Source organism: Lissotriton helveticus, chromosome 1_2 (genome assembly GCF_964261635.1).
Source record: "Lissotriton helveticus chromosome 1_2, aLisHel1.1, whole genome shotgun sequence".
Lineage (NCBI taxonomy): Eukaryota > Metazoa > Chordata > Amphibia > Caudata > Salamandridae > Lissotriton > Lissotriton helveticus.
This window is the reverse complement of record NC_136058.1, coordinates 319,351,992-319,422,920: the sequence shown is the minus strand read 5'-3', so window position 1 is coordinate 319,422,920 and position 70,929 is coordinate 319,351,992. Positions and strand designations below refer to the sequence as shown.

Sequence of the window (70,929 nt, the reverse complement as noted above, 5' to 3'; positions counted from 1 at the left end):
CAGGGCTATTCCATCTGCTGGAGCACTATGAGCCTGGCTGCTTGCTTCGGTCTGCTGACCTTGCTTTGGTCCGCGTCCCACGCATCTGGAGACCGAGGGCCGGTGATCATTCCTTCGGTTATCTGGCCGCAAAACTCTGGAATACACTCCCTTTCACCATGAGAGTAATGTCGAATCATTTGGCATTTCGTAAAGCCTTAAAGGCCTGGCTCTTTCCTTGTAAGTAGTTTAATCTGTTGTCATTTACTGACTGGCTCGGGTCCTTTGGGGTTTCAGGTAGCGCTGGGACGCCTCATCGCTGTGAGAGCTATGCGCTTTACAAATCCAAAAATAAATAAATACATTCTCAGGGACCCTGCAGGAGGACAGTCCCAGGTTTCCCAGACACGCATGTGCATGAGCAGCTCCCCCTGGACAGTAGGTTGACCAACCGTCCGTAAATTTCATGGACTGTCCGGAATTTGGATCTCACGTCCGTAGTCTGTGACAATCCCTTTTACGGATGCCTCTTGTCCGTAATTTTGGGCATTGGGGAATAGCACTGTTCCCCTGCATGAAGCCTCCGCCTCGCACTCTTCCTGGGAGCACAAGAGCAGCCCCACCTGCCCATTGTCATTCTGTGTGCTGGCTGATTGCCACATCCAGAATGACAATGGGCCAGTCTGGGCTCTCCCAGCATGTGGTGGCCTCCTCTTGCCTCGGCCTAGGGCAGGGCATTCTGTCAGATGGAAGAAATGTGCAAAAACCCCAATGCTGCTACGTGTGACTCCAGTTCATTCAAAGAAGGTGGGGAAACAAGTTAAAAAGAAGGGGTTATAGTTCTTTCAGTCTCATCATTTTAGAAGAGTGCATTTTCAATATTATATTCAACGATGCAATGGTTTCTGCTGTTTTCTCTTATGCTACTAACAACCATTGACAAAGCCAATAGTTTTGGCTTGCAGGTGTAACATTACTTGTTGTGTTAATTTTCTGGATACAATGACAAAAGAGGCAAAATATCAATCCGGCAGCACACTATGCTAAGCATAGATTTTTAGCTTAGGTGTTTTAAGCCACATCCTTAATTGCACCAAACACCCCCTTTGGAGAGACTCCCCCCCCCCCATTTTGTTTCATCCTGCTTAAAGCTCTGGAAACAACAGCCTGTGATGTACCTTGGGATGAATGTTGCACTCTACAAATTCCTTAAAATACAAATAAAATACAAATACAACACCATGCCACAGTCACCTCACTTCCTGGCACTGTGCATCATACTTGACTCATGACTTCCACTTTTTCAGATTGCCTATGTGCAGGGGCATAGTGAACCCTACCCCCACCAAACCCCTTGCTTTAGGAACTACAGCAAGGGTGACATTCTTGATGGGCCTCTTCTGTCAGCAACTCTGCAGTCAAGGGCTCAGCTCATAATTCATATGAAAAGGTGGGCAACTGAGTAATTGAAGGGATGCGTGGATGGCTGGATTGATTAGTGAAAGGGTGAATGGATGAATGAAAGTGTGAATGGATGGATAATGAGAGAAAGGATGGATGGATGAGTGAGTGGAAGGATGGATGAGAGAAAAGGTAAATGGATCTGTGGGTGGAAGGGTAGCTGGATGGGTAAATAGGTGGATGGATGAGTGAAAGGATGGATGGATGAGTGAAAAGATGGCTGATGGGCGAGTGAATGGGTGGATGGATGCGTGAATTAATGGATGGATTGATGAATTGATAGGTGAAAGTGTAAAATTGATGGACTGATGAGTGGAAGGGTGGATGTAAGGATGGATGAGTGAGTGAAAAAGAGGGTAGATGGACAAAAGGATGGATAGATGAGTAAAGGGGTGAAAAGGTGGATGGATGAGTGAAAGGATGGATAGATGAGTGAAGGAGTGAAAAGATGGATGGATGAGTGAAAGGATGGATGGATGAGTGATAGGGTCAATGGATGGATTCATGAGTGGATGAGTAGATGGATGGGTGGATGGATGGATGGAAGGATGGCTAAGTGCAAGGGTCAATGGAGAGAGAGAGGGAGGATGGATGGATGACTGAAAAGGTAAATGGGTGGAAGGAAGAGTGACTGGGTGGATGGGTGAGTAAGTAAAAGGATGGGTGAATGGGTGAAAGGGTAAATGGCTGGATGGATGAGTGAACGGATGGATGAGTGTACGGATGGATATTGTGAAATGGTGGATGGATGAGTGAAAGTGTGGATAGATGAATGAAATGATGGATGGATGGAAGGATACATGATGGATAAGTTAGCAAATGGAAGAATATGTTTGGATATTGATGGGCTTACTCATATACTATTGCGCGACCTCCTCTGATGTGTCTGTAAAACGTTACTTTTATCCCAAAGTTTTGTCCTGAATTTTTACACTCACCGTCCTTAATTTGCACCCATGCCAGTTTGTCTAACTACTGAACAGGGTTTTACTTTCAAGGCAAGGACCTGTAGTCCTATCATGTCCCAATACAGAGGGTAAACACCGACCTGTGTTAGGTACTCATGCTGGACCTGGGAATATAAGATCTCTGATGAGGGTGGTGGGGCGTGCACGTCCGCCCAGTGGCACTTTTACTTTCACAATGTGTCTGTAAGTTCTAAACTTTTACGCTTAAATAGATAAAAGTGGCACCTTCGTATAAAACAATTCCCCATTCAGATCCCACCTCCAACATTCCATTTATTTAGCATGAAGAATACTCGTTAAAATGCATTTCCCATGTAGTTCTTTGATTTTAATAATGTACATGTCTATATTAATAATAAGCCTCAGTTACTTTTTACTTTTTCAATTACTTAAAAGAAAAGGCACAAATGCTGTCCAAAAGGTAAAAGACTTCTAAATATTAACTTGTATAGGTGTGGACATTAATAAAAAGAATCAGCAAATTGTAATATCAGTATAACATTATAAATTGCATTTAAAAAAGCTTTTCTATCGTCAACATCTTTGCTTAGTTAAAAAAAAAAATGAACCTCCCCGTCTGGGAATTGAACCCCGGTCTCCCGCGTGACAGGCGGGGATAACGACCTCTATACTAACAAGGAGCTGGTGAATTCAGTGTTTCTGAGCAGCTCCTCGTCGAGGCTTCAACCCCCCTGTCCTATCTGTGACTGACCTTTTTCATTTCCAGCTCCTCGACACCAACACAGGGGGCCACAGGCTCAACAAACACACACACACTCCCAAAGGCGCAACCAGAGTCAAATTTCGGGGGGGGCTAAGACACAATTTCAGAGGGGCTGAATCTTTAGGCAATTGGCAGAGTCGATCTGCAGGGGCTCTTAGAGGGGTGAAACAACAACAAAGCCATATTAACATACACAAGGTCTTTTAAAGACCTGTGAAGTGCTCGGGTGCGGCTGTGAGCGGGCCCTGGAAGTGTCTCATCCCGGGCTGCCACTCACGAGGGGGGGGGGGGGGATGCTGAAGCTCTTTGAGGCCAATGGGTGTTGCGCGCCTGGTGCCCGCTGCCAACGGTGAATTGCTGTTGGATCTGTTCAAGTTAGACTCCAAGGATGGAGAGGGGCCTGAGCTAGTCCAAAGTGGGACCAGAGCACCATTAACTGATGACAAATCCAAAGGCACGCTGGTAGCCTGAAAATAGTTCCTAATCGACCCTTTTGTAGAGCGGGTCACCCGACCCACTGTATCAATACAGGGTGCATGCTAAGCCTCCCCTTCCCTTCCCTTTCATATAATGCCTCCAATTCTGAAGCTGTTGTTTCCATACTAGGCTGCATGAGGGGGGCGGGCACGCTACCCCCCCACCCCATCTAAAGGGGGTGAGAGGTACTTTTTATATGAATTTATGTTAATAGTTTGGCTAACACACTACCTAGATAATGTTTATTTATAAAACTATGGGGCATATTAGCAAGAACCTCGTTAAAATTATCGCAGTTTTAGCAGCAGGAAACTGCCACTAAAACGGCGACAATGGGCTTGCTAATATGCGTTATAGAATTCCAATAGAAGCCCTGGTTAGCTGGACAGCCCACAATTTGTGCCTACAATGATGTGCAGAAGTTCTAAGACTCGTATTACATAATAGCTTAATTCATGTCATTCTTTTTGCTTCGTATTTATTTCTGTTTATAGGATCATGGAGTATTTGAATATGGGGTTTTATAATTATTTGAAGTATTTAATTATGGTATCGCTATTTTGTTTTGTTTTATCACTTAAGAAAGAGGCATGTGAATTTTATTTTTGAAACACCAAATAAAAAATATCCTTTTTTTTGTCAAATACAATTTACTCAAGTAGACATTTCTTTTAAAAATATTCTTCTTCGGATAATTATTGAAATCAATTAGTGCCCCCCCTCCAAAGTTAAACTCTTTGTTACACCGGCCGGATCCCCGGCTGCCACCGAGCCACCCCAGGACGCACCCACGGACCCTTCACCTGCCTATCCTGCAAGTTCTCCTGCACCCGGACCTTCACCGCACCCGCCAAACCGAGCACCAGCAGCAACCACCTGAAGTGCATCCTGCTCAACACCCGCTCCGTCCACAGACACACCATCGAACTCTGGAACCTCCACGACTCCACATCTCCAGACGTCGCCTTCCTCACGGAAACATGGATGAACGCCTCTGCAGCGCCCGACATCGCCATCGCCATCCCGGACGGATACAAGATCACCTGGAGGGACCGCGTCAACCAGACCGGAGGAGGCATCGCCATCGTCCACAAGAACACCATCCGCATCACGACCAACGCCGACGACACCCTCACAACCGCTGAACACCTGCACTTCCAGATACACACCGACCCCAAGAACACCCTCAGAGGCACCCTCATCTACAGACCCCCGGGACCACGCACACAATTCAGCGAAGACATCGCCGACTTCATCAGCCCGCACGCCCTCCCCTCCGCTGACTACATCCTCCTAGGGGACCTCAACTTCCACCTAGAGAACAACAACGACCGCAACACCACCACCCTGCTGGACAACCTCGCCAACCTCGGACTCAAGCAACTGGTGACCACCCCCACACACTACGCCGGCCACACGCTTTACCCCATCTTCTCCTCCAGCAAGGACATCTCCTTCAGCCACACTACCGGACTCCACTGGACAGACCACAGCTGCGTCCACTTCAGCTTCAGTAGGACCACCACTCACCACCACCTGCAACAGGTTCCCCGCAGAAGCTGGAACAAGATCACCACCGACCAACTCACCACATCCCTGAACCAGAACCCTCCCGCCAGCTCAACGAACCCCAACCAAGCCGCCAACAACCTCACAAGGTGGATCACCAACTGCGCAGACGACCTCGCTCCTCTGAAGACCCCTCCCGCCAGACCCGGCAGCAAGAAAGCATCCTGGTTCACCGACAAACTCAAGAGCTCCAAGAAGAACCTGCCGGGCCCTCGAGAAAGCCTGGTGCAGAGACCCGACTACAGACAACATGACCACCCTCAAGAACGCCACCCGAAAACACCACCAGCTGATCCACAGCACCAAGAAAAAAACGCATTCAAGGAACGACTGGACAACAACGCCCACAACAGCAAGGAACTCTTCAACATCGTCAAAGAGCTCTCGAACCCCAGCGCCGGAAACAATGACATCACTCCCTCGCAAGACCTCTGCAACTCGCTCGCCTCGTTCTTCCACAGCAAGATCGCAGACATATACAACAGTTTCAGCACTCAGCCGACGCACCCAACGACCGAACCAACGCCCCCCACCACCACCCTGCGTGCCTGGACCCCGGTCAACACCGAAGACACCATCCGCACAATGAATTCCATCTACTCCGGATCACCAACCGACCCCTGCCCTCACCACATCTTCAACAAGGCCGACTCCGTCATCGCACCCCACCTCCGAGACATCATCAACGCCTCCTTCGACACCGCCACCTTCCCAGAGAGCTGGAAACAAGCCGAACTCAGCGCCCTACTGAAGAAACCATCAGCGGACCCTACCGACCTCAAGAACTACCGACCCATCTCGCTCCTTCCTTTTCCTGCCAAAGTCATCGAGAAGACCGTCAGCTGGCCGCCTTCCTCGAGACAAACAGATCCCTCGACCACTCGCAGTCCGGCTTCCGGGCCAACCACAGCACCGAGACCGCCCTCATCGCAGCCACCGACGACATCCGAGCCCTGCTCGACAACGGGGAAACAGCGGCCCTCATCCTCCTGGACCTCTCCGCAGCGTTTAACACGGTCTGCCACCGCACCCTAGTGCAGCACCTGAACAACATCGGAATCCAGGAGAAGGCAATGGAGTGGATCATCTCCTTCCTCGCCGGAGGAACACAGAGAGTCCGCCTCCCCCCGTTCAGATCCAAGGCCACCAAAGTCATCTGTGGCGTACCACAAGGATCTTCCCTCAGCCCCACGCTGTTCAACATCTACATGAGCCCCCTCGCGGTCAGCGCTCGCCAACACAACCTCAACATCATCTCCTATGCCTACGACACCCAGCTGATCCTCTACCTCACCAACGACCCCGCAACCGCCAGAACCAACCTACACGAAGGGATGAAAGACGTAGCCGAGTGGATGACGAACAGCCGCCTGAAACTGAACTCAGATAAGACGGAAGTCCTCATCCTGGGATCATCACCCTCCGCCTGGGACGACTCCTGGTGGCCCCCTGCCCTGGGCAATGCACCCAAACCAACGGACCATGCACGCAACCTGGGCTTCATCCTGGACTCATCCCTCTCGATGACCAGACAAGTCAACGCCGTCTCCTCATCATGCTTCAACATCCTGCGCATGCTACGTAAGATCTTCCGGTGGATCCCCACCGAAACCAGGAAGACGGTCACCCAGGCCCTTGTCACCAGCCGACTGGACTACGGCAACTCCCTCTACACCGGAACCACAGCCAAACTACAGAAAAGACTCCAGCGCATCCAGAACGCCTCAGCACGACTCATCTTGGACATCCCCCGACACAGCCACATCACTGGACACCTGAGAGACCTGCACTGGCTCCCCGTCAGCAAGAGAATCACGTTCCGACTCCTCACCCACGCACACAAAGCTCTCCACAACCAAGGCCCCAGATACCTCAACGACCGCCTGACCTTCTGTACTCCCACCCGCCAGCTACGATCGACCAACCACGCCCTCGCCACCATTCCCCGCATCCGAGGAGCCACAACGGGAGGAAGATCCTTCTCCTACCTGGCTGCCAAGACGTGGAACTCCCTCCCCATCCACCTCCGCCTGACCCAGGATCACCTCTCCTTCAGGAAGCAACTCAAGACCTGGCTGTTCGAGCAGTAGAGGACCCCCCTCCCCCATGCGCTTTGAGACCCTCCGGGTGAGTAGCGCGCTATACAAATGCTCTGATTGATTGATTGATGGGTTAAGGAGCAGCATGTTCTCTTGTAGGAGGTCTTGAAAGACCTGTCAGGGACATTTCAGTTTTTAGGAGTCATCAAGGCTGCTATTTCCAAAAATGGGTCGGTGTACCTCAATAAAATATTTTAGATGTTTGGGGAAAGCTTGGTTTAAGAACCAGGCTTTCCCCAAGGCGTCTGTTCTTTTTTAATATCCTGTAAAATGAAACCAAGGTTAGTGTTTTGTTTTGCAATAAGCGCCTGAACTACAGTGCTTTCTAGAGCTGGATGGGCTGACAGACAGGCAGAGTCTGTAGCGGCCATCTTATATTTCTTTTTTTTATTTATTTATTTATTTCAAAGTATTTTATTGAAAATAAATTTTGCAAGTATAATACAATGCAGTGTAACAAAATTCTTGGCTGCGGTGGAAAGAGAAGAAGAGAAGAGGAAAAGAGAGAAAAGGGGAGGGGGGAATATATCGCTCCAGGTGAGTGTCCAGGGCGGCCCACATTCTCCCTTTGGCGGTGTGGTTCGCTGAGTGGTGATTTGCGGTGATATTGTCTGCCCCCCTCAGGAAGGTTACCCAGTTGAACCATCGCTTGAAAGTGGCTTTGCCTGTGTTTTTCCAATTAGCTAGAATTATTTTGGCTGCCGCTGTTAGCAGGAGGTCAACTAGGTCGCGGTCTTCTTTGGATTGGAGCTCTGTGGTCATAAAGGCCGTGGCAAGACCAGGTATTCCACGTTTTGTGTTACTTCCTGTGAGCGTGTCAATGAAGTCGTGTACTTTGCGCCAGAACACCATGACCTTGGGGCACTCGTATAGGATGTGGGACAGGTCACCTTTTGCCTTGTGGCAGTTCCAGCATGAGTTTGTTTCACTGGCACCTACTGCTGCAAGTTTGGCTGGTGTCCAGTATAGTCTGTGTAGTAGCCAGTACTTTGTTTGGGCTAGCTGCGGGGTTACTTTGTTTTTGGAGGCTGAGACCCAGAACTTGGCCCTCTCTTCTTCACTTAGAGTTCTCTCTAGCTTCCCTTCCCAGAATGCCAAGGTTTTGTTGTTCAGTGTTGTGGTGCGAGGGGTGATGAGTTTGTATATGTGTGCGGTTTGGTGGCCAATCTTGTTTAGGTTGTGTGTGTACTGTATGATGGAGGGTTTGTCTTTTGCGAGGTTGGCTTTGGTGATTACCCCCTTGATTTTGAGGAATTCGTAGAACTCCTGTTTTGGTAGATTGTGTGTGCGTTGCAGCACTTCAAATGTGAGCGGGTTGTTCCCTATCGCCAGCTGGGCCGGTGTTGTGATGCTCCTCCCATACCACTCTTTGTTCGCTAGTGTTTTCCCCCTGTATGTTATTCTAGGGTTATGCCAGATTGATTCCCATTTCGACCCTTTAATACTGAATTCCATAGCTCTGTCTACTCCGAGAAGCGCCGCTTTGGTATTTTTGAAGATTGCATTATTGGCCTCTGGGTGTTTGTTTGCCCTCATTGCTATTAGTGGGTCGCCCCCCCCCCCCCAGGATGTCCCTTTCCAGATCAATCCAGACTGGCGTGTAGTCTGGCGTCGGGGAGATCCAGTGTATGCCTTGTTTCGCCAGGCATGCTGTTTGGAAGGCCTTATAATTAGTCATGTTCAGCCCCCCCAGATCTTTCTTCAGTCTGAGTTTCGAGAGGCTGATTCTGGCTTTTTTCCCCCTCCATAGGAATGAGTTGATTGCCTTGTCCAGTTTTTTATGAAAGTCTACGGTTAGGGTTAGCGGTAGCATACTTAGCAGGTAATTCAGCATTGGTGTGATCATCATCTTGATCGTCTCGACTCGACCCCACCAGCTGATGAATTTTGGGCTCTAGGCCTCTAGTTTGCTTCTGATCTTCTTCAGCATTGCCTCCTCGTTGTGGTCCAGGGTCGACCTTAGGTCTCTTCCAAAGAGGAGACCCAGGTATTTCAGGGGCTTCGTTTGCCAGGCTAATCCGGATGTGCCCAGCACTGTTTTTGTTGTGTGGCAGTTCATTGGCTTGCATTCAGATTTGTCGCGGTTTAGTTTGTATCCTGAGACATGCGCATATTACTCAATTGTTTGCATCAGAGCTTCGATTGAGGTTTCTGGGTCCTTTGTGGTGATTAGGATGTCATCGGCGTACGCTGCCAGTTTGAACGCGTTCTCACCGACGCGTACGCCTGTTATCAGTGGGTTGTTCCTAATCATGTGGAGGAGTGGTTCTAGTGTGAGTAGGAACAGCCCTGGTGAGAGAGGACGGCCTTGCCTTGTCCCCCTCTCTAGGGTGAACACTGCCGACGTTGTCGCATTGACCACTACTCGTGCTCGGGGGTTATGGTAGAGTGACATCACCATACCTCGGTATTTGTCACCTAGTCCGAATTTGCGCATGCATTGGTCGAGGAAGGGCCATGAGACTCTATCGAAGGCCTTTTCTGCGTCAAGCTCAATCATTACTGCCTTTTCTATGCTGTTGGTCGTGCGGTTTATGAGGTGGCATAGTAGTCTAGTGTTGTCTTGTGAGAGTCTGTTCTTCAGGTAGCCTACTTGCAATTTGTGTATGAGGTGAGGCAGGTAGGTGTTCAGCCTTGCTGCCATTACTTTGGCGTAGATTTTGCAATCCACGTTTATTAGTGAAATCGGGCGGTAGTTCTGCGGGAACTGTGGGTCCTTCCCCTCTTTGGGGATGACAATGATGTTCGCCTCCGCCATCGAGTTTGTCATGCTACCTCTGTTTGCGCATGTTCTGAAGACTTTGACCATGGTACCCTTAAGCAGGTACTGAAATTGTTTGTAGAAGGCGGCCGTGTACCCGTCCGGGCCCGGCGCCTTGTTTGGCTTTAGGGAGTCTATTGCCATCCCTACCTCGGCTTGAGTTATGTCCTGCTCGAGTGAGTCTCTTTGTTCATTAGTGAGTTTGGGGAGTGCGAGTTTGTCTAGCAGGTTAGCTCCTCCGTCTGTCGCCAGTGATTTGTCCGCCGTATATAGTTCCTTGTAGAATTCCCCGAAGGTTTCCAGGATTTGTTTGTTGGCCGTGTGTGTCTTGTTCGCTTTGTCTGTTATCGCTGCAACAGAGTGTTGCCTTTGATTTGCCTTCAGATAACCTGCTAGGGCTTTGCCTGCCTTGTTTGCCGAGCACAAATTTATGGATTTGTACTTGTTAATCCAAGTGCCTGCCCTTTCGCTTAGTGTTTTGTTAAGTTCATACTTTTTTTTTGTAAGTGAGGTGAGCGTGTTCCTGTCTACGAGGTTCGCACTGTGGTTCTTTTCTAACTACTTTATCTGGTTTTCTAGTTCTATTATTTTTTTGTTCCTGTTTCTGTTCATCCTAGCTTTAATGCCCAGAAACTTCCCTCTTATCGTGGCTTTTAGTGCTTCCCAAAGGGTTGTGGTGTCTGTCTCCGCAATGTCGTTAAATGCTAGGTACTCTTTTATCGCACCTTCTACCTCCGTTATATTTGCAGGGCTTTCTAGTATGTCGCTGTTGAGACGCCAGCTACGACTCGGCTTCTCATTGTGCTTCCCGCTGATTGAGAGGGTTATGTGTTCGTGATCTGAGATTGTTATAGGGCCGATCTCCGTTGATTCTGTGAGGTGTGTGTGGGTGGAGGACATGAGTATGTAGTCAATTCTGCTGTATGAGTTGTGCAGGTGTGAGTAGAATGTGTACTCTCTGGCACTGGGGTGTTGCAGCCTCCATGGGTCTGACAGCTCTAACTTGGCGCATATTTTCTTGAGTGTGTTTTGCTCTTGTGCTGTGTGGCTGGTTCTGTGCGGGTGTCTGTCCGTTGCATTGTCGATGGTTTGGTTCATGTCTCCCGCTAGGATCAACAGCTCTCCCTGAGCGATGTTGCTGAGTTCGTTTTCCACATCCTCCCAGAATTCCCTGTCTGTTGAGTTCGGGCAGTATATGTTGGCTACATGTATGGTTTCTTCCCCTCTCTTAAGGCATGTGGTTAGCCTTCTTCCCTTTGTGTCCGCTCGGTAGTCGTGTAGCGTGAGTTTGGCTTTTTTGCTGATAATGGTTATCACCCCCACTTTCTTGTTTGCCGCTGGTGAGCACACTATCTCGCCTATCCATCTTGCCTTGAGGCGATTCGCGTCTTCCACTGAGAACCTAGTTTCTTGGAGGACATTTATGTCTCCCTTGAGTTTGTTTAAATAATCTTGTGTTTTCCGGCGTTTTATGTGGTGGTTGAGGCCCTTGACATTTAGGGATACTATTTTGATGTCCGAGGCTATTTGTGTTTAGGTTGGTATGATCATGGTGGTCTGTGTTTCTCGCTTGCTCTCGCGCAGATACTAGAGTTTGGCCCCGCTTTTCACTCTGTGCTCATGCTGACTGTTTGCCCCAGTCTGTGATCGGTCCTCCCCCCTCGGGATTGATTTAGAGTGTGGAAAGGGTTGTAGATAGAGAGAAGGGAAGAGAGAAAGTGTCTCCACAAGATTGCAATTGTTCGTGCTGCTTGGCTCCCTGCCCCGCCCGCGCCCCCCCACCCCCTGTCAATGTACTGTAAACGTGCGACAGCAACGGTCCTCCCGCCCCATTCCCCCGTGTCCACTTCACCCTGCCCTCCCCTGTAGGCACTGTCCACATTTAGTAAAGGATATGTCAATGGATATGCCAGACGGTTGGTAGTGTTCGGTCTTCCCTGAGAGTCATCGTACTTTTAGGATTAGTTCAGTCTTGGCTACTCCATGCCGAGATGGCCGTTTGAGGTAGCTACGTTGTCTGAGGTAGTTTTAGGTGGTATCGTATCTGATCAATGCTCCTGTTGGCCGTGTGTGTCTTTCCAATGTCCTCCTTCAGATTCGTAGTACTTTAGGAGTAGATCAGTTTTGGCTACGCCATGCCGAGGTGGCCGTTTGAGGTAGCTGCGTTGTCTGAGGTAGTCTGAGGTGATGTCTGATCAATGTTCCTGCTGGCCGTGTTATCTTATCAGTGTCTCCCTGCTGCGCCGCCTTCCGAGCCCTCCGACGATGCTCTTCTCTTGGCCACTCCTGGGCCCTGTGCGTCCATTTCCTCCGGTTCTGGTCCCTGAAGGTATCTTCGTAGATCAGCTGGGTCATCAAAAACACGCGTGCCTCTCCTGTCAGTTATGCGCATTTTTGCAGGGCCTGCAAAACTGAAGGCAATGTTGGCTTTTTTTAGTCTCTCTCTGAGTGCTAGGAAGCCTTTCCTAGTTTCCACCGTCATCTTCGAGAAGTCTTGGGTTATTATTATCTTGTGGTCATCCCACCTCACTGTTAGTCCTTTCCTCGCAAAGGCAAAAATGGCATCAGTGTGATATGCTCTCATTGGCTTGCATATGATGGGTCTCGGACCTTTCCCCTGCGTTTGTTTCGTTGCTGGTACCCTATATGCTTTGTCTATCTCGAAGGGTCTGTCGAATTTGAGGCCGGTCAGTTCGGGTAGTAGGATTTCCAGCATTGCCGCGCACGAACCTGTGGCTTCCTCCTCATCTTCAGGCACTCCCAAGAGCCTGATGTTCCCCTTCCTGTTTCTGTCCTCCTGTTCTGCAAACATTCTCTGTAGGTTGCTGGTCGCCTTAGCTACATAGTGCATGTCTCGGTCTGTTCTGGCTGTGCTGTCTTCTATGTCACTTATTCTCTTTTCCGCTACATCGACCCTGCTAGAAATTTTGTTCTGATCCGCACGTATGGCTGTAAGCTCTAGCTGTATATTGTCGATGGAATTTTTTGTTGCTTTGGCCAGGTCATTGGCTTCCGTGATTTTTTTGAGGAGTAAATCCATTGCTGCGTCGTTTGTTGGGTTGATTTTCAGCTTAATTGGCGACTCCGACACTTCCTTCCTTAGTTTCTTGTTGTCACAGGCTATCTTGTCATCCCTGCCAGCCATTTTGTCAAACCCTCTTCTCGCGAGGTGTATAGACAACCTGTCTTTTTTTTGTTGGCCTATCTGTTGGCCTCCTTGATGTGGCCCGCTGCTGCCTGTTTGTTCGGTTGTCCTGTCTTTCGTGGTTTCGCTGAAAGTGAACCTGCTGGGCCACCTTATTGTTCTTGTTCTGGTTTTACTGGACGCCAGGACTCCCTTTGTGCGCTTCTGCTGTGTGTCGTCTTGTGAGTTTGCTGCTCCTGCTATTGTGGCAACCCACTACCTGTTTGGTCTTCCTGCATGCGCTTCTGGGAGGGCTATGCTTAGGTTTCTTTTCTGCTGCTTCTGTTTGTCCGCCTTATATGGTCACTGCTTGGCTACCTCTACGTTAGTTGTATTGTCGATTTACCCCTTGTTTGGCTGCATTCTATGCTGCTCCGCGCCGTCATACACTCTTGGTTTGTATTGGGCCAGAACCGTCTCGCTCGATCCAGCCGACTTCGCCTTGGGTTTATGTTTAGCGGCGTGTCCCTTGCTTGCTTGGTTGACGGCGTGTATTGCGGGTTGCGGATGCTACGACTAGGTCTATGCAGTGGGTTGGCTGCCCAGAGGAGCGCCTGGGTTTGTCGTGTTATGCCACTAATTGCCGCAGCCTCGTAGCCAGCTTAATCTTTATCCTGTGACCTGGCTGTGTTTGCGCGGAGCTGGCTGCCCTCTGGTGAGGTCTCAAGATGGCCATCTCCCGAAGTAGGTGTAGTTTCGGTTTCGTTTCGTTTGCCCCTTTTTTTCTGTTGATGCTTGCTGTTGCTTGCTGCACGGCTTGCTCGGACCTACCCGCTGGGGGGGTCGGCACAGGTCGCTTAGCTGGTGCTTCGCTAGGCTGCTCACCTGCCGCTTGTAGTGCCAGCACGACCCGCTTCCTGCACCTTCCGCTTTCCCCGTGTGTTCGGTTTTAGCGCCGTCTCGCCTTGTCTGTGCAGCCTTCGTGACGAAACTTGTGGCTTCCTTCTGGAGCCTCCTTCACCTAGTGTTGCTGTGGGCATATCCCAGGTGCTTGGGCCGAGCTTGCCCCTTCCAAGACGGCCGCCTTTCGGGGTCTCTTTCGGTTATTGTGCCGCGGAGTAGATTTTGGCCAGCTCCCTAGTTCCTCCTTGTGCCGTTCTCTACCTTTGATGTTCCGAGTTTGGATCGCCGCTCCTAGTGTTTATTCTGCCTCTCTGCGCTCTCCTTCTTTGGATCACTGGCGTGCCGCCCAACTCAAGATGGCTGTCTTGGGTCCTTGTAGTGGGGGTTGGTTTCAGTTTCGCGCTTTGTACGCACCTTAGGCTCACGGACTTATCGATCGCCGTTTTGTGGCCTGTCTTGTCTTGCCGGTGCTGCCTTTCCGCTTTGCGCATTGTTCGTCCTTTGTCCTTCTGCGCGTTGCTTGGAGGATTGTTTTGCAGCGTGTGGTGGTCTATACGTAATCTTCCCCTGCTTACGCCGCCATCTTAGCTGTGCTGGCACTTTTTGCCTTCTTGCGGTTCCGCCCTGCCGTCTCTATTGTTCTGCTTCGTCTCTTCTTGTGCCCCAAATGTTCCCACGGCCGCCGCTACCTTTTTTGTAGGGATTCCGGGCAGTTTCGCTGTTGAACTCGCCGTTGTTTGTTACAGAGTTGCGGAGCTCTTGGACTTAGGCGTCTGCCTGCGTTGCCATCCAAGCCACGCATCTAGCCTCTGCTCTAAAAAGTTTAATTGCAACACTTCACTCCGTCTTTTGCATGTGAACTTTTATCAGGAAAAGTGCCACTTAAGAGCACAGTGCTGATCGGCTGTTTAGCCTAATCTAAGAGACTCTGATCCAATCAGAGCAGTCGACATAAACGCTGTCCAAATTGTACCAGTCTCCCCACTGGTCGCTCTTCCATGCAGAAGGTTGTTAAAGCTATCCACTCTCCCCATGACTCCTACATTCTGGGAGTTCACCCTTTGCTACTGTAGCGTTCCCCGTTTGGCTTTGAATTACATGCTCATGCTAACACTCCAAACTTCTCAGTATCACTCTCTACTGATACCCTGGGATTTGTAGCTCTGTATTTGTACCCCTATCTAAAACTATCATCTGCGGGCCAGTGGCGCAATGGATAACGCGTCTGCCTACGGAGCAGAAGATTCCAGGTTCGACTCCTGGCTGGCTCGATTATTTATATAACTTTTTTCAACCAATAATAAAAACATTACAATGATCTATAAACATTATAAGGAAAATAAACTGATCTGTAAACTTCGTTACGCAAACTGCTAGCCATTTGAATTAAATTACATACTAGGAATTTACCGCCAGTATTTTTTATTTAAAAGTGGGCCATTCAGAGTTTCTCGAGAGGTCTGTTTTTAACTATAAAACAGATAACTGTCGATTTGCCAAAGGGCCCACTATTTTCATGGAACAACAAATGCTGCTCACCTGCCGCATATTTTCTTGAGTGTGTTTTGCTCTTGTGCTGTGTGGCTGGTTCTGTGCGGGTGTCTGTCCGTTGCATTGTCGATGGTTTGGTTCATGTCTCCCGCTAGGATCAACAGCTCTCCCTGAGCGATGTTGCTGAGTTCGTTTTCCACATCCTCCCAGAATTCCCTGTCTGTTGAGTTCGGGCAGTATATGTTGGCTACATGTATGGTTTCTTCCCCTCTCTTAAGGCATGTGGTTAGCCTTCTTCCCTTTGTGTCCGCTCGGTAGTCGTGTAGCGTGAGTTTGGCTTTTTTGCTGATAATGGTTATCACCCCCACTTTCTTGTTTGCCGCTGGTGAGCACACTATCTCGCCTATCCATCTTGCCTTGAGGCGATTCGCGTCTTCCACTGAGAACCTAGTTTCTTGGAGGACATTTATGTCTCCCTTGAGTTTGTTTAAATAATCTTGTGTTTTCCGGCGTTTTATGTGGTGGTTGAGGCCCTTGACATTTAGGGATACTATTTTGATGTCCGAGGCTATTTGTGTTTAGGTTGGTATGATCATGGTGGTCTGTGTTTCTCGCTTGCTCTCGCGCAGATACTAGAGTTTGGCCCCGCTTTTCACTCTGTGCTCATGCTGACTGTTTGCCCCAGTCTGTGAACGGTCCTCCCCCCTCGGGATTGATTTAGAGTGTGGAAAGGGTTGTAGATAGAGAGAAGGGAAGAGAGAAAGTGTCTCCACAAGATTGCAATTGTTCGTGCTGCTTGGCTCCCTGCCCCGCCCGCGCCCCCCCACCCCCTGTCAATGTACTGTAAACGTGCGACAGCAACGGTCCTCCCGCCCCATTCCCCCGTGTCCACTTCACCCTGCCCTCCCCTGTAGGCACTGTCCACATTTAGTAAAGGATATGTCAATGGATATGCCAGACGGTTGGTAGTGTTCGGTCTTCCCTGAGAGTCATCGTACTTTTAGGATTAGTTCAGTCTTGGCTACTCCATGCCGAGGTGGCCGTTTGAGGTAGCTACGTTGTCTGAGGTAGTTTTAGGTGGTATCGTATCTGATCAATGCTCCTGTTGGCCGTGTGTGTCTTTCCAGTGTCCTCCTTCAGATTCGTAGTACTTTAGGAGTAGATCAGTTTTGGCTACGCCATGCCGAGGTGGCCGTTTGAGGTAGCTGCGTTGTCTGAGGTAGTCTGAGGTGATGTCTGATCAATGTTCCTGCTGGCCGTGTTATCTTATCAGTGTCTCCCTGCTGCGCCGCCTTCTGAGCCCTCCGACGATGCTCTTCTCTTGGCCACTCCTGGGCCCTGTGCGTCCATTTCCTCCGGTTCTGGTCCCTGAAGGTATCTTCGTAGATCAGCTGGGTCATCAAAAACACGCGTGCCTCTCCTGTCAGTTATGCGCATTTTTGCAGGGCCTGCAAAACTGAAGGCAATGTTGGCTTTTTTTAGTCTCTCTCTGAGTGCTAGGAAGCCTTTCCTAGTTTCCACCGTCATCTTCGAGAAGTCTTGGGTTATTATTATCTTGTGGTCATCCCACCTCACTGTTAGTCCTTTCCTCGCAAAGGCAAAAATGGCATCAGTGTGATATGCTCTCATTGGCTTGCATATGATGGGTCTCGGACCTTTCCCCTGCGTTTGTTTCGTTGCTGGTACCCTATATGCTTTGTCTATCTCGAAGGGTCTGTCGAATTTGAGGCCGGTCAGTTCGGGTAGTAGGATTTCCAGCATTGCCGCGCACGAACCTGTGGCTTCCTCCTCATCTTCAGGCACTCCCAAGAGCCTGATGTTCCCCTTCCTGTTTCTGTCCTCCTGTTCTGCAAACATTCTCTGTAGGTTGCTGGTCGCCTTAGCTACATAGTGCATGTCTCGGTCTGTTCTGGCTGTGCTGTCTTCTATGTCACTTATTCTCTTTTCCGCTACATCGACCCTGCTAGAAATTTTGTTCTGATCCGCACGTATGGCTGTAAGCTCTAGCTGTATATTGTCGATGGAATTTTTTGTTGCTTTGGCCAGGTCATTGGCTTCCGTGATTTTTTTGAGGAGTAAATCCATTGCTGTGTCGTTTGTTGGGTTGATTTTCAGCTTAATTGGCGACTCCGACACTTCCTTCCTTAGTTTCTTGTTGTCACAGGCTATCTTGTCATCCCTGCCAGCCATTTTGTCAAACCCTCTTCTCGCGAGGTGTATAGACAACCTGTCTTTTTTTTGTTGGCCTATCTGTTGGCCTCCTTGATGTGGCCCGCTGCTGCCTGTTTGTTCGGTTGTCCTGTCTTTCGTGGTTTCGCTGAAAGTGAACCTGCTGGGCCACCTTATTGTTCTTGTTCTGGTTTTACTGGACGCCAGGACTCCCTTTGTGCGCTTCTGCTGTGTGTCGTCTTGTGAGTTTGCTGCTCCTGCTATTGTGGCAACCCACTACCTGTTTGGTCTTCCTGCATGCGCTTCTGGGAGGGCTATGCTTAGGTTTCTTTTCTGCTGCTTCTGTTTGTCCGCCTTATATGGTCACTGCTTGGCTACCTCTACGTTAGTTGTATTGTCGATTTACCCCTTGTTTGGCTGCATTCTATGCTGCTCCGCGCCGTCATACACTCTTGGTTTGTATTGGGCCAGAACCGGCTCGCTCGATCCAGCCGACTTCGCCTTGGGTTTATGTTTAGCGGCGTGTCCCTTGCTTGCTTGGTTGACGGCGTGTATTGCGGGTTGCGGATGCTACGACTAGGTCTATGCAGTGGGTTGGCTGCCCAGAGGAGCGCCTGGGTTTGTCGTGTTATGCCACTAATTGCCGCAGCCTCGTAGCCAGCTTAATCTTTATCCTGTGACCTGGCTGTGTTTGCGCGGAGCTGGCTGCCCTCTGGTGAGGTCTCAAGATGGCCATCTCCCGAAGTAGGTGTAGTTTCGGTTTCGTTTCGTTTGCCCCTTTTTTTCTGTTGATGCTTGCTGTTGCTTGCTGCACGGCTTGCTCGGACCTACCCGCTGGGGGGGTCGGCACAGGTCGCTTAGCTGGTGCTTCGCTAGGCTGCTCACCTGCCGCTTGTAGTGCCAGCACGACCCGCTTCCTGCACCTTCCGCTTTCCCGTGTGTTCGGTTTTAGCGCCGTCTCGCCTTGTCTGTGCAGCCTTCGTGACGAAACTTGTGGCTTCCTTCTGGAGCCTCCTTCACCTAGTGTTGCTGTGGGCATATCCCAGGTGCTTGGGCCGAGCTTGCCCCTTCCAAGACGGCCGCCTTTCGGGGTCTCTTTCGGTTATTGTGCCGCGGAGTAGATTTTGGCCAGCTCCCTAGTTCCTCCTTGTGCCGTTCTCTACCTTTGATGTTCCGAGTTTGGATCGCCGCTCCTAGTGTTTATTCTGCCTCTCTGCGCTCTCCTTCTTTGGATCACTGGCGTGCCGCCCAACTCAAGATGGCTGTCTTGGGTCCTTGTAGTGGGGGTTGGTTTCAGTTTCGCGCTTTGTACGCACCTTAGGCTCACGGACTTATCGATCGCCGTTTTGTGGCCTGTCTTGTCTTGCCGGTGCTGCCTTTCCGCTTTGCGCATTGTTCGTCCTTTGTCCTTCTGCGCGTTGCTTGGAGGATTGTTTTGCAGCGTGTGGTGGTCTATACGTAATCTTCCCCTGCTTACGCCGCCATCTTAGCTGTGCTGGCACTTTTTGCCTTCTTGCGGTTCCGCCCTGCCGTCTCTATTGTTCTGCTTCGTCTCTTCTTGTGCCCCAAATGTTCCCACGGCCGCCGCTACCTTTTTTGTAGGGATTCCGGGCAGTTTCGCTGTTGAACTCGCCGTTGTTTGTTACAGAGTTGCGGAGCTCTTGGACTTAGGCGTCTGCCTGCGTTGCCATCCAAGCCACGCATCTAGCCTCTGCTCTAAAAAGTTTAATTGCAACACTTCACTCCGTCTTTTGCATGTGAACTTTTATCAGGAAAAGTGCCACTTAAGAGCACAGTGCTGATCGGCTGTTTAGCCTAATCTAAGAGACTCTGATCCAATCAGAGCAGTCGACATAAACGCTGTCCAAATTGTACCAGTCTCCCCACTGGTCGCTCTTCCATGCAGAAGGTTGTTAAAGCTATCCACTCTCCCCATGACTCCTACATTCTGGGAGTTCACCCTTTGCTACTGTAGCGTTCCCCGTTTGGCTTTGAATTACATGCTCATGCTAACACTCCAAACTTCTCAGTATCACTCTCTACTGATACCCTGGGATTTGTAGCTCTGTATTTGTACCCCTATCTAAAACTATCATCTGCGGGCCAGTGGCGCAATGGATAACGCGTCTGCCTACGGAGCAGAAGATTCCAGGTTCGACTCCTGGCTGGCTCGATTATTTATATAACTTTTTTCAACCAATAATAAAAACATTACAATGATCTATAAACATTATAAGGAAAATAAACTGATCTGTAAACTTCGTTACGCAAACTGCTAGCCATTTGAATTAAATGACATACTAGGAATTTACCGCCAGTATTTTTTATTTAAAAGTGGGCCATTCAGAGTTTCTCGAGAGGTCTGTTTTTAACTATAAAACAGATAACTGTCGATTTGCCAAAGAGCCCACTATTTTCATGGAACAACAAATGCTGCTCACCTGCCGCATATTTTCTTGAGTGTGTTTTGCTCTTGTGCTGTGTGGCTGGTTCTGTGCGGGTGTCTGTCCGTTGCATTGTCGATGGTTTGGTTCATGTCTCCCGCTAGGATCAACAGCTCTCCCTGAGCGATGTTGCTGAGTTCGTTTTCCACATCCTCCCAGAATTCCCTGTCTGTTGAGTTCGGGCAGTATATGTTGGCTACATGTATGGTTTCTTCCCCTCTCTTAAGGCATGTGGTTAGCCTTCTTCCCTTTGTGTCCGCTCGGTAGTCGTGTAGCGTGAGTTTGGCTTTTTTGCTGATAATGGTTATCACCCCCACTTTCTTGTTTGCCGCTGGTGAGCACACTATCTCGCCTATCCATCTTGCCTTGAGGCGATTCGCGTCTTCCACTGAGAACCTAGTTTCTTGGAGGACATTTATGTCTCCCTTGAGTTTGTTTAAATAATCTTGTGTTTTCCGGCGTTTTATGTGGTGGTTGAGGCCCTTGACATTTAGGGATACTATTTTGATGTCCGAGGCTATTTGTGTTTAGGTTGGTATGATCATGGTGGTCTGTGTTTCTCGCTTGCTCTCGCGCAGATACTAGAGTTTGGCCCCGCTTTTCACTCTGTGCTCATGCGGACTGTTTGCCCCAGTCTGTGATCGGTCCTCCCCCCTCGGGATTGATTTAGAGTGTGGAAAGGGTTGTAGATAGAGAGAAGGGAAGAGAGAAAGTGTCTCCACAAGATTGCAATTGTTCGTGCTGCTTGGCTCCCTGCCCCGCCCGCGCCCCCCCACCCCCTGTCAATGTACTGTAAACGTGCGACAGCAACGGTCCTCCCGCCCCATTCCCCCGTGTCCACTTCACCCTGCCCTCCCCTGTAGGCACTGTCCACATTTAGTAAAGGATATGTCAATGGATATGCCAGACGGTTGGTAGTGTTCGGTCTTCCCTGAGAGTCATCGTACTTTTAGGATTAGTTCAGTCTTGGCTACTCCATGCCGAGGTGGCCGTTTGAGGTAGCTACGTTGTCTGAGGTAGTTTTAGGTGGTATCGTATCTGATCAATGCTCCTGTTGGCCGTGTGTGTCTTTCCAGTGTCCTCCTTCAGATTCGTAGTACTTTAGGAGTAGATCAGTTTTGGCTACGCCATGCCGAGGTGGCCGTTTGAGGTAGCTGCGTTGTCTGAGGTAGTCTGAGGTGATGTCTGATCAATGTTCCTGCTGGCCGTGTTATCTTATCAGTGTCTCCCTGCTGCGCCGCCTTCCGAGCCCTCCGACGATGCTCTTCTCTTGGCCACTCCTGGGCCCTGTGCGTCCATTTCCTCCGGTTCTGGTCCCTGAAGGTATCTTCGTAGATCAGCTGGGTCATCAAAAACACGCGTGCCTCTCCTGTCAGTTATGCGCATTTTTGCAGGGCCTGCAAAACTGAAGGCAATGTTGGCTTTTTTTAGTCTCTCTCTGAGTGCTAGGAAGCCTTTCCTAGTTTCCACCGTCATCTTCGAGAAGTCTTGGGTTATTATTATCTTGTGGTCATCCCACCTCACTGTTAGTCCTTTCCTCGCAAAGGCAAAAATGGCATCAGTGTGATATGCTCTCATTGGCTTGCATATGATGGGTCTCGGACCTTTCCCCTGCGTTTGTTTCGTTGCTGGTACCCTATATGCTTTGTCTATCTCGAAGGGTCTGTCGAATTTGAGGCCGGTCAGTTCGGGTAGTAGGATTTCCAGCATTGCCGCGCACGAACCTGTGGCTTCCTCCTCATCTTCGGGCACTCCCAAGAGCCTGATGTTCCCCTTCCTGTTTCTGTCCTCCTGTTCTGCAAACATTCTCTGTAGGTTGCTGGTCGCCTTAGCTACATAGTGCATGTCTCGGTCTGTTCTGGCTGTGCTGTCTTCTATGTCACTTATTCTCTTTTCCGCTACATCGACCCTGCTAGAAATTTTGTTCTGATCCGCACGTATGGCTGTAAGCTCTAGCTGTATATTGTCGATGGAATTTTTTGTTGCTTTGGCCAGGTCATTGGCTTCCGTGATTTTTTTGAGGAGTAAATCCATTGCTGTGTCGTTTGTTGGGTTGATTTTCAGCTTAATTGGCGACTCCGACACTTCCTTCCTTAGTTTCTTGTTGTCACAGGCTATCTTGTCATCCCTGCCAGCCATTTTGTCAAACCCTCTTCTCGCGAGGTGTATAGACAACCTGTCTTTTTTTTGTTGGCCTATCTGTTGGCCTCCTTGATGTGGCCCGCTGCTGCCTGTTTGTTCGGTTGTCCTGTCTTTCGTGGTTTCGCTGAAAGTGAACCTGCTGGGCCACCTTATTGTTCTTGTTCTGGTTTTACTGGACGCCAGGACTCCCTTTGTGCGCTTCTGCTGTGTGTCGTCTTGTGAGTTTGCTGCTCCTGCTATTGTGGCAACCCACTACCTGTTTGGTCTTCCTGCATGCGCTTCTGGGAGGGCTATGCTTAGGTTTCTTTTCTGCTGCTTCTGTTTGTCCGCCTTATATGGTCACTGCTTGGCTACCTCTACGTTAGTTGTATTGTCGATTTACCCCTTGTTTGGCTGCATTCTATGCTGCTCCGCGCCGTCATACACTCTTGGTTTGTATTGGGCCAGAACCGGCTCGCTCGATCCAGCCGACTTCGCCTTGGGTTTATGTTTAGCGGCGTGTCCCTTGCTTGCTTGGTTGACGGCGTGTATTGCGGGTTGCGGATGCTACGACTAGGTCTATGCAGTGGGTTGGCTGCCCAGAGGAGCGCCTGGGTTTGTCGTGTTATGCCACTAATTGCCGCAGCCTCGTAGCCAGCTTAATCTTTATCCTGTGACCTGGCTGTGTTTGCGCGGAGCTGGCTGCCCTCTGGTGAGGTCTCAAGATGGCCATCTCCCGAAGTAGGTGTAGTTTCGGTTTCGTTTCGTTTGCCCCTTTTTTTCTGTTGATGCTTGCTGTTGCTTGCTGCACGGCTTGCTCGGACCTACCCGCTGGGGGGGTCGGCACAGGTCGCTTAGCTGGTGCTTCGCTAGGCTGCTCACCTGCCGCTTGTAGTGCCAGCACGACCCGCTTCCTGCACCTTCCGCTTTCCCGTGTGTTCGGTTTTAGCGCCGTCTCGCCTTGTCTGTGCAGCCTTCGTGACGAAACTTGTGGCTTCCTTCTGGAGCCTCCTTCACCTAGTGTTGCTGTGGGCATATCCCAGGTGCTTGGGCCGAGCTTGCCCCTTCCAAGACGGCCGCCTTTCGGGGTCTCTTTCGGTTATTGTGCCGCGGAGTAGATTTTGGCCAGCTCCCTAGTTCCTCCTTGTGCCGTTCTCTACCTTTGATGTTCCGAGTTTGGATCGCCGCTCCTAGTGTTTATTCTGCCTCTCTGCGCTCTCCTTCTTTGGATCACTGGCGTGCCGCCCAACTCAAGATGGCTGTCTTGGGTCCTTGTAGTGGGGGTTGGTTTCAGTTTCGCGCTTTGTACGCACCTTAGGCTCACGGACTTATCGATCGCCGTTTTGTGGCCTGTCTTGTCTTGCCGGTGCTGCCTTTCCGCTTTGCGCATTGTTCGTCCTTTGTCCTTCTGCGCGTTGCTTGGAGGATTGTTTTGCAGCGTGTGGTGGTCTATACGTAATCTTCCCCTGCTTACGCCGCCATCTTAGCTGTGCTGGCACTTTTTGCCTTCTTGCGGTTCCGCCCTGCCGTCTCTATTGTTCTGCTTCGTCTCTTCTTGTGCCCCAAATGTTCCCACGGCCGCCGCTACCTTTTTTGTAGGGATTCCGGGCAGTTTCGCTGTTGAACTCGCCGTTGTTTGTTACAGAGTTGCGGAGCTCTTGGACTTAGGCGTCTGCCTGCGTTGCCATCCAAGCCACGCATCTAGCCTCTGCTCTAAAAAGTTTAATTGCAACACTTCACTCCGTCTTTTGCATGTGAACTTTTATCAGGAAAAGTGCCACTTAAGAGCACAGTGCTGATCGGCTGTTTAGCCTAATCTAAGAGACTCTGATCCAATCAGAGCAGTCGACATAAACGCTGTCCAAATTGTACCAGTCTCCCCACTGGTCGCTCTTCCATGCAGAAGGTTGTTAAAGCTATCCACTCTCCCCATGACTCCTACATTCTGGGAGTTCACCCTTTGCTACTGTAGCGTTCCCCGTTTGGCTTTGAATTACATGCTCATGCTAACACTCCAAACTTCTCAGTATCACTCTCTACTGATACCCTGGGATTTGTAGCTCTGTATTTGTACCCCTATCTAAAACTATCATCTGCGGGCCAGTGGCGCAATGGATAACGCGTCTGCCTACGGAGCAGAAGATTCCAGGTTCGACTCCTGGCTGGCTCGATTATTTATATAACTTTTTTCAACCAATAATAAAAACATTACAATGATCTATAAACATTATAAGGAAAATAAACTGATCTGTAAACTTCGTTACGCAAACTGCTAGCCATTTGAATTAAATGACATACTAGGAATTTACCGCCAGTATTTTTTATTTAAAAGTGGGCCATTCAGAGTTTCTCGAGAGGTCTGTTTTTAACTATAAAACAGATAACTGTCGATTTGCCAAAGGGCCCACTATTTTCATGGAACAACAAATGCTGCTCACCTGCCGCATATTTTCTTGAGTGTGTTTTGCTCTTGTGCTGTGTGGCTGGTTCTGTGCGGGTGTCTGTCCGTTGCATTGTCGATGGTTTGGTTCATGTCTCCCGCTAGGATCAACAGCTCTCCCTGAGCGATGTTGCTGAGTTCGTTTTCCACATCCTCCCAGAATTCCCTGTCTGTTGAGTTCGGGCAGTATATGTTGGCTACATGTATGGTTTCTTCCCCTCTCTTAAGGCATGTGGTTAGCCTTCTTCCCTTTGTGTCCGCTCGGTAGTCGTGTAGCGTGAGTTTGGCTTTTTTGCTGATAATGGTTATCACCCCCACTTTCTTGTTTGCCGCTGGTGAGCACACTATCTCGCCTATCCATCTTGCCTTGAGGCGATTCGCGTCTTCCACTGAGAACCTAGTTTCTTGGAGGACATTTATGTCTCCCTTGAGTTTGTTTAAATAATCTTGTGTTTTCCGGCGTTTTATGTGGTGGTTGAGGCCCTTGACATTTAGGGATACTATTTTGATGTCCGAGGCTATTTGTCTTTAGGTTGGTATGATCATGGTGGTCTGTGTTTCTCGCTTGCTCTCGCGCAGATACTAGAGTTTGGCCCCGCTTTTCACTCTGTGCTCATGCTGACTGTTTGCCCCAGTCTGTGATCGGTCCTCCCCCCTCGGGATTGATTTAGAGTGTGGAAAGGGTTGTAGATAGAGAGAAGGGAAGAGAGAAAGTGTCTCCACAAGATTGCAATTGTTCGTGCTGCTTGGCTCCCTGCCCCGCCCGCGCCCCCCCACCCCCTGTCAATGTACTGTAAACGTGCGACAGCAACGGTCCTCCCGCCCCATTCCCCCGTGTCCACTTCACCCTGCCCTCCCCTGTAGGCACTGTCCACATTTAGTAAAGGATATGTCAATGGATATGCCAGACGGTTGGTAGTGTTCGGTCTTCCCTGAGAGTCATCGTACTTTTAGGATTAGTTCAGTCTTGGCTACTCCATGCCGAGGTGGCCGTTTGAGGTAGCTACGTTGTCTGAGGTAGTTTTAGGTGGTATCGTATCTGATCAATGCTCCTGTTGGCCGTGTGTGTCTTTCCAGTGTCCTCCTTCAGATTCGTAGTACTTTAGGAGTAGATCAGTTTTGGCTACGCCATGCCGAGGTGGCCGTTTGAGGTAGCTGCGTTGTCTGAGGTAGTCTGAGGTGATGTCTGATCAATGTTCCTGCTGGCCGTGTTATCTTATCAGTGTCTCCCTGCTGCGCCGCCTTCCGAGCCCTCCGACGATGCTCTTCTCTTGGCCACTCCTGGGCCCTGTGCGTCCATTTCCTCCGGTTCTGGTCCCTGAAGGTATCTTCGTAGATCAGCTGGGTCATCAAAAACACGCGTGCCTCTCCTGTCAGTTATGCGCATTTTTGCAGGGCCTGCAAAACTGAAGGCAATGTTGGCTTTTTTTAGTCTCTCTCTGAGTGCTAGGAAGCCTTTCCTAGTTTCCACCGTCATCTTCGAGAAGTCTTGGGTTATTATTATCTTGTGGTCATCCCACCTCACTGTTAGTCCTTTCCTCGCAAAGGCAAAAATGGCATCAGTGTGATATGCTCTCATTGGCTTCCATATGATGGGTCTCGGACCTTTCCCCTGCGTTTGTTTCGTTGCTGGTACCCTATATGCTTTGTCTATCTCGAAGGGTCTGTCGAATTTGAGGCCGGTCAGTTCGGGTAGTAGGATTTCCAGCATTGCCGCGCACGAACCTGTGGCTTCCTCCTCATCTTCGGGCACTCCCAAGAGCCTGATGTTCCCCTTCCTGTTTCTGTCCTCCTGTTCTGCAAACATTCTCTGTAGGTTGCTGGTCGCCTTAGCTACATAGTGCATGTCTCGGTCTGTTCTGGCTGTGCTGTCTTCTATGTCACTTATTCTCTTTTCCGCTACATCGACCCTGCTAGAAATTTTGTTCTGATCCGCACGTATGGCTGTAAGCTCTAGCTGTATATTGTCGATGGAATTTTTTGTTGCTTTGGCCAGGTCATTGGCTTCCGTGATTTTTTTGAGGAGTAAATCCATTGCTGTGTCGTTTGTTGGGTTGATTTTCAGCTTAATTGGCGACTCCGACACTTCCTTCCTTAGTTTCTTGTTGTCACAGGCTATCTTGTCATCCCTGCCAGCCATTTTGTCAAACCCTCTTCTCGCGAGGTGTATAGACAACCTGTCTTTTTTTTGTTGGCCTATCTGTTGGCCTCCTTGATGTGGCCCGCTGCTGCCTGTTTGTTCGGTTGTCCTGTCTTTCGTGGTTTCGCTGAAAGTGAACCTGCTGGGCCACCTTATTGTTCTTGTTCTGGTTTTACTGGACGCCAGGACTCCCTTTGTGCGCTTCTGCTGTGTGTCGTCTTGTGAGTTTGCTGCTCCTGCTATTGTGGCAACCCACTACCTGTTTGGTCTTCCTGCATGCGCTTCTGGGAGGGCTATGCTTAGGTTTCTTTTCTGCTGCTTCTGTTTGTCCGCCTTATATGGTCACTGCTTGGCTACCTCTACGTTAGTTGTATTGTCGATTTACCCCTTGTTTGGCTGCATTCTATGCTGCTCCGCGCCGTCATACACTCTTGGTTTGTATTGGGCCAGAACCGGCTCGCTCGATCCAGCCGACTTCGCCTTGGGTTTATGTTTAGCGGCGTGTCCCTTGCTTGCTTGGTTGACGGCGTGTATTGCGGGTTGCGGATGCTACGACTAGGTCTATGCAGTGGGTTGGCTGCCCAGAGGAGCGCCTGGGTTTGTCGTGTTATGCCACTAATTGCCGCAGCCTCGTAGCCAGCTTAATCTTTATCCTGTGACCTGGCTGTGTTTGCGCGGAGCTGGCTGCCCTCTGGTGAGGTCTCAAGATGGCCATCTCCCGAAGTAGGTGTAGTTTCGGTTTCGTTTCGTTTGCCCCTTTTTTTCTGTTGATGCTTGCTGTTGCTTGCTGCACGGCTTGCTCGGACCTACCCGCTGGGGGGGTTGGCACAGGTCGCTTAGCTGGTGCTTCGCTAGGCTGCTCACCTGCCGCTTGTAGTGCCAGCACGACCCGCTTCCTGCACCTTCCGCTTTCCCGTGTGTTCGGTTTTAGCGCCGTCTCGCCTTGTCTGTGCAGCCTTCGTGACGAAACTTGTGGCTTCCTTCTGGAGCCTCCTTCACCTAGTGTTGCTGTGGGCATATCCCAGGTGCTTGGGCCGAGCTTGCCCCTTCCAAGACGGCCGCCTTTCGGGGTCTCTTTCGGTTATTGTGCCGCGGAGTAGATTTTGGCCAGCTCCCTAGTTCCTCCTTGTGCCGTTCTCTACCTTTGATGTTCCGAGTTTGGATCGCCGCTCCTAGTGTTTATTCTGCCTCTCTGCGCTCTCCTTCTTTGGATCACTGGCGTGCCGCCCAACTCAAGATGGCTGTCTTGGGTCCTTGTAGTGGGGGTTGGTTTCAGTTTCGCGCTTTGTACGCACCTTAGGCTCACGGACTTATCGATCGCCGTTTTGTGGCCTGTCTTGTCTTGCCGGTGCTGCCTTTCCGCTTTGCGCATTGTTCGTCCTTTGTCCTTCTGCGCGTTGCTTGGAGGATTGTTTTGCAGCGTGTGGTGGTCTATACGTAATCTTCCCCTGCTTACGCCGCCATCTTAGCTGTGCTGGCACTTTTTGCCTTCTTGCGGTTCCGCCCTGCCGTCTCTATTGTTCTGCTTCGTCTCTTCTTGTGCCCCAAATGTTCCCACGGCCGCCGCTACCTTTTTTGTAGGGATTCCGGGCAGTTTCGCTGTTGAACTCGCCGTTGTTTGTTACAGAGTTGCGGAGCTCTTGGACTTAGGCGTCTGCCTGCGTTGCCATCCAAGCCACGCATCTAGCCTCTGCTCTAAAAAGTTTAATTGCAACACTTCACTCCGTCTTTTGCATGTGAACTTTTATCAGGAAAAGTGCCACTTAGGAGCACAGTGCTGATCGGCTGTTTAGCCTAATCTAAGAGACTCTGATCCAATCAGAGCAGTCGACATAAACGCTGTCCAAATTGTACCAGTCTCCCCACTGGTCGCTCTTCCATGCAGAAGGTTGTTAAAGCTATCCACTCTCCCCATGACTCCTACATTCTGGGAGTTCACCCTTTGCTACTGTAGCGTTCCCCGTTTGGCTTTGAATTACATGCTCATGCTAACACTCCAAACTTCTCAGTATCACTCTCTACTGATACCCTGGGATTTGTAGCTCTGTATTTGTACCCCTATCTAAAATTATCATCTGCGGGCCAGTGGCGCAATGGATAACGCGTCTGCTTACGGAGCAGAAGATTCCAGGTTCGACTCCTGGCTGGCTCGATTATTTATATAACTTTTTTCAACCAATAATAAAAACATTACAATGATCTATAAACATTATAAGGAAAATAAACTGATCTGTAAACTTCGTTACGCAAACTGCTAGCCATTTGAATTAAATGACATACTAGGAATTTACCGCCAGTATTTTTTATTTAAAAGTGGGCCATTCAGAGTTTCTCGAGAGGTCTGTTTTTAACAGTAAAACAGATAACTGTCGATTTGCCAAAGGGCCCACTATTTTCATGGAACAACAAATGCTAGTGAATTTTTGAAAAAGCACCTTTACTGGCGCCGCCTCGAAGGCACGGACATAATGGCTGTCACGGATGCAGTTGCTAGTGACTTATTCCATTGAAACTGGGCAAAAGAACATGGCATCTGAGATACTGGTGCATGGCCACGGTTCTCGAAAAATAAATAACACATTTATTGTGTCTGCGGAACAGTCGTTCTTTCCAGTTGAGATTTATAATGTTGTGCGCAAACAGTTGTATTTCCCGCCACACAGCCCTGTGCACTTGCACTGCCGCGGAAAAGAACTAGTTAAGTCGCGACGCGAGTTCTGAATGGCTGCCCGACCAAATCGAAAAAACTTTGATCCAATCAGAGCATGGGACAAAATATACAAAGTGACATCACTAATCTTCGCCCAAGAGAGCAGAAGGATGTTAAGGTTGTTGTGCCTTTCATTGCTCGTACCTTCTGTGAGCTCCTTAAGGGCCAGATGTAGGTAAATTTTATTTTACCACCTCTTAAATACCGCATCATACCGACTCGGTATTTAAGAAGTGGTAAAATAAAAGTACCGAGATGTAGGTAAATACAGATGTGCATTTACCGATTCGGAAACAATCGGTATTTACCGCATCGGTAAATACCGATTGACACAAGGGTGCAGGGGGTGTCACTTTGACACCCTCTGGCACCCCCAAAAGAGGCTCGGGTGCCATGTGGCAGGCATACCTGCCCTAAGGGCAGGTCTGCCTGTCATATGGCATAGGTGTGCATGCACACATGTGCAAGCACACCAGAATCGGTATTTTACCATCAAATAGTATTTGATGGTAAAATACCGATTTTTTAATGCTTGTGGGACTCAGAAGAGTCCCACCTACATATCATTTTTCCCGATTCCGTGAAAATACCGACTCGGTATTTTACATAATCGGTAAATTTACCTATCGGTAAATTTACAGAGTCTGTAAAATACAGGGCCCTACATCTCAAATTGCATTTACCGGTCGGTAACGGCCGAATTCGGCCGTTACCGACCGGTAAATGCCTACCTACATCTGGCCCTAAGTGAGCCCTTTATACACCTCGGTATTTGACTCTTGCTACCCGCTTCACTCCTAATGTGAAAGAGCTATAATTTCTGCAGCTTCTCAACCTCTGTAGCGTGCATCAGGCGGGCAACTAGAGCCAAATTTCGGGGGGGAGGGGTGGGGGGCTAATTCTTCCACCTTAGACAGAGTGGCTGTACGAAGGGGTAGGCACACAACAAAAGCCTCATTTGCAAGTAAATGGTCTTTTAAAGACCTGTTCAGTACTCAGGTGCGGCTGCAATAAGATGCTCACCAGCCCGCGAAGCTGTCTCCGCCCGGACTGACGGACACGAGGGGGGGGGGGGGGGCTGAAGCCCCGTGAGCCCAATGGGTGTTGCGCGCCTGCCCCTCCCCCCTCATTCCTCAGCAACCCTCTCACCTCCCGGCAGGCGCTCTCAGCAGCATCACCTGCTGCCAGAGTCACCACAACCAGCTCCCAGGGCTGCTCCAGACGGGGCCCGGCCCTGGCTCTTCAGCCCAGGGGCCCCGGCCCGGCTCTGTCTGATGAGGGGGCCTTGCAGCGGGGACTGCACACGGGGAGGGGGGCGGGCGGGAGACTCTCCCACAAGCCGCCCGCCCCAGCCGGAGGAGAGAGCTGGGCTGCAAAGGTGAAGAGAGGAGGCAGGAAAAGCCCAGGCGTGTGAGGGTCTGAGAAAGAGGCGCTTTCTATTGTGAAGCAGAGGGAAAAAAAGTGGAGTTTGCAAAAGTCCTTCGAGCCGGATTTGAACCAGCGACCTAAGGATGACAGACACTCCACTACAGTCCTCCGCTCTACCAACTGAGCTATCAAAGGTTAGGATGGGTTGGGATGACAAGGCGCTATATGGGAGTGGTTCCGGACTGTACCCAACTAAGCACTTTCCTGTTTCTAAACACTTGATAAAGCTGCAAACTCGACAAATATTTAACTAATAGGGAAACGGCTGAGTCGTGACTGATTTTTGTAACGTGCTAGTCTGTTCAATAAGACTCTGCAGCCATGTGAGGTTGTAACGCTATTTATTTAAACTGTTTCCCTAAAGAGCGCGAGCCGATCTGTCCTTCGGTGCCGGCTTTCGCGCCTCTAATGCGAGGTGCGCGCGCAGCCGCCAAGATGGCCGCCTGCACGTCACGTCATGGCGTGACGTGAAACTAGTGTGCGACACTACATATCTCCCTTTTTTCCAAACAAAGAACATTTAACTTACAGTCCGCTGTCCATGTCAAAGTCTCGAAACCTTGCAGGTCTCACCACGGTTCTTCCTCTTCGGGTTACCTTTGCTGGGGTGGACGACGCCCCCCTCTCCTGGGTCTCTGTGCCAATCCTCCCCTCTCTCAGCGCCGCCGCGCTTCCATCAGTTCTCCTCACTTCCATTTCCATTGCAGCTTCTTGGCTGCCGTCAGGGTTTCTATCCCCGTCCTGTTCGCCTATCCTCTCCTGCAACTCTACACCGGGTTGTTCCTGCTACTCGTTAGATTCCTCCATGTCCTCCAGTTCTGCTCCACCTTGATGCCATCGTAAGACTTTGTTGCATCTGGCCATGCGGTCTTGGGACCACACATTCCCATCACTCAGCAAGGCCGCTCTGTCGTACACCTTCTTGACCGGCATAGGTTTACTGTACTTGCTGTCCCCTTTCCTCTGCAACGATGCCAACTTTACTCGCACCCACTCGCCTTCCTCCAGTTCAGTATTCTTCACATTCCTGCGTTTGTTGTAGTGTTTTGCATATATGGTCTGTGCCCTTTCCAAGTTGGCTTGTACCACTGCAGGGGACCACTCACTCGTTATGGTTTTTTCCTTCCATACGCGGTTATCGCGAGTGAATGGTTCACGTCCTCTCAGTATCTGGAAGGGGCTGTATCCAGTCCCGGTGGGGGTAATCCTGTACGCCCACACCATGTGCCATATCTCTTTTTCCCAGTCCTTGTTGCTGGAGATCGCTGCCTGCACTGCTCCCATCACTACTCTATTGAATCGTTCCACCAGCCCGTTACCAGCCGGATGATAGATCGACGTGCGTTTGGTAAGGATGCCATTCCGCTGCATGAAGTTGTTCCACTTATCGGAAGTAAATTGAGGGCCATTATCAATCAGGATGGATTTGGGGATGCCCTCTCTCACGAAGGTGTCCAACAGAAACTTTAGAATGTTCTCGGTATCCATCGCCTCATCTACTTTTACTTCTGGCCATTTAGAGTATCTGTCTATAAGAACGCATACGTATTTTTGGACACCTTGGCCGTCGAGAATCGGGCCCAAAATGTCTATCGACAATTCTTCCCATGGATTTTGTGGAGGGTCGAATTTTCCTAATGCTGGGCGCAAGGGTTTGAGCGTCTTGTCTGCTCCCTGGCACTGTAGAGAATCTCTGACATGTCTCTCCGCCCTCAGGTCCATACCCGGCCACCAGTAATTTTGCTTGGTCCTTAGTTTCATTTTCCCGATTCCCAAATGGCCCTCACGTAGTATGTTCAGTAGCTTGAGTTTGAGTTTGAGTTTGAGTTTAAAATATTTATAAAAGCGCACTTTCACCAGCGGTTTCATGGCGCTGCAACAAACAAATCCCCAGGGGGGAAGACAGAAGAATAACTAAAAAAGAGCAAATCACGAACCAACCTAGTTAAAAGATTTAACGAATAAATAGGCTTTAAGTTTCTTACGGAATTGAGGGTAATGAGTCAGAGATCTAAGCTCAAGAGGCAGGGAATTCCACATGACTGGGGCAAGGGTCGCGAACTTTGATCCTTGAGCTTGGGAATTATGCTTTCCGGGGGATGACTTTATCTCCTCTGTACACGAACACTCCTTGGTCGTCCATCAACAACTCTTCCCTGACCTCATGGTATGGTTTTAGGTTCTCGTTCGTTTGTCTCTTGTCCGGCCAACCCTTGATAATGTATAACTTCACTTCCTGTATGGTGCGGTCTTCTTCGTATGCTTCTCTCCACTCCTGAATGCAGATGACTCTCTCTTGGTCCTCCGTAAGTGCTACCATCTCCTCCTTTTCTCCTTGGTCTTCTTCTCCTAGCTTCATGGCCGCCGCTCTGCTTAGGTAGTACACTACTCTGTTCCGATTTCCCGGAATGTGCTCCACGTCGTATCTGAATTCAAGCAATTTCAAGGTCATCTTCGAGATCCTGGGCGTGGCACTGGCATGTCCGCTGGATGTTAACACCTTCAGTAATGGCTTGTGATCAGTCCTCAGCTGGAATCGTGTGCCCCATAAAAATTGCCTGAACCTTGTCATAGCCCACACGACGGCCAACATCTCTTTTTCAATAACACTGTATTTTTTCTCAGTGTCGCTCAATGTGCGGGATGCGAAACTGATTGTCTCCAATTTTCCTTGTCCCCGATCTTGCATGAGTACCGCACCCAGCCCCTTGTCGCTGGCGTCGGTCGTGAGCACCGTTACGCCCTGGGGGTCATATCCCTGGAGTGGCACGGCACCTTCAACGTCCTTCTTGATGGTTTCAAATTCACTCTGAGCCTCTTCTGTCCACTGGAACGCAGTGCTCTCCCTTGTTAGCATCCTCAGGTGGTGTGTCTTTGAGGCGAAGTGCTGCACAAATTTGCTATAATACTCCGCCATGCCCAAAAATGACCTGACCTCCTCTTTGTTGGTGGGTGGCGGTGCCTCGTAAATTGCTTTTACGTTTTCTGTTTTAGGCGTGATCCCTTGCACCCCTATCTCGTGGCCTAGGTAGTTTACTGACTCCATGCCCAGCGGCATTTGGTCCATTCGGCTGTGAGGCCTTTGACCTCCAGGGTCTTCAGCACCTTGTTGAGCTTTGCGTCGTGGTCCATTTTGTCTTGCCCCATTACCAGGATGTCATCCTGGAAGTACTGGATGCCGTCCATATTCCTAAACAACTGGTGCATCAGTTTGTGAAACACTGCAGCCGCTGAGGCCAGTCCGAACGGCATGCGGCAGAACTGATAGCATCCGAACGGGGTGATGAATGATGTTAATTTCCTGCTGTCGGGGTGCAAGACAATTTGATGGTAGGCCGAGGTCAGATCGATGGTGGAGTACCACTTGACTCCTCGGGTTTTCGCCAACATTTCTTTGATTCTTGGTAGGGGGAACTTCTCCACCACGATATTCTTGTTCAACTCCCTCAGGTCAACACATAACCTGACCTTACCACTGGGCTTCATGACCACCACCAGTGGCGCGAGCCATTCTGCGCACGTGATTGGTTCGATAATTCCTTTCTTCTCCAAGTCCTGTAGTTCTTCTTGAACAGCTTCTCTCACCGCTAGGGGCACATTCCTCACTTTGTGGGCCACTGGTACGGCTCCCTCTTTCAGTACTATCTTGTGTAGGAATTTCTCCAGCCTCCCCACTGTGCCCCCGAATTCTTTGGGGTATTCTTCTTTCCACCTGACCAGGTCTGGCCATGCTTCTGGTTCTGTGAGGAGTATCTGCTCTTTTCCGCCGGGATCTAGCTTGATACCCAGGTCACCTTGATCCAGCCATCCCAACACTGACGGTCCTTTCTCTGATATGTACAGCTTGCAAAATGCGGATCGGCCTCTGAACTCGAACTGTAAAGGTCGGAATCCAGCCATCGGTATGCGGTCCCCATTGTATGTGACTGGTCGGATGTCCAGTTTCTCCAGTTCTGGGCCCAAGTGTGGCCTGAAAATTTCATTCCACACTGCTCTCTGGACGATGGTGTAGGGAGAGCCAGTATCTGCCACTACGCTTATCGGTACTCCCCCGATCGTCATTTCTAATACTGGTTTGGTTGTCCTGTTGCCGCCCACACTCAACACCTGGTCGTATATGCACAGTACTGTGATGACTTCTTCCTCCGTGCTTCCCTCATGGTCTTCATGCTCCTGGTCAATGTATTTCACCATGCTCTTGGAAGCTTTCCTCCGGCACACCTTTTCATAATGGCCTATTATACCACAGTACATACATTTGGCACGGACCGCTGGGCATTTTCTGTTGTGTGCTTTGTGGGACCAGCTTCCGCATCTGTAGCACGCTCTTTTGTTGTGCCCAGGTTGTTTTCCAGGTGGTCCCGAGTTGCCTTGCCATCTATTTGGTCCTTTTGAGGAAGGGCTTTTGTATTTATGGTCTCTGCGCGGCTCCTCATCGTCCACTTTGTTCACCATGGGGTTGGGTGTCGTTTCCTTCTTCGCGGCGTCCGCACACCTGCGTGCCAATTCTGCCCTTTTCACAATGACCATCACCTCCTTCAGCGTGTTCTCCCCACTGGCCCACAACTTGTCCTGTACATTCGTGCTCGTAATGTGCATCACTATTTGATCTTTGATGAACTCATCTTCCCAAGTGTCATATTTGCATGTGGCTGCCAGTTTCTTCAGGGCCGCCACATACTCCTCTACCGACTCTCCTGGACGCTGTTTCCTTTGCTGGAAATTGAATCTGTCTACTGATACGCACACTGCTAGCCGGAAGTGTTCGTTCAAGTCATCAATGGCATGAGCATACACATCGTCGTCTGTGCTTCCTCTTTCTTTGGGTACCAGGCTTTTGTAAATCCTGAGTCCTTCCGGGCCTAAATTGAGTAGTAGGATGCGCTTTTTCCTTTTGGGGTTGAATTTCTCCTCATTTTCATGTTCTAGGACTTCTATGAAGTTGTCTATATACTCCCTCCAATCTTCCCACTTCATAAGTGGTTCTCCTGGTTTGGGCAGGAATTGAACTGGCGCCATTGCGTATCCCGCCTGCGCGCTCATCCTTTCACTTTTGACGGTGGGTGGTGTGTTCCCTTGGCTTCTGGGACTACCTGGAGTGTTGTCTGGCTCCTGTTTTCCAGCTTGTAACTGGGGACTATCTGTGTCAGCCCCCTCGCCCTCTTTCAAGGTAGCCAGCGCGGTTTTCCTTCTTGGGTTGGTCGTGTAGATTTGGCGCGCTCACTCCTGACTACGCCTGGGTTCTTTCTCTCCCCCCTGCGTGGTCGTCTTCCCTGCGGGGTGGATTTGGGCTCTGCCGCGCTCTTTAGGGTATGGTACCTCGTGTGGTTGCTTGTTTGCTCCTCATCGACTGCGTGCTTCTCATGGCTGCCTGGCTTGACTGTCAGGTTGCCTGCTTTGTGCGTGGGTTCACCGGTATACTGCTGTCTCCCTCGGTGTGTTTTCCTGTTGTATTTATTTTCCAGGGTGCAGGGGTTCAGGATCCCATCCTCGTTGCCATTGTAACGTGCTAGTCTGTTCAATAAGACTCTGCAGCCATGTGAGGTTGTAACGCTATTTATTTAAACTGTTTCCCTAAAGAGCGCCGAGCCGATCTGTCCCTCGGTGCCGGCTTTCGCGCCTCTAATGCGAGGTGCGCGCGCAGCCGCCAAGATGGCCGCCCGTACGTCACGTCACGGCGTGACGTGAAACAACTAGTGCGCGACACTACAATTTTCATGATATATTTGCATTTATTATTTTTGGGATCCAAAAGTTAAAAATGGGGTTATGTTAGCTAGTTATATATATGTAGCGCTCCAACACCATAGGTTTCCTGGTATTGGATCAGAGTTATATTTGTTGTTTAATTTATTTAGGGTGTTTCGTGTTTACTGTTGGATACATTAGTGCTGTAGATCCTGGGTCACATGTGTTATGGTGTTTTAAGAGTTCATTTTTTGGGTTCGGATGTTCTTTGTAGCATTAAATACTTAAATGTGCTTTTGCGGTTCCTGCATTTTAATTATAATATTTGTTGTTGGGTTTTTAAAAATGCATTTAGGGTGTTTCGTGTATACTTTGGATATATTATTACTGTAGATCCTGGGTAACATTTGTTATGGTATTTTAAGTGTTCATTTTTTAGGTTCAGATACTCTTTGAAACATTAAATAATTAAATGTGTTTTTGGGGCTTCGTGCATTTTTATTATAAATATGGTATTCATGTATTCTGGAATTCATTGTTATCTTATTAAAGAGTATAATATCAAACTTGATCAGGTGTTACATTTTATGTTTCTGATCTGTGATGTTAGTAAAGGTGATTCAGTCACTGGAAGTCGCCATAGCCTACGAGTCCCTGTCTGTGACACACACTCAGACCCCAGGGGGGCCCAGGTGCTGGTCTTACTTAAAGTTCAGGGGCTGGTCCTTGTAATAGGATCTGTTTAAACACCACAAGGTGACAAGAGAGATGTCCCCTCTGACCTGTCGAAGCTCTTATATGCTGTGGGTGTAACAAAGATGTTAATAGGAGGAGACTGGGTTGAAATGCGGAGCCACTCTCAGCCCTTTGCCTCTCGGCAGCATCGACTCAACGTCAGTACCACCTACTCTATAAAAGAGGCCTGCAGGAATCCACTCTGAGGGGTCAGAGGGCAATCAGAGGTTACCGGGCCATAGTTGTATCAAGGAGGGATGTTTACTTCCGGTGCCCCGGGGCCTCCGTACTCTGGGCCCCCGAACTAGGGACCAGGCACCCCTTTTAACACCTGACTCAGAATAACAAGACAGAGCAGCCGAAAGCTTACTTGGGGACCCACATGTATGAAAGGAACAATCACGGGAAAATAAACTGCACCCTGACCCTATTAGTGCACACTTTTTACATCCGGTGTAAACATAGATACATATTTTGATGTATAACTTGTTTACATTTGACATGAATAAACATGGAAACATTTGTACTTCTGAGTGTTTCATCTGCCCTCCCAGGCTGCAGTCGTATCCCAGCTATATTTAAAAGTTTCTCCATTCGGTTCTTTTTAATTGAAATGATGTCAAAAAGGAACAACACAGCAGAGAATGCCAACAAATGTGTGTTTATTGCTTTTCACCTCAGATGTTTACTTTTGTAAACACACACCGCAGAGGCTCCTCCCTCCGCTCTCCCAGAATGCTGTGCGGGATTATTCGGGGTCTGCCCCTGTCAAGGCTGCTGATGCCCCGGTTACTTACCGGTAATCTTCATTACTCCGAGTCCATGTCTTCCTCGCCACAGTAATCACAGATGAGCCTCAGGCTCCACACAGAACTCCAAGTACAAAAACAGCGCTCTAGTCTCCCTCTCCCTCCTCCAAGATGGCCCCCAGTGGCTCCAGCCAATCCCATAAAGGGACACAGAAGCACCAACACGACCTGAAGAACCAAGCCGCAGACATGAAGCCACCACCAGGGCCGGGAGGGAAGGGAAACTATACTGTGGCGCGGAAGACATGGACTCGGAGTAATGAAGATTACCGGTAAGTAACCGGGGCATTACCTCCTCGTCCTGTCTTCCTCACCACAGTATTCACAGATGAGCCGATACCAAAGTAATCAGCTTCATGTAAGGAAAACAGACCACACCAACAGTGCAGCGAAAACATATTTTAATATACAGAGGCAGAACAACCATAAAGGAAAACCTCTCAAGGTACCCCCGCAGACAAAACAGAAGAGGCAAATGAAACAGAACCCCCACCCCCAAGCTGGAGGCGGTAATGGGACATGAAGGTATGTGGAGAATACCACGTAGCAGCCCTGCAAACATCCTCCATAGACAATCCTTTGAAAGAAGCCCAGGACACAGCAACAGATCTGGTGGAACGACCCTGAACAGGAAGGGAGGGGACCTCAGAGACCGAAGCATATGCCAACAGAATGGCTTCCTTAATCCAACGACTGATCGTGGATAGGGAGGGTTTCAGTCCCTGACGCGACAAACCAAAATTGACAAACAAGTTGTCAACCTTACAAAAGGAAGACGTGCGTGACAAATAAATCATCAAGGCACGACGAACATCCAAAAGGTGCAAAAGGGAGTCCTCAGCCGAGGAAGGATCAGGACAAAGAACCGGAAGAACCACCTCAGCAGATCGGTGAAAATAAGAATCCACCTTAGGAACAAAAGTAGGATGAGGGCGCAAGACCACACGGTCCGCCAAAACCAACAAAAACGGGGCAGAACAAAGGAAAGCACCCAACTCACCCATACGCCTGGCTGAGGCAATCGCCACAAGAAACACCACCTTGAGAGTCAAAAACTTCATGTCCACAGACTCCAAAGGTTCGAAAAGAGCCAACTACAAGGAACGCAAAACCAAAGGAAGGTCTCAAGGAGGAGGACACATGATAGGACGGGGGCGTTGGAAAGAAAGAGACTTAAAAGTCTAGCAACCAATGGAGAAATAGAAACCAAAGGTAGGACATGAAACGCCCTAATTGCGGCCCATTGAGCCCGAAGAGTCGAAATGGCCAAGCCCAACACAAACCCATCATTCAGAAAGTCCAGAATGCGAGCCGGATCCAAAGAATCCAATGACAGCCCACGACCAACACACCAAGAAGCAAAATTATCCCAATGCTTGGCGTAAGATTTAAGCGTAGAAGGCCTCCGGGACTGTTGAATGACCCCAGCCACAGCCACCGAACAACCCTCACGCATCAGAGACTCCCTCTCAAGAGCCAGGCCCGCAGACCCAGGGAACGGAACACAGGGAGAGGAAGAAGAGGACCCATCAGAGGATAAGGCATTAAAGGTAAGGCCCACCCCGGAGACACAGCCAATTCCAACAGCAGCGGATACCAAGGGCGACGCTTCCAACAAGGAGCAAACAGAAGCACCAATGACCCCTCCCGCTTGATCTTCTGCAACACAGCTGGAAGCAGTGGAACAGGGGGAAAGGCATATAACAGACCCTCCGGCCAAAGGAACGAAAGGGCGTCCACCCTCCAGGCATCCCGGCAAGGCATAATCGTGCAAAAACAACGGATCTGGGCATTGTCCAGGGAGGCAAACAGGTCCACAATCGGATAGCCAAACATCACCTGCAACTTCCTGAACATCCATCGCTTGAGGGACAAGGACCCCATGGAAGGAAACACCCGGCTCAGACAATCCGCCACAGCGTTCTCCGCACCTGGCAGGTAGATGGCAGACAGGGACTCCAGATGCACCTCCGCCCAAGAACCAATCCGACGGGCCAGGCAACTGAGGGAGCGAACCCTGCACCCCCCTTGGTGGTTCACATAAGACATCACCACCTGATTGTCCGTCCGGATCTGCACGTGGTGACCCTGAACAAGATCCGAGAAGTCCAACAGACCCAGAAGGACGGCCTTCAGCTCCTTGTAGTTGGAGGAACATGACAATACAGACTGAGGCCAAACCCCCTGAGTCGTCGAATCTCCCAGAGTAGCACCCCACCCCAGCAGGCTTGTTGAAAATTAGTACGTTTTGGTGAACATTATCTGCGCCATCTTGCCTCTTCCCCTGATGCCACACTTTTGTCGTGCGCGCCCGCCATTTTCTAAGATGCCCCGATCAGAACGAACCCTTTTGCATGCCGCTGGCCCCAGACATAGCCCTTCGCCTTCACTAAGCCTGCACGCTATCCACCCCCTGCTTGCACCTGCCTTGAGTCATAAACCCCTCTTCGGCGCTGCTCTGCCCCAGGCCCTCATCCTGTTCCCAGCGCGACACCTCCCTGCTTTCCTTTCATGATCTCCGGCCCTTAGATGCAAAACCCTTTTTCCCCGTGTGCCCGTTTTGTCCTCCCCGTTCCCAAGCCGACACCCAGCTCTGCCGATACCATCCTTGCCCCTCCCCGTACAATAGAAAGCTTCCCCCATCAAAGAATCCCCGGGTTGATCAAAGCCCCCACCCCATGAGATCCGATCAAACCCCCCACATTCCGTGAATCGGCGGATTATCCAGCTGCGCGATGCTCATCACCTGTTGTGACTAGGGTGGGGACTTCAACTGTAAATGTGTGTGGGAACGGGCCCAAAGGGGAGTTCCGAGAATGTCTTTTCCGTACATCAAAGCTTTAACATGTATGTGTAATCTACAATAAAGTCATAAATGTGTGTATAAGAGGCCAGGCCTCAGGAATACAGTTAGAGCACCTCAGAACGATACCTTCTGTCCGTTTCGTTGTGTTCTCCTCCGGAGAAAATAAAAACCTTGTTTCCTGCCTTCCAGTCTCCAGCGCCTGCCTCTTCAATAGTTTAACTTCTTTGTGGGTTCAAGAGGCGACACCGCCGGGCAAATACTTAAGGATCTTATATTCTGGTTGGTAGTGCCCCCCAGTTGTATTTTTCCACAATTGGCGTCCCAAGCGTGGGGCCCATCAGCGACCCATGGATCCAGTGGGAGAGGTCCTGACGACAAAGTGAACGACTGCAACGATCGGGAACGCGTCTGTCCGATAGACCCTCGTCTGACAGCCGATCATCCGAACTTCACTGGTTCCGAACAGACCTCTCTCGAGTGATCTACGGTCCTGACTGGGAACCATCAGGAGTGCCGCGAGGATAACGAAGAAGAGAGGACGATCGGGCGCTGGATTCGGAAGTCAGGAAACTGTCCATGCGGTCCGGGTAAGGTCGTGTTACCACGACAAGTTGCGAAAAAATTGCTTGATTGCTTGTTTGTTAAATACTAGTATTGCTCTTTTTGTTTATTTGGAGATTCACTGTCTGCAAACGGAGAAACAACAGGCTCTCTCTTTGCAAGCAGTGGAGGATAGGTAGGGCAGACAACCGTGCTTATTTTTCTCCCCCACTCAATAATCACCTGAAACTGAACTGTTGTTCACAAACTATTGTTTCCTGGAGATTCCCTGTCTGCAAACAGGGAAGAGACCACCCTTTTTGCAGATAGTGAAAAGGGTAGGTAACGCAGATCTTTGCGGACCTACTCATTCTCCCCATTGTTATTTATCGGTCTTTTGTTATCTTGATCTATGAGGGATTCACTGTCTGCAAACGGAGAAACAACGGGCTCTCTCTCTTTGCAAGCAGTGGAGGATAGGTAGGGTAGCAGCCGTGCTTATTTTTTTCTCCCCCACCCAATAATTGCTTGAAACTGAACTGTTGTTCGCAAAACTATTGTTTCCTGGAGATTCCCTGTCTGCAAACAGGGAAGAGACCACCCTTTTTGCAGATAGTGAAAAAGGTAGGTAACGCAGATCTTTGCGGACCTACTCATTCTCCCCATTGTTATTTATTGGTCTTTGGTTATTGTGATCCATGAGGTATTCACTGCCTGCAAACAACGTAGAATAGAAATATTCTGTCTAGTCTTTGCACCTAGTGATAAGATAGGCAGTGCTGACTTTTTAGTCCCTCGTTACGAGCCGTCATGTCTGTCTTCTCCCCACTGATGAGTAGCCTGTTTAGCCCGGACCGCCTATTAGAGATGGACCATCCAGCCCCGCTGGAAGGCACCCCTAATAAGGACATGTTCATGAAGCATGGATTGACCGCTATAGCCTATAGTAAACTATGGCATAAATATACAAAAAAGGGTCAAGAAAGTCAATGGCCCCTGATAGGATCCTTCGATGATGATAAAATAAAAACGCTAGAAACCGCCCTGGGTAAAAACAAGACAACACCTACTATGCTTGACAGCTTCGGCATGTGGCGAAAAGAAACTGAACAGCGTAAAAAGAAAACTGAGAGTAGGTTGGAAAAAGAGCTGCAAAAAGCAGCCCACCTAGCTGCTCAGAAACTAAAAAAGGAGATAGAGGAAAGAGAGAAAGCTAAACAGAAACTAGAAAGGGAAACGCCAAGCCAGTGTCCGGTTAGAACCCCCTCCATGCTCTACCCTGACTTACCCTCGAAACGACAAGCCAATGAGGACCTGCTGTTAGGTCCTCCTATCATCTACATGCCCCCTCCATATGCCCCTTCTCAACCCTTGGCGCAGCACGCGCCACCCCCAGGTACAAGCGAAGGTACCGCCACAGCGTCGGCCCCAATAGCCTCTGTGCCAGCCGAACCCCTTGTATTAAAACCCGCATCAACAACAACGTTAGATGACCATGAGACTCGAGGGGCTGGCCCTGCAAGAACAAACAGACTAGACAAGGATGAGCGAGCGGGGATCGACAAAATAGCGAGGACACTGGTAGAAAGGAAGGATGATGAAGAGTACATCACAGATATGTTCAGCTCGTATACAGGGAGTCACAGACGACATTTTACCGTACGACTGTGTTATCATGTCTTGAATGCATACGAGGACCGATATCGAGACAAAGGTCCCGAGAGCCTAAGGACTCTGTACCGGAAGGTCGATATCGGGGATGAGGGCGAGTGTGATGTGTCGGACCTCCTTACGCGTACGCTTGAGGTTTTCCGCCACCTCACTGAACGAAAGCCAGGAGCTAAATCCGCAGCCCCCGTAGTGACCGAACCACCAACCGAGCAATCTAACACCATGATGCCGATACGTGAGGCTGCCCCTTACTGGGTTCCCCCTCGAGGTACAGGGACTCACGATGATGCAAACAACCAAGATGCAAAGGGAAGGGTAGTATACAACTGGGTCTACCAGCCATGGGACCGGCAAGAGATACTGACATTCCGGAAATCTCTACCCGACCTACGTAAAAACCCCACTGCCTTCTATACTGAATTAGGTACAGCCCTGGGTTCAACGATCATGACCCTGGCTGACATCGACTTGTTCTTCGGGTTATGTCTGCCAGCTGATGTGTGGAAGCAAATCCGGAAAGTCGACCACCTTGAGCTGTTCGGACACACCTGGTCACAACTCGATGACTTGGACAAACAACGGGGACCAGGACAAAAGCCGTTGAAATCCATTCTAGACCTCCCAGATAAAATCGTAGAGAAATTAAAAACCCTAATCCCAGAAAAGAAAGTGGACTGGTCGATAGTAACAGCCTGTCGCCAAAAACCCCAGGAGGATGTATCGGAATACTTCTCCCGGTTTGAAACGGTGTTCTCCGATTACAGCGGCCAGGACATGACCACTGCAACCGGACACCATCTGTTTGTCCAGAATTATGTTAAGGGCCTATCATTGGACATCTCCCAGAAACTACAGGCCAGCGAGAGTAGTTGGGCAGCCTCCAAACCTACAGCGATTCTCCAAATGGCCCAATATTATGAGCATCAGAAAAATGAAAACGATAGGGCGACAGAGAAAAAGAAGAAAGACTTAAAAGAGAGGGTGATGATTGCCAAACTGCAAGGGGTGACTATAGGACGAGACCAATACCGGGGAAACTACCAGACAAACGTCCCTAAGACTGCATTTCCCCAGGACCGCACTCTGACTCCCTACAGTGGACGCACAGACCTTAGAGATGACCAGTGCGCTTTCTGCAAAGGGACTGGCCATTGGAAATCCCAGTGCCCAGTTCTCCTGGAAATGATCAGGAACAGAGACCCCAGGGATGTAGCAAACGGACCGAGACCTAAGGGACCACAACGAGGGCCCCCAAATGACGCGACTAATGACAGACCAAGCAGACCAAATACGTTCGATCGACCCAGACAGAACCAATATCAACAATCTGACTATGACGACACTCACACCTTTGCTTAGGACAGCCAAGGGCGAGGGAGGGATCCAGTCGAGCTCTATGTTGACCAGCAGGGCCCTTATGTCACTGCTAAGGTCCTGGGTACCAAGTCTCCATTTCTGGTAGACACTGGCGCAACACGTAGTGCGTTATCTAAACGACTGATTCCAAGGGCACCCTTGTCTGGCTCACTCATAACATCGACAGGTTTCGATGGAACGCCCTCCACCAACCCTTTGTCTGCCCCGATTCTCTTTGACGTAGAAAACAACACCACCGACACCACGTTCTTGCTTTCCTCCAATAGCCCTGACGCCATTATGGGACTTGACTTACTGAAACACTTCCGAGCGACGATTAGGTGTTCTCAAGATGGAGTTCGAGTGTTTCTTTACGACAACCCCGTTCTGCTTAGACATTGTTCCCCCCGACACATGTTTTCCATCACCGACGTCGACGCGTCCCTGCTTGACACTCTACCTCCGTATCTGTGGGCCAAAGCGGATTCGGACGTAGGGCGTATGTTAATTGACCCAGTGCACATTACTGTCCGACCAGACGCAACACTCCCAAAACTCCCACAATATCGGATATCGCCAGAGGGCGAGAAGGCATTGGTAATGATTATCCAGTCACTGATAGACGCAGGAGTGGTAGAGGAAGTGGTTAGCAACGTTTGCAACAGCCCTATCTTGCCCATTATCAAGAAGCAGGGAGAGGGAGATGAGAAAGCATACCGTTTCATCATCGACCTCCGAGAGATCAACAAAGTGGTGGTACCCCAGTACCCTGTGGTCTCAGACATCACCACCATCCTGACCTTGATTCCATCCACTGCCACCACCTTTTCCGTCATCGACCTCAAGAACGCATTCTTCTCCATCCCCATCCACCCAGACAGCCGATATCTCTTCGGCTTTACCCTAAAATCCCGCTCATATAGGTTTTGCCGAGCCCCTCAAGGCTACACGGAGAGCCCTAGCATCTACAGCCAGGCCCTCAAAAGGCAACTAGACCAAGTCCGGTTACCCGACGGGGTGGTGTTGGTACAATATGTCGATGACATCCTTTTGGCAGCCGACACCACCCCTCTAGCGGTTACCGCCACCATTCAACTCTTGCACTTCCTTGCGGAAAATGGCCACAAGGTCTCCAAGAAGAAGTTGCAATTCTGCCTACCCCAGGTCACTTACCTGGGCCACCTTCTGTCCAAAGATGGAAGGAAACTCACCCCTGATCGAATCCAGACCATTCTAGACACCCCTGTCCCTAAAACCCAGAAGCAGGTTCGCTCCCTATTAGGCCTCACCTCCTTCTGCCGACAATGGTTGCCAAACTTCAGCCTCGTTGTAAAACCACTGCTCTCTCTCCTAAACAAAGACGTCCCTTTCCCACTCCCTTGGACTCCTGAGTGTCAAACTTCCTTCACGGAACTACGAGATGCCCTTTGCTCAGCCCCTGTCCTGGGTACCCCTGATTACAGAAAGCCCTTCTCCCTTTTCACTCACGAAAGGGAGGGGTGCGCTTTATCTGTCTTGACCCAGGCCATCGGTCCTAAACAACGACCGTGCGCTTACTTCTCTGCCACTCTTGACCCTGTCGCCAGAGCCTTGCCTGCCTGCCTTCGAGCTGTAGCTGCTGCTGCAGTCTCTATCCGACAGAGCGAGGGGATTGTACTCTCGAATTCCCTCACGGTACTGGTACCCCATGCAGTCGACACCCTCCTGAACCAAACTAAGACGCAACACCTGACGAGTGCACGACTGACTGGATACGAACTGACCTTGCTTGCCCCCCATATCACCCTGAAAAGATGCACCACACTGAACCCAGCAACTCTGTTACCCTTGCCAGAGAACGATCCCAATGTGCACCCTGTACATGACTGCGTGACTCTTACGGACGAACAGACCAGGAGTAGGGTCGATCTCAGAGACACAGCTTTCCCTGACCCCGACGGGGAGTTGTGGGTGGACGGTTCTTGCATCAAACTCTCCGATGGTACCACTTCCGCTGCCTATGCAGTCACCACGGCTCGAACTGTAGTAGAAACAGCCCGCATCACCCAGCGATCTGCCCAGGCAGCGGAACTGATTGCTTTGACGAGAGCCTGCATCCTGGCAACAGGAACCACGGCGAACATTTGCCCTCTGGAGCACGAGCCCCCATCTCCGACAGCATCTCCGCAGCCTTGAAGATCCTACAAGGGTCCCCGGCGGAACCTTCGGCCTTTGCAGGTTTCCGGTAAGGGACGGCTGCCTTGATCGCCAACGAAACAAACATGACATTGCCACACCTTCTGTTAGCGTGAATTCTAGAACTGCCGAAAGGGACTCTGGTCCAAACTGCCAGTAATGGAAACATTTCCCCCTGATGCTGCTTCCGGACTGAGCCGGCCCCGCCCAAAATGGCGCTGGTATCAATCGGAACTTACGAACACCTCGTGGTGTTCCTTCGCACTAATATAAACTTGATGTTCTGAGATTTTATATGATCCTTTGTACACTTGGCTAGAAAAGACAAGGAGAACTTACTCGACGAACAGTATGAAAAGATCCCCGTTACAAATGTTGATTACGAATGTACAATGTATTATATTTTTATAACTGATGTAAACCCCATTTACGACGCACACGTACGGTATGCATATAGGAAATCTGATTACAACTGTTATGATTATGCTTCTAAATTATGAAAATATATGCCCCCGAACCCCCAGCCAATTAATAGACGTTTTAGTCTCTTACAAATGAATGAGTAAACCTTTCCGATGTTTTTATTGCTGCAAACGACACCCCCCACTGTACGCACTTTAGCCATTGCCACGACCGGCCAAATACGACCGCACCCTCATAATCCATATGCTGAAATGATTTTGCAAAATAAAGTCTTTGAAACTATGGACGGGTATTGCATGCTTTATTTTAAAAAAATATGGGATGGGTGGGAAAGTTCTTTTCTGTGCACCCTACTCTGCTCTCTCTTTAAGGTTAAAAGAAGATGGTTGCCCAGCCCTGGAGGACGGATCGGATCGACAACACGACACTCCGCCTTCAAGGTACGCGTCTGACTCATGAACTCTCGCGTAGAGGAAGACCTTGACTTCCAAGGATGGGTAAAACGAATGGTGTAAATGAGGGAATGTAAAAGGAGGGTGAAATGAAATAATGTAAATATTATAAAGTACAACGTTCCAAAGTAGCAGGGACCCAAGAACCGAAGAACCTTAGAACGCCACAGCGTTGAAAGAGGTTTAAGGACCCCGATAGTGAGATACATCCTTTGACTAGATACCTCGCACTAGGCACCTCTGGTTTCCTTTTTATGTTTCCCCGCACACGCCCTACATGAACACACTACCCCCCCCGACTCCAGAAACCATATCCCCGGGGACCCTGCCCCAAGGAGGAAAGACGAGTAAGAGGTAAGTAAAGGACTTATGAATCCATGTATTTGAATGCGCGCGAATGCTGTCTCCCCCACCCCCCCCTTTTTTCCTCCTTCTGCAGGTTACATCAGAGATTACAGCCGAGGTGTGGCGAAGATCTGAAGCCTTGCCACGTCTAATACACGAAGCGGACTAGCGCCGCAAGGTGGTGTCTAAGCACGCCTGCAGACTACTCACGTACCGAACAAACCCGAAAAATTAGCACAACCTGATAAAAAGTGATCACCCTTAAACCAGACCGGACGAATGAACCCATGTCACGTATGATGCGAAACTATGAGGGAATGTGTGTATGTGTGACTGAGGCGTTGGCCCAACTGGTCGAAGGACCGAGAATGCGAGAAAGTGCGACAACATGGTACCTCCTTTCTTCTTTCCTTTTTCTCAAGGCACGTCCCCTCTACCCTGTCTAATGCTCAAACTGCATGATTACAAGATTCTAACGCAGACTCGTGAATGCCCTTTACTGTGTAATGCACTAAATAGCCTTTCTTGAATACACTGCCACCCTCTCTGTTGCACGTGTACTATTTAGCCTGCCGTTGCACTCTCTCTCTCTCTCTCTCCCTCTATTTTTGCACTCCCACTCTTCCGAGTGGTTAGCCCCGAAATTGGCAGACTGCCACCCCTAGCACCCCACCTAATTGGCTTCAAATACCGCCAGTATTTGCACAAAAACTTGTCTTTAATACAATCACCCTGAGACCGCGTCATTACCTCTCCTTTTCCGCTAGAAGTCAATGAACCCAGGTTGGGCCGTAAGGGAAAGGACAGGTAAAACGACAGAGGTTCCCTAATCTGACCCGAAAATAAGGGAACTACATGTCAACGGCTCCTATAGTATAAGACAAGGACCTCAGAATACGCGACCCTCCCCTCCCCGAATTGTCGCAATACCCAAACCGGAAAAATGACCACCCCCGTTACCTCCCCTGTATATGTCCCTGGTTGTTTCCCATAAAACCCCTGTCCTTCCTAATTAAGTAATCGGGCTGTAAAAGGTTACGTAGGACCCAGAATGATGTTTTACAAGGTTAACAGACTAGTTCAAGGTAAAGAAATCATCGAAATGAACCCCGCAGTAGTTGCAAAACAGGATGCACCGATAGAAAGGAAATGTTTAGCCATGTTCGTCTCTCAGCAAAATACCTGTGTAGTACCATGTTGACGACTCACTGCACCCTTTTGTAAATGTAAAACTCTAGAGAACGGCATATCTTCGCCAGATTTGTCTCACAAGGGTGGGTTACCATCAGATGAACTGCCATGCCTGTAATAAATAATTATGAAGGAAAGTCATAGTAAATCCAACAGAACCCGTCACCGGTCATTCATATGCCAGTTGTGAACACTAAAATAACGGGCATTTTTCATTCTTTGCCTGGAGCTGGGAGAGAAATAGACTTTTTGATTATCTTCATCTGCAAATTTTCTAAAGACTGTCTTTTCAAACTTGTTTAAGGGTACCGCTGTTGGAGGAGAAAAGGACCGGATGTGGGAGCACGAGGCCCGACTGCAGACTAAGGAACACCTGCGACATTAGCCAAGGCGAGACCACGACTGAAAAGAGCTGCAGGACGAGGCACTGTTTTCGACAACATGAGAAGAAAGGGTCGACCTGATGCCCCTGCTCGATGTCCAATGCCTGTCGACAAGTCCCCGCTCTCTGAATTCGGTCACACGCCCGCCTATTTGAAGTCTCTCGTTCCCCTAGTTTGTTCCTAATTTGGCCTTGCTCCATCCCCCTTTCCCTCTGACCTACCCTATGGACTGTTTTGTACGCTCTTCTTCCATCCGAACTTTCTGACAATCACCTCAAAGGACACAGGGCGAAAAGGACCTTTCCGACCAGAAACGCGAGGAAAGGGTCGTGCCCTGCAACGCAGAACTTAGAACAGAGCTGGACTTGTAGCTCCACCGCCGGTGCTCAACAGCGCCAACGAAAGACCACAAAGAACAATGAGAACTCGTAAAACTTCGAACATTTGACATCCTCAATCACCGTTTTTTTATGCCTCATTTCTCTCCCAGCCGCCATTGTATTGATCCTGCTCCAATCCGAATCTGAAATATGTATTAACCTGCCAGTTCACGTTATGATATGTACTTGCTGCTCGCCGTTTTTGTATTACATTCCTATGACTTTCCTGCTGAACAAGTTTATCAAAGTTTATCAAATAGGCCCGCCTCCTGAAAACTAGAAAAGTTAAAATGTATCGTTTACAACTCTTTTTATCTAGGGTTCCTACCATTTTCCTTCTCATGCCCACCACAATAGAACCGAGTAGAAAATGAACCAGCAAGATGTCTTGAATATGTTAAAGGGAGGACTGTTGAAAATTAGTACGTTTTGGTGAACATTATCTGCGCCATCTTGCCTCTTCCCCTGATGCCACACTTTTGTCGTGCGCGCCCGCCATTTTCTAAGATGCCCCGATCAGAACGAACCCTTTTGCATGCCGCTGGCCCCTGACATAGCCCTTCGCCTTCACTAAGCCTGCACGCTATCCACCCCCTGCTTGCACCTGCCTTGAGTCATAAACCCCTCTTCGGCGCTGCTCTGCCCCAGGCCCTCATCCTGTTCCCAGCGCGACACCTCCCTGCTTTCCTTTCATGATCTCCGGCCCTTAGATGCAAAACCCTTTTTCCCCGTGTGCCCGTTTTGTCCTCCCCGTTCCCAAGCCGACACCCAGCTCTGCCGATACCATCCTTGCCCCTCCCCGTACAATAGAAAGCTTCCCCCATCAAAGAATCCCCGGGTTGATCAAAGCCCCCACCCCATGAGATCCGATCAAACCCCCCACATTCCGTGAATCGGCGGATTATCCAGCTGCGCGATGCTCATCACCTGTTGTGACTAGGGTGGGGACTTCAACTGTAAATGTGTGTGGGAACGGGCCCAAAGGGGAGTTCCGAGAATGTCTTTTCCGTACATCAAAGCTTTAACATGTATGTGTAATCTACAATAAAGTCATAAATGTGTGTATAAGAGGCCAGGCCTCAGGAATACAGTTAGAGCACCTCAGAACGATACCTTCTGTCCGTTTCGTTGTGTTCTCCTCCGGAGAAAATAAAAACCTTGTTTCCTGCCTTCCAGTCTCCAGCGCCTGCCTCTTCAATAGTTTAACTTCTTTGTGGGTTCAAGAGGCGACACCGCCGGGCAAATACTTAAGGATCTTATATTCTGGTTGGTAGTGCCCCCCAGTTGTATTTTTCCACAGGCTGGCATCGGTAGTGACCACGCGGGTGGGAACAATCAGAAAGGGGCGGCCCTTGGACAGATGACCCTCGTCCAACCACCAACTCAAGACCACCTGAACATCCTCCGACATAGGAACCAGAACACCCATATCTAGGGAACAGGGGTCCCAATGCGACAAAATGTGGGACACCACCGGGTACATGTGGAGGCGAGCCCACGGCACTGTCAACAACGAGGCCGACATCAGACCCTGAACCCTTAACCACAAGCTCACAGGATGAGAATGCCCCACCAACAGGGCACGAACTGCAGACATCAGGGACAGAATTCGGGGAGGGGGCAGGAATACCATCCCCAATTGAGTCTTGAACAGAGCCCCAATGAAAGTCAAATCTTGCGCAGGAACCAGGGAGGACTTCGGAACATTCACGAGGAACCCATGATGCTCCAGGACATGGCACACTTTCTGGACATGCAACTCCGCCTTAGGAAGAGAAGAAGCAGAAATTAAAATGTCGTCCAGATACGGAAAAACACAAATGCCCTCCCCATGCAAATGTCCAATAAGAGGAGCCAGAATCTTAGTAAAGATCCTGGGAGCAGAGCAGAGCCCAAAAGGTAATACCTGGAACTGGTAATGATGACCCTGTACGCAAAACCGGAGAAACCTTTGAAAGTCCGGATGAACAGGAACATGTAGATAAGTATCCTTCAAGTCTATTGATGCAAGGAAATCGTCCTGAGACACCAAAGGAAGGATCAACGGAAGCGAAACCATTTTGAACCGTTGGTGAGGGATGAAAGTGTTGATCCACTTCAGGTCCATCACAGGACGAAGATCCCCGGTGCGCTTGGACACCAGGAAAAGTATGGAATACACCCCTTTCCCCAACTGATCGCTGGGCACAGGAATGATCGCCCTCTTGACCACCAGGGAAGCTACGCCTTCCAAAAGCGCCAACTTTTTCACAGGATCTCTGGGACAAAGAGTGGCCCTGAAACAGTCTGCGGGTGTCCGGGCAAATCCAATGCGCAAACCCTCCGAGATCACCTAAAGCACCCATTGGTCCGACACAGTCTCCCGCCAAGAGTCCATGAAGCAAGCGAGGCGACCCCCAACCGGACCTACACCAGGAGCGATCCAGTCATGACTTGGAAGCAGGAGCGGAGGAGGTAGAAGCGCCGGAGAACCGGGATTTATCAAAGGAAGGAGCACCCCGGCCACGCCCCCTACCACGAAAGGGCTGACCAGCCCGACCCCTCCGAGAAGGACCAAAAGACCTCTGTGAACCAAAGGCACGGAACCTGCCAGGACGTTCAGGAGCAAGCAGTTTACGGTCCTCCGCCGTCTTCTTCACCATCTCGTCCAGAGGCGAACCAAAAAGCTTAACACCAGAGAAAGGGATCTTCATAAGCAAGCTCTTCTGAGCAGCATCAGCCTTCCACGAACGGAGCCATAACTGACGCCTTGCAGCCACAGAGGACCCGGCCACAGAAGCAGCCGCCCCTAATGAATCAAAGGAGACATCCGACAGCAGACGAACCTGTTGCTCCATCACCGCCAGGGTAGAAGAAACATCCTCCCCCTGGTCCAATAACTCCGACAGAGACTGAAAATCCTTGAGCAAGGACTGGATAGTGTAAGACGAATAGGCCGAAGCCCTGATAGAAAAATTTGCCGCCGCAAAAGTGCGTTTCACAGCACTATCCACTTTACGGTCAACCGGGTCAGTAGGAGAAGAATCTTCCGAAACCACAGTCCCATGCGAAGACATTCTGGCCAATAAAGAGTCAACCTTCACAGAGGCAGGGTATTTCACCGCAAAATCCTGCAGCGGGTATCTCTTACTCAAAAATCGAGGAAAGGAACCTCTGTCCACATCTTTCAATTCATTCTCCAGGACCTTCAATACAGAAGAATGGAGAGGCAAAGAATCAGGTTCAGGACGATGATATTGCGAAAATATATCGTCCTCCAGAGGCACAACAGAAGCAGGAAACACCAAGTTTTCGCGAATGTGACCCAGCACCTCCTTCAGGTCAGCACCCTGCACAAAGCGACCCCTGACATCAACCTCCTCCTCATTCTCAGAATCAGCAGCAGCAGCAGTGCCATCAACCCTCGCCTTTTTTGCAGGAGGGACAGGCACCTGACCGTGCAATGCAGCAGACACAGCAGAATTGATCATCTGCTGCAATACGTCCATAGAAGGAATTTGCACCCCAGAACCAGAAGCTACGCCCAAAGAATCAGGAGCACCAAGACCAGAGGAAACATCCATGACAGCCAGCCACGTGGATGAGTGTAAAAACAAACACAGGCAAAAAGCAGAACAGCCCGGTAAAAGAAGGACCAGAGGTTGCTAAGCAACCAAACAAACCCCACCTCGATCCAAGTCGAATGCACAAAAGCAGCCGGAAGAGCCGCGCGCACATGTTGGACCCAGCCTCGTGGCGTGGTCCTACCCCTCCCGCACGGCGGGCCCGGGACGACATCGGGCCTCCGTCGACCCGCTGTCAACCCCCCTGAAACCGAACCACCGATGAGAGCAGCCCCCCTGGCAACCTACGGCCCCCCCTGGGACCCCGGCGGACCCTGCTCGCCAACACTGCCGGTCTGGCGACCATGCCAGGCCACCATTCCCGGCCCAACTCCATCTTGGGCCATCACGTCACGAGCACGTGGCCGCAGCCATCCCTCGCCCGGCCCCAACGAAGCCCCGACATCGAGGCACCAAGATCCACCCAGGTGGTCGAGTGGCCACTCGACAGATCCCGGAGGAAGGGGAGTTTCGATGGCCCTCCAGCCGTCCCCGGACGCCTGATATCGATCGCCCTCCAGCCTCCCTGGGCGCTGGCTCCACCCCCCTGCTGGGTGTCTGGACACCTTCATCCCGGCCCCTCTGACCCCCAGGCGCGAGGGTCCGGACATCAAAGGACTCCAGTCCTATATCTGGGCCAGCCCTGGATTGGGACTTCAGTTGTATCTTGGAGTCGAAGCCCTGCTGACCTTGTCGCGGCTGATCCTGATCTGAACTCATGTAACTGGAACCTTCGGGGCCCTGCTGACGCTGTCGCGGCCTGACCAAGCTGAAACCACCTTCGAGGCCCTGCTGACGCTGTCGCGGCCTGACCAAGATGAAACCACCTTCGAGGCCCTGCTGACGCTGTCGCGGCCTGACCAAGCTGAAACCACCTTCGAGGCCCTGCTGACGCTGTCGCAGCCTGACCGAACTGAACCACCTTCGAGGCCCTGCTGACGCTGTCGCGGCCTGATTAGACTGCAACCACCTTCGAGGCCCTGCTGACGCTGTCGCGGCCTGATTAGACTGCAACCACCTTCGAGGCCCTGCTGACGCTGTCGCGGCCTGACCGAACTGAACCACCTTCAAGGCCCCGCTGACGCTGTCGCGGCCTGACCCCTGGAACTATCCACGCACCAGTTGGTGCCAAGACTGTCCCGCTACCCCCTTTTCCCGAAACCAAGACTTTACGGATCCCTCGATCCCTGTGTTATCATCTTACGAGAACGAGCCTTCATTTCTTATATAAAGATTCTCGTGTGGTGTCCGTCTGTGGTAGTGTGATTGCTCCGCTGTTACGATTGTAGGCGAGGAGCCTCGCCAAGGAGGCCTCCCTACGGCGCTCGGCCTCTTCCATAGAGAAAGGTGGGTTTTGGGGCGGGCAGTCCGACATCTTCTGTCTCCCCTGGGATCGCCTTTCCAACATTGGTGGCAAGCGACGGGATCCGAGCCCGCGCAAATCATACAGCGAGTAACTCGCCACTACTAACAGAGGCACACAGCAACTATGAGTACTAAGGAAGCCGGAACAACCACAGAATTCCAGAAGGAACGACTAGAAGAGTACACCCATAAAGAACTCAAACAATTCTGCAAAGCCCTGGGTATCGCTACCACCGGACTAAGCACAAAAGACGATTTTAAAGAAGCGCTGCAAACATGGGTGGAGACCGGGGCGACCCCACCACAAACTAATGATGACATTGTCCTAGAAGTACCCCTGAGTACAGCCATAACCCACGTGGAAAAAAGACCCGCCAACAGAGAACCGGGCCTCTCCCACGAAGACGCCCGGGAGCGAGAGAGGAGTCGGCTCCATGAACTAGAGCTCGCCCGACTCCGGCTGGATGGAGAACTTCAATTAGCAGAAAAGAAAATGGCCATTGAGCAACTACGATTAGAGGGAGATCTGGAAAAGAGGCGGAGGCAAAGAGAATTGGAGGAAAAAAAGCTCATGTACGAACACGAGCGGGGCCTCAAAGAACTAGAGATCAAAGCCAAAATCGAAGAGGCTGGCGCCGCAGTAACCCGGAACCCTCCACCTCCGGCCGACCCAAAGGTCCACATTCCCAAGGATATCGTCAAGGAATACTACAAGAATGACGATATCCAACAATGGTTCAAGGCGTATGAAGTTGCCATGACCGCGCACCGCAGGAGAAGTGTGGCTCACTGGTTAGAGGAGGCAGACCTGGAAGCAGAGGTCAGCCCGGGACCAGGGTTCAATTCCCGGCTCGGCGGGGTCTTGAGTCCTAAAATGTCCATGGACTCGACAATTCTCGCTCCGGTGCCTACTCGATTCACGGGTTCACACTCTGCGACTCTGGGCAATAGCTTGCTTAATCTCCACAACGGCCGCTCGCGGCGGGATGCCTGGCTTTCACCTTGCGGATACCCTGCCGGGGTTATCTCACAGGGGAATACCAGGACGGGTTCCCTAAGCAAGCGCTTAGAAACCGCTCGGTGATTTGCGCTATATAAATTCCTGTACATTTACATTTTACATTTACATTTACATTTACATCCCGCGAAAAGATTGGGGTGCCGGCTTATGGGGGAGATTTGTCAGCGAAGGAAGAGACACCCTGCTAGAACTGGCCGAGGACATGATGTCCTCCTATGACCACATGAAGGACGCCCTGCTCACCCGGTATGGCCTCACCCCCGAGATGTACCGACAGAGGTTCAGGGATTGCAAAAAGATCCCCGGTACCACGTGGGTGGAGTACGTAAACTTTTATAGCCGGGCCCTAGAAGGATGGATAAAGGGCAGCAAAGTGTCCACCTACGAGCAGCTGTTCGACCTCATCGTTTGGGAGCACCTCTCCAACAACTGCTTTGTCGAGCTCCGACAGCATCTCCTCGACAGCAAGCTCACAGAGCCCCGAAAACTCGCCGTCGAGGCTGATCGATGGGTGAGCACCCGGGTCCCCCGGACCCTGATCGGAGAAACGGGACGGAACGGCCCGGGGCACCCCCGCCAGCGGGGCGGCGGAGGAGGCCAGAACAGGAGCCGAGACTTTCCGCCGGCCCCGGGAAGGAGCCCACCTCGGGGGTCCCCCCCGAATAACACTTCGCCATCCCTGACCAGAAGAGGGCCCCCTACCACACGGCCGGGGCCCCGCCCGAACATTACTTGCCACAGATGCCAGCGGCCCGGTCACTATGCCAGTGACCCCCTCTGCCCCATGAACCAGCGTCCCGGCACCACCGGGCCTCCGACTCGCCAGTACGCTGCAGCAGCCCTGGGGGAAGGGGGCGAAGAAGACGAAGAAATCTACAATGAAGATCAGACAGAGTATGAACCGGCCGCCATGGCCCTAGCCTGCCTGGGTGAAAGAGACATGGTCCCTCGGGCCCCGCTACCGAGTAACACTCAAAAATACCGTCAGTGGGTCCACATCAATGGACGACGGACCGAAGCCCTCCGAGACACGGGAGCCAGTGTGACGGCCGTCCGCTGCCACTTGGTGACCCCCGAATAGATCATACCAAACATGCGATGCCCCGTGAGGGCAGCCGACAACTCCGAGACTCTGTGTCAGATGGCCCGAATCCCCTTCGAGTGGGGGAGGTGTCGGGCACCCTCAAGGTGACCGTCCGGGCCGACGCCCCCGTGGACTGCCTCCTCGGAAACGACCTCGAGAGCTCTCCCTGGGCCCAAGTCGAGCGGAGAGAACATCTGGGGATGATGGGACTACCAGAGTGGGTCTGCGCTACGACCCGATCTATGACTGCCCGGGCCCCGGCGGCGACCGAGGCCGCCCCGACGGAAGAGCCGGAGTGGCCCGCGCCACCACCGCCCGCAGTCCACGAAGAATCCAACCTTGAACCCGGGCCCTCGGAGCCCGACCACGAAGACAACACCGAGCTCGGCAACCTACCCGAACTAGCCCAATGGCGCCAGGAGGGTGGTCCCACCCAAGAACAATTCCGGCAGGAACAGAAGGCATGCCCCTCCCTCGAGGGGACCCGGCAGCAAGCCACAGCCCAGGCTGCCGGGGACACCTCGGGGTCCCACTGGGTCTACTGGGACCACGGCCTCCTATACAGTGAACAAAGAATTGCCGAGCTGGGGGCCAGCCGAGGGTTGGTGGTCCCCCTACGATTCAGAGACTTCCTCTTGAACCTGGCACACGATGTGCCCCTCGCTGGGCACCTGGGGCAGGACAAAACCTACAGCCGCCTGGTGACCCATTTCTACTGGCCGAAAATGCGCAACGATGTGCATAACCACTGCCGCACCTGCCCGACATGCCAAGCCAGCGGAAAGAGCGGGGGGAAGGTGAAGGCCCCGCTCCAACCCTTTCCAGTGGTGACCACCCCCTTCGAGCGAGTGGGGATCGACATCGTGGGGCCCCTGGACCCCCAAACCTCGCAAGGGCATCGCTTCATCCTCGTCCTGGTGGACCATGCCACCCGCTATCCCGAAGCCATCCCCCTCCGAACCATAACGGCTCCCGGGGTGGGCCGAGCACTGATGGGGATCTTTTCCAGAGTGGTGTTCCCCCGAAAAGTTGTGAGCGATCGGGGCACAAACTTTATATCGAAGTATATGTGGTCCCTGTGGCAACAGTGCGGGGTCACGTATAAGTTCACCACCCCGTATCACCCCCAAGGGAATGGACTGGTGGAGCGGTTCAACCGAACACTCAAGGGGATGATCCAGGGCCTAGAAGAGCCCCTCCGCCGCAAATGGGACGTCCTGCTGCCCTGCCTCTTGTTCGCCTATCGGGAGGTACCACAGAAATCCCTGGGGTTCAGCCCCTTTGATCTCTTGTACGGGCACCCTGTCCGAGGTCCCCTCAGCCTGGTCAAAGAAGGCTGGGAAACTACCGTCCAAAACGCACCGGCAGATGTCTACCAGTACCTCCTGACCCTCCGAAGCCAGACTCGGAAGTTCCGGGCCCTTGCCGAGGCCAACCTTGAGGCCAGTCAGGAGGACATGAAACGCTGGTATGACCAGAACTCTTCGTCCATCGAGTTCGAGCCGGGCCAGCAGGTCTGGGTCATGTCCCCGGTCGAACCTTGTGCCCTCCAGGACAAATGGTCGGGCCCCTTCAAAGTGAGCGCAAGAGCCCTGTCACCTATCTCGTGGACATGGAGTCACCCCGAAACCCCCTCCGGGTTCTGCACGCCAACCGGCTCAAGCCTCATTTTACCCGCACAGAACTGAGCCTGCTGCTAGCTACAGATGATGGGGCCAAAGACGACTCCGAGCCCCTGCCCGACCTCCTAAGGTGCGCTGAGAAGGACGGCTCCGTCGAAGGAATCTCTCTCTCCTCCGACCTGACCCCCGCACAGTGCCGAGACTGCCAAGAGCTGTTGGGACGATTCACGGACCTATTCTCCCTCACCCCCGGGGTTACCCAGTGGCGTGTCCACGATGTCGACACCGGGGACAGCCCGCCAGTGCGACACCGGGCCTACCGAGTTCCCGACCGAGTTCGGGCCTGCATCCAGACGGAAGTTACCAAAATGCTGGCCCTGGAGGTGGTCGAACCCTCCGACAGTCCCTGGGCCAGCCCAGTTGTCCTGGTCCCCAAAGCCGCCGCACCTGGCACCTCTCCAGAACTCAGGTTTTGTGTCGACTACCGGGGGCTGAATGCTGTGACCAGAACCGACGCACATCCCATCCCCCGGGCCGATGAACTAATCGACCGCCTGGGAGCCGCCAAGTACCTCAGTACCTTCGACCTCACAGCCGGGTACTGGCAGATCGGCCTCACCCCTGGTGCCCAGGAGCGATCGGCCTTCTCAACACCCAATGGCCACTTCCAATTCAAGGTGATGCCCTTCGGTATGAAAAACGCCCCAGCCACCTTCCAGAGACTGGTGAACAAAGTGCTGGCGGGGCTAGAAGAATTCAGTGCCGCCTACCTAGACGACATTGCGGTGTACAGCCTCCACTGGGCCGAGCACCTGAAGCACCTCTGGGAGGTCCTGACGGCCCTCCGACGGGCCGGACTAACTGTGAAAGCCAGCAAGTGCCAGATAGGTCAAGGGTCCGTGACCTACCTGGGACACCAAAAGGGGAGCGGCCACGTGGCTCCCCTCCGACCCAAGATTGACGCCATCGTAGCTTGGGAGCCCCCGGTCACCCAGACCGCCGTCCGAGCCTTCCTGGGGCTCACTGGATATTATCGGCGCTTCATCGAGAACTATGGGAGCATTGTGGGGCCCCTCACTGAGCTGACCTCGAAGAACCGGCCACAGAAAGTACAATGGACACCCGCGTGTCAGGTGGCCTTCGAGATGTTGAAAGCAGCCATGTGCACCGCCCCTGTGCTCCAAGCCCCTGACTACAGCCGGGAGTTCGTAGTCCAGACTGACGCCTCGGAGCAGGGCATCGGGGCGGTCCTATCTCAGATTGACCCCGAGGGGATTGACCATCCTGTGGCCTTCATCAGCCGGCGGCTGCTGGCCAGAGAACAGCGATGGAGCACCATTGAGAGGGAGGCCTTCGCCGTCGTGTGGGCCCTCAAGAAACTCAGGCCCTACCTCTTCGGCACCCACTTCCGGGTCCAGACTGACCACCGGCCCCTGCGGTGGCTGATGCAGATGCGTGGAGAGAACCCAAAACTGCTGCGATGGTCCATCTCCCTCCAAGGGATGGACTTCACTGTGGAGCATCGCCCTGGCAACGACCACGGCAACGCTGACGGCCTGTCCCGCTTCTTCCGCCTCGACGAGGAGAATCCCCAGGAAGATGGGTGACCCTCCCAGCCATCAGCTGGAGGGGACGTGTGTTGGACCCGGCCTCGTGGCGTGGTCCTACCCCTCCCGCACGGCGGGCCCGGGATGACATCGGGCCTCCGTCGACCCGCTGTCGACCCCCCTGAACCCGAACCACCGACGAGAGCAGCCCCCCTGGCAACCTACGGCCCCCCCTGGGACCCCGGCGGACCCTGCTCGCCAACACTGCCGGTCTGGCGACCATGCCAGGCCACCATTCCCGGCCCGACTCCATCTTGGGCCATCACGTCACGAGCACGTGGCCGCAGCCATCCCTCGCCCGGCCCCAACGAAGCCCCGACATCGAGGCACCAAGATCCACCCAGGTGGTCGAGTGGCCACTCGACAGATCCCGGAGGAAGGGGAGTTTCGATGGCCCTCCAGCCGTCCCCGGACGCCTGGTATCGATCGCCCTCCAGCCTCCCTGGGCGCTGGCTCCACCCCCCTGCTGGGTGTCTGGACACCTTCATCCCGGCCCCTCTGACCCCCAGGCGTGAGGGTTTGGACATCAAAGGACTCCAGTCCTATATCTGGGCCAGCCCTGGATTGGGACTTCAGTTGTATCTTGGAGTCGAAGCCCTGCTGACCTTGTCGCGGCTGATCCTGATCTGAACTCATGTACCTGGAACCTTCGAGGCCCTGCTGACGCTGTCGCGGCCTGACCAAGCTGAAACCACCTTCGAGGCCCTGCTGACGCTGTCGCGGCCTGACCAAGCTGAAACCACCTTCGAGGCCCTGCTGACGCTGTTGCGGCCTGACCGAACTGAACCACCTTCGAGGCCCTGCTGATGCTGTCGCGGCATGATTAGACTGCAACCACCTTCGAGGCCCTGCTGACGCTGTCGCGGCCTGATTAGACTGCAACCACCTTCGAGGCCCTGCTGACGCTGTCGCGGCCTGACCGAACTGAACCACCTTCAAGGCCCCGCTGACGCTGTCGCGGCCTGACCCCTGGAACTATCCACGCACCAGTTGGTGCCAAGACTGTCCCGCTACCCCCTTTTCCCGAAACCAAGACTTTGCGGATCCCTCGATCCCTGTGTTATCATCTTACGAGAACGAGCCTTCATTTCTTATATAAAGATTCTTGAGAATATTCCTTCGTGTGGTGTCCGTCTGTGGTAGTGTGATTGCTCCGCTGTTACGATTGTAGGCGAGGAGCCTCGCCAAGGAGGCCTCCCTCAAGTCAAGTCAAGTCAAATCATTTGTATAGCGCGCTACATACCCAGAGGGTCTCAAGGCGCTTGAAGAGGGGAGGGGAGTTACTTGTCGAATATCCACGTTTTGAGTTGCTTTCTGAATGCCAGGTGGTTCTGAGTAAGGCGAAGGTGAGTGGGAAGTGAGTTCCAGGTTTTAGCTGCTAGGTAGGAGAAGGATCTACCTCCCATGGTGGTTTTGTTGATGCGAGGTACAGTGGCAAGGGCATGGTTGGAGGATCGTAGCTGGCGGGAGGGGGTGTAGAAGGAAAGTCGTGTGTTGAGGCATTCGGGTCCGATTTCGTAGAGTGCTTTGTGTGCGTGGGTTAGAAGCCGGAAAGTGATCCTCTTATTGACGGGGAGCCAGTGGAGGTTTTTCAGGTGATCAGAGATGTGTTCTTTACGCGGGATGTCTAATATGAGCCTGGCTGAGGCGTTCTGGATGCGTTGTAGTTTTTTCTGGAGTTTTGCGGTGGTGCCGGCGTAGAGGGTGTTTCCGTAGTCCAGTCGGCTCGTGACCAGAGCGTGGGTGACTGTTTTTCTAGTTTCGGTAGGGATCCAGCGAAATGTTTTTTTGAGCATGCGAAGAATGTTGAAGCAAGATGAAGAAACGGCGTTGACTTGTCTGTTCATCGAGAGTGAGGAATCCATGATGACGCCCAGGTTCCGTGCGTGGTCCGTCGGGATGGGTGCTTTTCCAAGGGCCTCTGGCCACCAAGAGTCGTCCCAGGCGGAGGGGGAGGTACCTAAGGACTTCTGTTTTGTCTGAGTTCAGTTTCAGACGGCTGTGCTTCATCCATTCGGCTACTTCTTTCATTCCTTCGTGTAGGTTGGTTTTGGCCGTGTTAGGGTCTCTGGTGAGTGATAGGATCAGTTGGGTGTCGTCGGCGTAGGAGATGATGTTGAGGTTATGTTGGCGTGCGATGGCCGCGAGGGGGCTCATGTAAACGTTGAAGAGGGTGGGACTGAGTGAGGACCCTTGAGGTACGCCGCAGATGACTTCAGTAGCCTCTGATTTGAATGGTGGAAGGCGGACTCTCTGGGTTCTTTCGGAGAGGAACGAGGTGATCCATTCCAGTGCTTTTCTTTGGATTCCGATGTTTTTGAGGCGCTGTAGAAGGGTGCTATGGCAGACTGTGTCGAAGGCTGCGGAGAGGTCGAGGAGGATGAGGGCGACTGTGTCTCCGTTGTCCAATAGAGTTCGAATGTCGTCTGTTGCTGCGATGAGGGCGGTTTCGGTGCTGTGCTTGGCTCGGAAGCCGGACTGTGAGGAGTCGAGGGATTTGTTGGTTTCGAGGAATGCGGCGAGCTGGTTGTTGACAGCTTTCTCGATGACTTTGGCCGGGAATGGAAGGAGTGAGATAGGGCGATAGTTTTTGAGTTCGGTGGGGTCAGCTGTGGGTTTCTTCAGGAGGGCGCTGAGTTCGGCATGTTTCCAGCTTTCCGGGAAGGTTGCGGAGTTGAGGGAGCAGTTAATGACGTCTCGGAGGTGCGGTGCGATAATGGAGTCTGCTTTGTTAAAGATGTGGTGAGGGCAAGGGTCTGTGGGGGATCCTGAGTGGATAGAGTTCATCAGACGGATGGTGTCTTCAGTGGAGATTGGCTTCCAGTCATTGAGGATGTTCAGGGGGGGAGGGGGTCCTGCAGGGGATTGAGTGGGTTGGTCTCCGGGTTGGTTGTCGAAGCTGTTGTGGATGTCTGCAATTTTGTTGTGGAAGAATGAGGCTAGGGAGTCGCAGAGGGCTTGAGAGGGGGTGATGTCGTTGGAGTTGGCTGAGGGGTTGGTAAATTCCTTGACGATGTTGAATAATTCCTTGCTGTTGTGGGCGTTGTTATCTAGACGGTCCTTGAAGGCTGCTTTCTTGGCATTTCGGATTAGTTGGTGGTGTATGCGGGTGGCGTTTTTGAAGGCGTCCTTGGTGCTGGTGGTTGGGTCTTTTTTCCAGGCCTTCTCGAGGGAGCGACAGAGTTTCTTGGATTTCTTAAGGTCATCGTTGAACCAGGAGGCCTTCTTGCTGCCTAGTTTGATTTGTCGTTTTTTCAGTGGTGCTAGGAAGTCGGCGCTGTTGGATAACCATTGGGTGAGGTTGGTGGCTGCTTGGTCTGGGTTTGAGGAGTGGGCGGGGGGCTTTTGAAGAAGCGATGAGGAGATCTGGTCGATGGTGATTTTGTTCCAGTTTCTTTGCAGAGTGGGTTGGGGGTGGTTGTTGGATGTGGGCTTGTTGTAGGTGAAGTGAACGCAGCTGTGGTCAGTCCAGAGGAGAGCTGTGGTGTGGCTGAAGGAGACATGTTTGCTGGAGGTGAAGATAGGGTCGAGTGTGTGGCCTGCGATGTGGGTGGGGGTAGTGACAAGTTGTTTAAGTCCGAGGTTTGCGAGGTTGTCCAAAAGGGTGGTGGTGTTGCGGTCGTTGTTCTTTTCAAGGTGAAAGTTGAGGTCTCCCAAAAGGATGTAGTCCTCGGAGGGGAGCGCGTGTGGAGTGATGAAGTCCGTGATGTCTTCACTAAATTGTGCGCGGGATCCTGGTGGCCTGTAAAGGAGGGTGCCTCTGAGTGTGGTCTTGGGGTCGATGTGGATCTGGAAGTGAAGGTGTTCAGAGTTGGCGAGATTGACGTCTGAGCTGGTTGAGATGCGGATGGATTTCTTATGGACGATAGCAATGCCTCCTCCTGTGTGGCCGGTACGGTCCTTGCGAATGATCTTATAGCCTTCCGGGATGGCAATGGTGATGTCTGGGGCAGAAGAGGCATTCATCCATGTTTCTGTTAGGAAGGCGACGTCCGGAGAGATGGTGTCGAGTAGATTCCAGAGGTCAATGGCGTGTCTGTGGACCGAGCGGGTGTTGAGCAGGATGCATTGTAGGTGGTTGGTGTCAGATCTCAGTTTGGTGTTAGTGGATGAGGAGTTGTTCTTGGTGACGTCGAACTTGCAGGAGTAGCAGGAAAAGGGGCCATGGGTGTGTCCAGGAGCAGCTTGGACGCAGTTGAGGGAGCGGCCGGGGTTGAGGGCTAGGAGGGTGGTGGCCTCGTAAGTAATGCGGGAGGGGTGGACTTTACGAGGATCAGGGGCTCTGGCGCTGGGCCAGTCCAGGCGCGGACGGGCGTAGACGGGCTTACCTTTGGCGCACCTTCGGCGCGAATTGGGCGCGGTCGCTGCGCGTGAACGCTGCGCGCAAAATCAACTGTCATATGTGGATGGTGGAAGGGGAGGGGCGAGGGAGTGTCAGCTGGGAAGGCGAGAGCGGGGTGGAGACTGGGGCGTGGCGCAACAAACAACAACAAGGTTAACACCAAAATGGCCGGCAGCGCGGAACGGAGCAGGCAGCCACAGAGATACTCAAAGTGCGGGGAAAACTACACAAAAATGCGGTCAGGGCATCACAGAGACAGCACAGTGCTACAAGCGGTAAATGAGCAGGCGAGGTGGTAAGCGCTATCAGGTTACATTAATATAACAGCCAAACGAACCTGCAATGTTATGCAAATAATTAAATAATAGCGATGTAGATGATTGCAGCGGTCTTGAAATGCGCGTTCTTAAATAAATATATATCAATGAGCACAATCAGCAGATGAGAGCAACGATACCAGGCCGTGAGGGGAGGCAGGTCGGGGAGCAGCGAGGAGGAGCGGCCGCGTCTGTGGAACACAGGACGGTCACAGCTTGAATTTTGCAGCGTGGGGCAGATGGCCTTAGTGGGAGGGAGTGTCAGCTGGGAAGGCGGGAGCAGGGTGGAGACTGGGGCGTGGCGCAACAAACAACAACAAGGTTAACACCAAAATGGCCGGCTGCGCGGAACGGAGCAGGCAGCCACAGAGATACTCAAAGTGCGGGGAAAACTACACAAAAATGCGGTCAGGGCAACACAGAGACAGCACAGTGCTACAAGCGGTAAATGAGCAGGCGAGGTGGTAAGCGCTATCAGGTTACATTAATATAACAGCCAAACCAACCTGCAATGTTATGCAAATAATTAAATAATAGCGATGTAGATGATTGCAGCGGTCTTGAAATGCGCGTTCTTAAATAAATATATATCAATGAGCACAATCAGCAGATGAGAGCAACGATACCAGGCCGTGAGGGGAGGCAGGTCGGGGAGCAGCGAGGAGGAGCGGCCGCGTCTGTGGAACACAGGACGGTCACAGCTTGAATTTTGCAGCGTGGGGCAGATGGCCTTAGTGGGAGGGAGTGTCAGCTGGGAAGGCGGGAGCGGGGTGGAGACTGGGGCGTGGCGCAACAAACGCTCGGCCTCGGCGCTCGGCCTCTTCCATAGAGAAAGGTGGGTCTTGGGGCGGGCAGTCCGACATCTTCTGTCTCCCCTGGGATCGCCTTTCCAACAGCACACATAACAAAAAACAGGCACAGACCGCAGTGTGCCGAGCCGAGTCTAGCCCCGAATGCGTCCCCATCTCAGCAGAGACACGAAGAGGCAGCAAACCATGCCGACGCTCAAACCGGCTGAAGGTAAGGAAAGCGAAAGGAAGCCTCCGGCTCCCATAGACCTCGCACCCGGCCGTGCAACGTCCGCTCAGCAGGACGCGCGGCCGGGAAAGGGAAAAGAAAACGGCAAACAGGACACAAGGCGTCCCGCCCAATACATACTCATGAACAAAACCCAGCCGTAAACAGAAAGCCGCGAAAGTCCGCTAAGCAGGACACGAGGCACCGAGGCAGAAGAAGGGGGAAACAAAACAGTAACCACAAAGAACACATGAAATGCAAAAACGAACACATAGTGCACAAATGAATCCAAACACTACCTTCCCCCAACTAGATACCAAAGGACAGGGGGAACTGCTAAAGCAGGAACCCAGCCCCACTCACCTGACCAGCAGGGAGAACACAGCACTCGGAGAAGTGCAGGAAAAAAAGAACAGGTCGTGTAGGTGCTTCTGTATCCCTTTATGGGATTGGCTGGAGCCACTGGGGGCCATCTTGGAGGAGGGAGAGGGAGACTAGAGCGCTGTTTTTGTACTTGGAGTTCTGTGTGGAGCCTGAGGCTCATCTGTGATTACTGTGGCGAGGAAGACAGGACGAGGAGGTAATGCCCCATTGCTGCTCCAGGGCCCTGTGGGCTGTGAGTGCTATGGCGGTGCTGCCCCCTGGTGGTCACCCTGTGCATCTGAAGATACCTGGGAAGAAACCAGGGTGACCTGAGCTGGTCGCCCCTCCTCTGTGTGAACCAATCGAGTGTCAGGACTGGAGTCGGGGCTGATAGTAGGGGGAGAGGGGGTGGGACTGGAGGCCCCTGGAGGGAGCCTGGGGCCTGCGACAGGTGCAGGGGGTGTACCTGGAGCCCCCTGGAGGGAGCCTGTGGCTGTGACAGGTACAGGGGGGTGTGGATCCAGGAAGCAGCTGGACGGTAACTGGAGAGGGGGCTGTGGGGCCCGCAGCCTGGTGAGGAGACACAGGAGTGAAGGGGGGTCCTGGGGAGAGGGGCGTGGCATTGTCTGGCTCCAGGGGGAGGGGGACAGTAAGAGGCAATGCAGGGGCTGCTGCTGTCCTCTGGTCCTGGGCTCTGGGTCTGAAGAAGTCCCAGGGTTGTAAACAATGAGACATGAGCAGGTTGTAGCACAAATCATGACCCCTCATTCGTGCTGGTTTGTTAGAGTGGGGTGTCTGTGACCCCATTGATGTTTAGACCCTGAGGGTGGCAGTATACCTTAAAGTATAGGACAGGACAGATGTGTGACAGACTGCATCTATTTTGCCAGCCTCCCATATGGTCTAGCGGTTAGGATTCCTGGTTTTCACCCAGGCGGCCCGGGTTCGACTCCCGGTATGGGAAGATAACTTTTTTTACTACAGGGACATATTAAACTTTCTCTAATTTCCTACAAACTTAAATGACCCTAAATATCAATAAATCTCACTTCCCTCTCTTGGCTACTATCAGTCCAAAGCCCTCTGAGATTTACACCGACCCCTCAGCTCCTGTTCCCGCCCCAGCCCTCGCTGCTCAGCTGATGTATATTAATGCCCTGGAGGAACACACGTCAGATGAATACCACGAAGGGTTATTCCTTGTTAGATTTTTATTGCACAACAAAGAGTACAGATTATATCAATAGCGCGTGGATTACAAAGCACCCGTTCCCTGAGCTCTCACCGTGGAAAATGCTCGGTTTATTTGCTGCTCCGCCCGTGCATGGACGAGGCGCTTCAGTTCCTAAAAATAATAACGCGCTGTGTTGTGTTTCGAGTCTGTTTTATGACATTAATCTCGCACTGTGTTGATTTGTAGGAGATTAAGATTCAGGAAGTTCTTGTTTCTTCTCCTCTGTGGGGGCAGCTTCTGTGTCTTCCTCTTTACACCAATTCGTAGAGCAAGTGAAAGCACTGTCCCAAAAGGACAGTTTAAAGCACCACATGTGTCATTTGTTTTAGGAAAGATTCAAGTGTCCTGTTAATAGATTTAAGTGTGAAATAGACTTTTCTAATTGGGCGTTAAACATTCACTGCAGACCACTAAAAAACTCTATCAATGACCAATGTTGTGTCCTACCGGACGCTTTCTAGTTGTTGAGACATGTGACCTAACAATAAACACCCACCCACCACTGATGTCATGAGGCACGTGACACAGATAATAAAAGGAGCCGAGCACACGTGCTCTAGGCTCACTAACCCACTATACATCCGAGTGTCCGTGTCCCTTCATTATGCAAATGCGGGCCTAGGGCCCCAACACAACAATGGCGACGAGGAGTGGTTCAAGTTCAAGTTTAACATTTGTATAGCGCACTACTCACCCAGAGGGTCTCAAGGCGCTTGAGGGAGGGGGGGTAATTTATTTATCGAATATCCAAGTTTTTAGTTGTTTTCTGAAGGAGAGGTGGTTCTGTGTAAGGCGGAGGTGGGTGGGGAGAGAATTCCAGGACTTGGCCGCTAAGTAGGAGAAGGATCTTCCCCCCATGGTGGATCTTTGTATGCGTGGAATTGTGGCGAGGGCTTGATTGGACGATCGTAGTTTGCGGGTGGGGGTGTAAAAGGAAAGGCGAGTGTTGAGGTATTCGGGTCCTAGGTCATAGAGGGCTTTGTGTGCGTGGGTGAGGAAACAGAAAGTTATTCTCTTGTTGATGGGGAGCCAGTGGAGGTCTTTCAGGTGACCGGAAATGTGAGCTTGGTGGGGTATGTCTAGGATGAGTCTGGCTGAGGCGTTTTGGATGAGTTGGAGTTTTTTCTGTAGTTTGGCTGTGGTTCCGGCGTAAAGGGTGTTTCCGTAGTCCAGTCGGCTTGTGACCAGTGCATGTGTGACCGTCTTTCTTGTTTCGGTGGGGATCCAACGGAAGATTTTTTTGAGCATACGTAGGATGTTGAAGCATGATGATGAGACGGCGTTGACTTGTCTGGTCATCGAGAGGGAGGAGGCTAGGATGAAGCCCAGGTTACGTGCGTGGTCCGTTGGTATGGGTGCGGTTCCCAGGGCCGGTGGCCACCATGAGTCGTCCCATGCAGAGGGGGATGATCCTAAGATGAGGACTTCCGTTGTGTCCGAATTCAGTTTTAAACGGCTGTTCTTCATCCACTCGGCTACTTCTTTCATCCCTTCGTGTAGGTTGGTTTTGGCGGTGTTTGTGTGTTTGGTGAGGGAGAGAATCAGCTGGGTGTCGTCTACGTAGGAGATGATGTTGAGGTTGTGTTGGCGCACGATGGATGCGAGGGGACTCATGTATACGTTGAAGAGGGTGGGACTGAGTGATGATCCTTGTGGTACGCCGCAGATGACTTCGGAGGCCTCTGATCTAAAAGGGGGGAGGCGGACTCTCTGGGTTCTTCTGGCGAGGAACGAGATGATCCAGTCCAGTGCTTTTCCTTGTATTCCGACGTTGCTGAGGCGTTGTATAAGGGTACTGTGACAGACTGTGTCGAAGGCTGCGGAGAGGTCAAGTAGGATGAGGGCAGCTGTTTCTCCGTTGTCCAGTAGAGTTCTAATGTCGTCTGTTGCTGCGATGAGGGCGGTCTCGGTGCTGTGTTTGGCTCGGAAGCCGGACTGCGAAGGGTCGAGGGATTTGTTGGCTTCGAGGAAGGCGGCGAGCTGACTGTTGATGGCTTTCTCAATGACTTTGGCAGGGAATGGGAGGAGCGAAATGGGGCGGTAGTTCTTGAGTTCAGTGGGGTCTGCTGTGGGTTTCTTCAAGAGGGCGCTGAGTTCGGCATGTTTCCAGCTTTCCGGGAAGGAAGCGGAGTTGAGGGAGCAGTTGATGACGTCTCGGAGATGGGGTGCGATAATGGAGTCTGCTTTGTTGAAAATGTGGTGGGGACATGGGTCGGTTGGCGATCCTGAGTGGATGGAGTTCATCAGGCGGATGGTGTCTTCAGTGGTGACTGGGTTCCAGGCGCAAAGGTTGTTGGAGGGGGGTTTAGGTTTGGAGGTGGGTGGGGTGGACTGTTCTCCGAAGCTGTTATGTATGTCAGCGATTTTGTTGTGGAAGAACGAGGCTAGAGAGTCGCAGAGGTCTTGGGAGGGAGTGATGTCGTTGGTGCCGGCGGTGGGGTTGGTAAATTCTTTGACGATGTTGAATAGTTCCTTGCTGTTGTGAGCGTTGTTGTCGAGTCGATCCATGAATGCTGATTTCTTGGTGGATCGGATCAGCTGGTGGTGTTTGCGGGAGGCGTTCTTGAAGGTGGCCAGGTTGTCAGTGGTAGGGTTTTTTCTCCAGACTTTCTAGAGGGTGCGACAGATCTTCTTGGATTTCTTAAGGTCATCGTTGAACCAGGGGGCTTTTTTGCTACCTTGCTTGATTTGATGGTTTTTCAAGGGTGCTAATTCGTCAGCGCTGTGGGTGATCCATTGTGTGAGGTTGGTGGCTGCTTGGTTTGGGTCCGATGATTTGGCAGGAGGGTTTTGGTGAAGCGATGTGAAGAGCTGGTCGGTGGTGATTTTGTTCCAGTTTCTGCTGGGGATTGGTTGTGGGTGGTTGTGGGTCGTAGTCTTTTTGTTGTTGAAGTGAACGCAGCTGTGGTCCGTCCAATGGAGAGCTGTGGTATGATTGAAGGAGATGTGCTTGCTGGAGGTGAAGATTGGGTCGAGCGTGTGCCCGGCATAGTGGGTGGGGGTGTCAACAAGTTGTTTGAGTCCGAGATTGGCGAGGTTGTCCAGAAGGGTGGTGGTGTTGCTGTCGTTATTCTTTTCCAGGTGGAAGTTGAGGTCTCCCAGTAGAATGTAGTCCTCGGAGGGGAGGGCGTGTGGGCTGATGAAGTCAGTGATGTCTTCGTTGAATTGTGTGCGGGGTCCTGGTGGTCTGTAGATGAGGGTGCCTCTGAGTGTGGTCTTGGAGTCGGTGTGGATCTGGAAGTGAAGGTGTTCAGCGGCTGCGAGGTTATCGTCGGAACTGGTCGTGATGCGGATGGTGTTCTTATGGACGATGGCGATGCCTCCTCCTGTTTGGTTGATGCGGTCCTTTCAGATGATCTTGTAGCCGTCCGGGATGGCTATGGCGATGTTGGG

General features: G+C 51.4%; 6 non-coding genes across 6 annotated transcripts; 5 read left to right on the top strand and 1 right to left on the bottom strand.

The window, feature by feature from the left end:
* Positions 1-15,263: 15,263 nt before the first annotated feature.
* Positions 15,264-15,336, top strand: TRNAR-ACG (transfer RNA arginine (anticodon ACG)). The gene has a single exon. It is a non-coding gene; the product is annotated as a tRNA-Arg (tRNA).
* Positions 15,337-19,825: 4,489 nt separating this feature from the next.
* On the top strand, positions 19,826-19,898 carry TRNAR-ACG (transfer RNA arginine (anticodon ACG)). Its single transcript has one exon. It is a non-coding gene; the product is annotated as a tRNA-Arg (tRNA).
* A 4,489-nt stretch (positions 19,899-24,387) lies between these two features.
* TRNAR-ACG (transfer RNA arginine (anticodon ACG)) lies at positions 24,388-24,460 on the top strand. Its single transcript has one exon. It is a non-coding gene; the product is annotated as a tRNA-Arg (tRNA).
* Positions 24,461-28,949: 4,489 nt separating this feature from the next.
* Positions 28,950-29,022, top strand: TRNAR-ACG (transfer RNA arginine (anticodon ACG)). Its single transcript has one exon. It is a non-coding gene; the product is annotated as a tRNA-Arg (tRNA).
* A 2,035-nt stretch (positions 29,023-31,057) lies between these two features.
* On the bottom strand, positions 31,058-31,143 carry TRNAY-GUA (transfer RNA tyrosine (anticodon GUA)). The gene is given in 2 exon segments: positions 31,058-31,093; positions 31,107-31,143. It is a non-coding gene; the product is annotated as a tRNA-Tyr (tRNA).
* A 36,051-nt stretch (positions 31,144-67,194) lies between these two features.
* On the top strand, positions 67,195-67,266 carry TRNAE-UUC (transfer RNA glutamic acid (anticodon UUC)). The gene has a single exon. It is a non-coding gene; the product is annotated as a tRNA-Glu (tRNA).
* Positions 67,267-70,929: the final 3,663 nt, after the last annotated feature.